Source organism: Piliocolobus tephrosceles, chromosome 15 (genome assembly GCF_002776525.5).
Source record: "Piliocolobus tephrosceles isolate RC106 chromosome 15, ASM277652v3, whole genome shotgun sequence".
NCBI lineage: Eukaryota > Metazoa > Chordata > Mammalia > Primates > Cercopithecidae > Piliocolobus > Piliocolobus tephrosceles.
This window is the reverse complement of record NC_045448.1, coordinates 28351980-28422600: the sequence shown is the minus strand read 5'-3', so window position 1 is coordinate 28422600 and position 70621 is coordinate 28351980. Positions and strand designations below refer to the sequence as shown.

Below are 70621 nucleotides of genomic sequence, written 5' to 3'. Positions count from 1 at the left end.
TTCACAGGGCACTGATGATGCCAAGGATGTGGGCAAACTGGTTTGAAGAACACAAAAACCAACTCAGGGTTTTCTCCCTTTCCTGAACAAGGCACCAGACCTGGGTTGTCACCCCATGCCAAAGAGAAGTCTTCAAAGTGGTGTTTGCTTAGCCCCCACATCCCCCTGACTTTGCCAAAGTCCCTTATGTCTCCCTGAATCATATCTATACGCATGCACAGACACGCGTGCACACACACACACACGCATACATGGTGCCCTGGCCACCCCAGGCTCCTTCCCCTGGGAGCCCCTGAGCGGAGCCCTGGCCCGCCTCTGCGAAGGAAGCAATCCTTCACACCCATCCTGCAGGCTCTTCTCTCTGCTGTCCGGTCCGAAGGCGCCTTCCCTCTTCTACACTCCAGAGCCTGCCCCCAGCCCTCCACCCTGGTTCTAGCCACGGGGGTTTTCCACTAGATTGATCTGTACAGGTGACTGTTCCCTGTGCAGCCGCCAGCTCCCTGAGGGTGGGGCTTAGGTCCCTGTGCTGGGCCCCACCTGGTCTAGGGGTCACAACCTCTGGCCACCCTGCATCAGGCCCTGTCAGGGAGCCCTGGGGAGTCAGTAGTTTAGCAAACCTGTCTGGGGCCTTCTACCCAGAAGCCACTGGAGCAGTCACAAGGAAATGGAGGGTGAAGGGGGTTGAGGCCAGGACAGGTGATGGTCCATACACTTGCCGTGTTAGTCATCAAGGGCGTCCAGCCGGGCAGAGGTCATCCCTAAAGCTGTGGCAAAGGGGACGGGTGGGGAGAAGGAGACTCATCGCATGCCGGGGAAAAGGCATCGTGTCAAAACATCTTCTTGCTGGAAAGGCAGTTTTCCTTCCAAACTCCCCAGCAAGACCTGAAATGGTAAGCAGAGGGATGTCTTGATTAATCTCAGGCTGACGTTTTGCATTTGCTCTTGCAGCCAACACACTGAGCCACCCAACTACCCTCCTGCTCCGTGCCAGACTCTGAACGTGGAGTCCTCATTCCTGCCTCAGCAGCACTGGACGGAGCTGCTCTGTCCTTCCGCATGGAAATGAGCACAGGACCAAACAGACCATCGCCTCTACCCTAGTGGAGCTAATAGCTGTTTACTGACCACATAGTCACTGGTTCTCTGCTCTCCCAGCCCCTTGCTAAGCATGTCACATGCATTATCTCATTTACAAATGGGGTGGTTCCCAGAGATGGTTCTGGGGGCCACAGTGGAGTGGGGAGGGGGCACTTCTGACCTGAGTGGGATGAAAAGACAGCTGGACCAGTCTCTTTTTGTGTCTGCTGTCCAGCATCATTGTCAACAGAGTCCCCCTCATGCTTAGAAATGGCCCGATTTGGAAGGTCAATTCTAGGTTCAGAGATTGGCCCTGGGCCAGGCTCAGGGAGCTGTGCGTTAAGGCACCCTGTACCTGAGAGGGGCAGACACTAGAGGGCGCCAGGGAGCTGTGCTTGGAGGCCCAGGCTCAGGGATGTCAGCTTGGCCCAGGCTCAGGGTTGTCAGCTGGGCTGCAGCCTTGGGGTAAGGGCTATCTGCAGAGCGTGTAGGTGGGAGGTAGGTGGGGAGGAGCTGGGGAGAGTGCCTAACCCTGCTCCCTCACTGAGCCCTTGCCCAGACCCAGCCATAGGTAGCCCATATCCTCTCACCTCCCCCAGTCGCCCAGCAGAAGGAGCCTGACTGGCCTGGGAACACAAGAGGGAAAAAGAGGTTCTGGGCCTGGCCTCTCCCCTCTCCACCACTTCAGCCCCGCCAGGCCCCAGCAAGCCTCTCTCCTGGGCTGGAGCCCTCAGACTCCCAGGCTGCTCTCTCGACGGACTGGGACTGCAAATGAACCAGATTCTGGAAAAACAGCAGGCCCTGCATCAAGGAAACTCCACGGCCCTCCAGGGGGTAGGGGTGGGGAGGGCTGGAAGCAAGAGGTGGAAGGACTGACAGAGGCCTTGGTTAGGAGTTCCAGCTCTGGACGCCTTCTCCTCCTTAACCCACCCTCAGGAGTCACGAGGGCTCAGTTACAAGGCTCAGGTGGCAGCATCCGGGCCTGTGAAGCAGGCTGACCAGGGCCCCTGCCCCACCTGCTCCCGTGGCCATAGGCCTTGTAACCTATGAAAAGCTCACTTCTCACGGTCCTAGCCTGGCCAGAGGTTCTGAATGTGCCACTGCCCCGTCCAAGACTCTGCCTGTAATCAGATGTGGGGTGGGGGCACGTCCAGCAGGCAAACTTTCCGTTCCTACTGCGACAATGCCATGACCCCAGCCTCTGCTGACTCCTCTCCAGCCAATGGATCAGGCCACAGGAGGCCCTGCCTGCCTCCAAAAATTGGACGCCCCAAGCCTCTAAGTCCTCTCCTTGAGAGAAGGCCACACAAAAGGCAAGGTGGTGACATCTTAGAGGCACCTACTTTGGTGTCCCACAGACTCGGGTATAGATTGTAGTTCTGATATTAGCGCCTCGGGTGCAATACTTCACTTCTCTAAGCCTGGGTTGATTCACCTGTAAAAGTTAATAAGAACATCGACTTCACAAGGCTGGTGTGAGAATTAAATGTTACAAGGAACAGAAAGCACAGAGCCGAATTCCTGGTGTCCAAGCCAGCAGTTCTCATGCAGGAAGATGCTCTGAGCAGCACCTGCAGGGCCCTTCTGGCTCAGCCCACTTTCTCTCTGCAGTGGAGTCCCAGTCTGCAAGATAAGAATGGAGATGGACTTTCAATCCCAGCATGGTATACATGGTACACACGGGTGAATTTTCTATTAGACGGTGGCACCAATGGATGTAGGAAGCCATGAATGCCTCGGTGCCAGCAGCCTCAGCCTGTTAAAGAACCATTCATTCATTCATTCACTTATTCAACAGACACCTCTTTGTCAAGACAGTCCCATATTACAACTGTTGTCCAGATGTAATTATTAATAGCCTCCTTTTACCTTGAAGTGTCCCGGTTTGGATGATAAATTATACGGTCACTCTGCCTACTGAGCACCTACTATGTGTCAGGTCCCAGGATAGGATTGAGAGAGAGAGAACATACATGGCCCTGCCCCCTAGGGCTCTGGAGACAAGGAGGCAATTGCAAGGCAGTGTGAGAAGTAGGGATGGACATGCCGCCACGGGACCCCTGTATCACTCGACAAACCTGTCAAGAAACAACGTATGGCCGGGCGTGGTGGCTCACGCCTGTAATCCCAGCACTTTGGGAGGCCGAGGTGGGCGGATCACAAGGTCAGGAGATGGAGACCATCCTGGCTAACACGGTGAAACCCCGTCTCTACTAAAAATACAAAAACAAAACCAGCAGGGTGTGGTGGCGGGCACCTGTAGTCCCAGCTTCTCGGGAGGCTGAGGCAGGAGAATGGCGTGAACCCGGGAGGCGGAGCTTGCAGTGAGCCGAGATTGCACCACCGCACTCCAGCCTGGGTGACAGAGCGAGACTCCGTCTCAAAAAAACAAAGAAAGAAACAACCTATGACTTACCTGCCCTTCTTAGGTTTATTTATTTTTACTTATTTACTTTTTGAGGTTAACTCATGTCATGCTTTTCTCACCTGATACAGGAAGCGGCAGTCCTTTTATTCCTTATGTTTTCCTCTGGCCTCAGAAGTTGCCTTTTATTGAGATATTTGTGGTCCTTTTTCAAGAATCTCAAATATCCCATCTGTTGCCTTCATGATGTCACAAACATCAGGTTTCCAGAAGCAGGGTCCTCATTTATTTCTTCATGGAAAAGGGCATGACATGAAAACGGCAGTGACCCCGAGGCGTGCTCCGGATGGCCAGCACCTCACTGCTTGTACCAGAAACACCTCCATGACATTTAGGGGAAAAGACAGGAGGAGTCACAGGAGAGAAGATGAGACGAGAGGCAGTGATGTTCCCCGGGTGGGCTCCTTCCTGACCATCTGAGTTGGATGGGGGGAGGATGGTTGCCCCCAACAAAGGACCTTAGGCAGCCAAGTGTATGGGACAGGGCAGTGGCCTCTCCCTTCATGCCAGACCAGGGATGCCTTGGCCTGTGCAGTCTGAAAGGGGCCCAGTCCCACCAGTCTCCCACACCCCATACCCATTCTCCTCGGCTCAGGCCCTCTCCTTCCCTACCTAGGTCCTCCCAGTCTCCTATTCAGTTAACTCGAGAGCACCAGGGGCCAACGGGCATCGCATCTCCTTGTCCAGCACTTGGGGACCGACTTCCTGATTCTGTCTCACAGTTTCCCGAGTCACTAGATGAAAATCCTGATAATTCACAGCCCGGAAGGAACACTACCTAAGTTAGATGTGCTGCCCCCAGAGAAGGGGGAAAGAAAGAGGAGGAGGAGGGTGAGAAGCAGATAGAGTAAAAGGAGAAGATAGGAGGCACCGGTGATTCTGAGAATTCAAGGTAATGATGACGTCATCATGGGGAGGGTTTCACTGGGGTCAGTGGGTGGGGGCAGGGCACTGTGGCTCAGACATGTGACTCATCTGTAGAAGTGGGCCCTGTATTCAGAAGTCATTCATTGAGTAAGCCGGTAATTGTTGACACTCATTTATTGAGCTGTTATTATGTTTCAGACCCTGGACTAGGCCCCTGAGAGGGAAGATCAGGGCCAGGGCCCTGGAGCTCATGGTCCAGAGGGGAAATAGAGTTCCACTGCAGGGTGTGAGGGGGCACGGGGAGAGGGGTGCGTGGCAGGAGGCCAGGGGCATAGCTGACAGATGGATGGACAGACGGACGGACAGACAGACAGGCAGCCAGGCTCCATGCAGAGGGAGTGGTCAGGAAAGACTCCCTGGGAGAAGACGCGGGGTGGGGAGAGATATCTGAGATAATCGTGTGGGAGGAGTAGGCAGAAGCCAGACATGGGAGGGGAAGGGAGTTTCAGGCCGCGGGAAAAGCATCGTGCAGGAAGGCATGGAGGTGGGGGCTCGCGGAGGTTTGGGGAAGTGCAAGAAGTTCCTTAGGCTGTGAAGGGAGAGAAATGGCTTTGAAGAGGGAGGGGCAGCCACTTCCTAAAGAATCTGAGCTGCTGCCTTTCAGGTCCTGAGGATCCTGAAGGCACCAACCCTGGGGCTCCTGGCCACATTCCCCCTTCTTAGGAGAGGATCCCCTAAGCGTGCGATGGCCAAGTCCCACTGTGACAGACCCAGGCCTGGCTCCAGCCCTTACCAGGGTCCTGCCTGGGTTGGAGGTTTTGTCACACATCATCCCGTGCCACTCCTTTCCCCCAGAACCCCATCGATCCTCGAAGGTGGCCTGATGTCCCCTGACGATGGAGAGATTGAGGTTCTCTAGAGGACAGAGCTCACCAGGCCTCTCGGCCAGCAGGTGGCAGAGCCAGAATCAGAAGCCAGGGCTGTCTCGGCTCTTCCCCCTTACTTCCAAGCCCTCCCTTGCACCCCAAGGCCTCCCTAGGACCTCCTGCTCGAACTCCACTTTCCAAGGTGTTTTACAGCTCCTGCCCGAATGCTGCCTGTTAAAGGCGATGCCCCTAAAAACAGCCCGGCTTCATGGTAACCTGACACCATCCCAGCCTCAACCCTCTCACCTATGCCCTGTGTGATCCCATTGCAGGCTTCTAGTTGTGTGGACCCCATACTCTCTTCCTATCCCTTGGTGGGATAGGAAGGAGGTGGCCTTCTACAAGGGCCAGGACCTCCTCCAGGCCACAGCAGTCACCTGGATGATGAGGGCTCCAGGAGGCACCCTCAACCCTGGAATTCTCTTTTTCAAATAAGAGATCCAGGTGAGAACCGTGAGAATGGGCACTTGGACGTGAAGAGGTTGCTTTGCCCCGAGCAGCAACAGTGTTGGTCACTCAGGCCCTCACCAGGTTCTGCTCCATGCAGAAGGAAGGAAAGCCCATCTCATCAGGCCTTGGGCATCAACAACACGAATAGTTCCTTGCTAGCAATACATTTTCCAGTATATTTTTGCTTCTTCCTCTAACGTTTAACCTTGGGTATATTTCAAAAGAAACGCAAGTCTGCTTGCTTCTGATTCATACCCACTGAGATCATCAAAACCAGAATTATTTGGTAATAACTGCTGGGTTTACTGGATGCCCTCTGGGATCTGTAAAATCTCTATTCCTCAGAAACAGGAAGTTTCAACAAGAGGAAGGAGGCTGGTTGCAAAAATCAAAATTTGAATCTTCTCCGCCTATTGGAGAGCCCAGCATTCATGGCACTTCCTTCAGCCAGTTAACAAATGTGCCTTCAGTGCCTACTGTTTGCAGGAACTGGGGACAGAGATGATTTTTTTAAGGGGCTCTGAATGAGTTTGCTGAGGCTGTCAGAAGAGAATACCATACACCAGGTGGCTTCAACAACAGAAATTTATACTTTCACAATTCTGGAGGCTGGAAGACAGAGGTGCTAGCAGGGGTGATTTCTTTTGAGTCCTCTCTCTTGGCTTGGAGATGGCCGCCATCTTGCTGTGTCTGCCCATGGTCTCTCCCTGCGTCTGTTTGGTTCTAATCACTTCTTGTAAGGACACCAGTTACATTTAATTTTGTCCCCCCCCAGTGACATCACGTTAACTTAATTACCTCTTTAAAGACCCTATCTCCAAATACAGTTGCCTTCTGAGGTTCTGGGGGGTTAGAACTTCAACATATACATTTGGAGGGGTCAGGGGCACAATACAGCTCATCGTAGCCTCTGATCTCAAGAAGTCATTTTCCTATGCCAAGTCTTTCTCTTTGGTCACCATCTGAGGTTAGCGTCTGTAGTGAGGTGGTCGAGGTGCCTGTTCTGGGCTGTTGCAGGTTTTCTAAGGCAGGATGATTTGGTGAAACGCCCACCACGCTGTCAGATCTGGATTCTCGTTCTGCCCTCTTCCCTAGCTGGGTGGTATAGCCTGAGATATGTAACCTCTGAAGCCTCAGTTTCCTCATCAGTATACTGAGAATAATCATTTCTGCCTCGAAATGGCAGTTGTTTTCCCAGGTGTGTTTCCTGCAGGGTTTCCTCCTCCAGTGAATCAAGGATGCCTTCTCATGGCTCTATGGGAAGAAATGGGCTGGGAAACACAAAAAAGGAAGACACAGGGTTAGAGGTCAGGTCCCTCGGCCAATCCATAGCCAAAATGCCTGAACACTAATACTTAACTCCTTAGGCTTGGGCCTCTTGGGAGTTGATGCTTGGTCGACTCCCACTGTCTGGGCAGACCCACCAACTGACTCTCCATCCTACTGGGGTTCCCCTGGCTCTCTCCCCTGGGACTGCCTTGGAAAAGGTTCTCCTCTGAAGGCAGCCAGCTCTCCTGGGTCGAGTCCCAGGCTAGGAGGAGGGGAAAGTGACCTGGAACTGAGCATCCCCCAGGAGTACCCATGGCCAGGACCTCTGTGAGAGGCTGGTCTAGGAAGGCAGGGACAACTGCTGGGTCCAGGCTGAGCCCAATTGCCGAAAGATGATCTTGGAGAGAAAACAAGTCCAAAGGCTGATAGAGCCCTCTGTTTAGAGGAATCCCTCACAGTCCAGGGGTCCAGCAGGGACTGAACTAGTCATTAAGGAACTTGGGTCCAAATCCCAGCTCCAATAGTTGCCTGTGATAGGACACTAGCAGCTTACGTGACTGCCCTGAGCTTCAGTTCCTTGGCTATAAAATGGAGATAACAATCCCTGACCTGCTCCCCTCAAAGGCTCAAAATGGAAGAAAGTGCTGGACAAATATGAGTACATAATTTATTGTATTGCATTGTATATGAGACAGTCTCACTGTGTCACCCAGACTGGAGTGCAGTGGCACAATCATGGCTCACTGCAGCCTTGACCGACTGGGCTCAAGCAATCTTCCTCCCTCAGCTTCCCGAGTAGCTGGGACCACAGTTGTGCACCACCACCCACAGCTAATTTTTCAAATATTTTAGGGCCAGGGTCTCACTATGTTGCCCAGGCTGGTCTCAAACTCCTAGGCTCAAGTGATCCTTCTGCTTCAGCCTCCCTAAGTGCTGGGATTACAGGCTTGAGCTCCTGTGCCCTGCCTGAGTGCATATTTTATTAATAAGTTTTAAAAGTGCCCACTTGGCCTGTGTCCTCTGAGCCAGCACACCTTCTCAGCTCCTCAGAATGAAGGGAGAAGTCCTTGTTGCTTTGGTTTCCAGTTTCTTTAAGCTGCCAGCATTCTATACACATCACACATACACACAGACACACACACACCATTTGGGAGCAGATGAAGGAGGCATCTCATCTCGAAAAGAATAGCATTTCCAGCTTTGGAGTAAGAGGAATTAGGGCTCCCTCTGGGCCACATCACCTCTTCAGCATCATCCCACCCGCAGCTGGAGCCCTCTCTCCCTCCATCTCTGAATGACTCACACTCTTGGAAACATGACTGATGACTTTGGGATGAGTAAGAGGCTCTTGCGCATCATGGTTTGACTGCTGGGAGGGTGAAGGAGTTCAGTGCTCCCTTGAGCAAGGCCACCTCCGACCTGCACCAGGAGTCCAGGCCACAGGACCCCAGAGGGGAGCTAGGCTTCATTTAGCAATGAACTAAAAGTCCTGACCCATTCCCCCTTCTTCCAAGTCCCTGAGTGGTGATGGCCCTCTCAGCGTGGAGTGACAACCCCAACTCCTTTCTGGGCTGCTCAGGTAGAGGGTGCAGGGGCTCCTCCTGAGCTCCAGATGAGTGCATTCCTCCAACCTAGGCACCCCTGGCCTCACTCCAGCAGAGCCAGGCCCAGGGGCAGCTCTGAAATTGGCAGCCAGCCTTGGTTGCTGTGGAAGGGCCCTAATCCTGGGGACCACTCTGCAGGGTGCGTGTGTGTAGTGGGTGTGTGTGTTTATACTCTCGTGGACACCCTAATCCACAGTGTCAGTCAAGCAAATATTTTCGGTCTGTTTTCCATTTTCCATGTGTCTCATTTCAGAACATTTGGTGGACACGGGATCACAGCAAAGGAATGTATTTATTCAATGCATTTTCAAGTGTCTTTTTTACATTCTTGGAGTTACGGTGCAAGCCGAACATGCTAACATAAGCAAAACAACATGCAAACTAGACTTTCCTGGCATGCAATAAATAGGGCTGAAGCATCAGTTTCCCTGTACCTAAAGTGGGTGTAGTCAGAACACAGATGGCATGGAAAATAACGCCAGGACTGTGAAGCATGAGGCAGCCCCACCTCAATGTCCTCTGCACCTGGCACAAGACGGTGTCCTCAGTTGGAGCCTTAGCTTCCCAAATAGTCACTGCCATGTGGGGCATGGGGCTCACCCTCAAACTCTGCTCCATGCAGATCTTGAGGCCTGTTGCCCGGGACCCACTGTATGTCCGCTGAATTGCTCAAGATGAAAGTGACACATTAAGAGGCAGGACTTGATTAAAGCATTGCAGGACAGAGGAATAGAACTCAGGGGAACCCATTATGAGGCTGAATTGCTTGATGGCACTGTGATATCCCAAACACAGGGCTAAGATTAAGTGAGGCAGGGAAGCCTACTGGCCCAGGCTCTCCTAATTCCTCCCCACCAGCTCCTCTCCCAGCGGAGTGGGTGGTTCCCTCCTCATCACCACTCTGTATTAACATTAGGCTTAGAACTTAAAATGTAGGACGTTAGAAGTGCCACATAAAGCTGGAATAAACCTTAAGTAACTAACTCAGGTGTTCAAAAAATATTACCTTCTTTCCCTTCCTATAACTCAGCTGGGATATCTCACCACCAGAGTGGCAGAAAATTACCCAGTCACAGCAGGGTTTCCTGCTCACTCTTCTTAGTGTTGGGAGTGATTTTCTAGGAGGTTCACTGAGAGCTAAGGAATTGGGGAGACTTACCTTATGCAGACCTCTGCTGGGATGGCTGCTGTTCTGATCTTACGGATCCATCAGGGTGCCCCTCTCTCTGGGTCATGCTAAGGGTCTAGAATTCGTGCTGCTGCTCCCGCACTGATCAGAGCCAGGGGAGGCTCTACAAGCCTTCTCTGTCCCCTCTGTGAGATCTGGCTGCCTCCTGAGACCCTAACCCAAGATATAGGAGTGCATAGCTGCTCTCTAATTCCCTCCTATTCTCTCTCCTCCGCACCTAGGGGATTTTTCTCTAGTCTTAGAAGGGTGGTTGAGTGGAAGCAGGAGTGGGAGGTGCTCTCTGTCATCTGTTTTCTCCAAACTTTGTGACTCTGTTCCTCTTAGGACTTGGACTTTGAAACCAAAGGCGGAAAGGCACCCCTTTTTTCTGCCTTGTATCCTGTTATGTCCACTTCCTTCTTGGTAATCAGCACAGAACGGTGGTGAAAAGGGCAAAGAATAAATACTGGGAGGAATGGGCTGATATTTCAAACACTTGTTGCACAGGCTGGGCACAGTGGCTCACACCTGTAATCCCAGCACTTTGGGAGGCCAAAGCGGGTGGATTGCTAGAGCGCGGAAGTTCAAGACCAGCCTGACAACATGGCGAAACCTCATCTCTACAAAAAATACAAAAATTAGCCATCTATGGTGGTGTGCATCTGTAGTTCCAGCTATTTGGGGGGCTGAGGCAGAAGGATTGTTTGAGCCTTGGAGGTCAAGGCTGTAGTGAGCTATGATCACCCCACTGTACTCCAGCCTGGGCAACAGAGTGGGATCCTGTCTCAAAAACAAAACAAAACAAAACAACAAGGACAAAGTAAGTGTATGCACTACTCCATGGAGCATCTTCACTACCTGAGTCAGAACTTGCTATAAAGTGATTGTAATCATGACAGTAAGGTACTGGTGTCAAACAGTCAAGGAGATCAAGGAAACAGAGTGGAAAGGCTAGGAGTAAGACCCTGTGTATGTGCTCAACTGATTCCCAACAAAGGCGCCAATGTGATTCAATGGGGGAGAGGAAAGTCTTTTTAATTTTAAATGATGCTAGAACATCTGGATATTAGAAAACGAGCATTGACCCTTACCTCACATCATACTCAAAAATTATTTTGCACCAGGCACAGTGGCTCACGCCTGTAATCCCAGCATTTGGGGAGGCCAAGGAAGGCAGACCGCTTGAGATCAGGAGTTTCAGACCAGCCTGGCCAACATGGTGAGACCCTGTCTATACAGAAAATACAAAAAATTAACTGGGCGTGGTGGCATGCACCTGTAGTCCCAGCTACTTGGGAGGCTGAGGTGAGAGGATGGCTTGAGCCCAGAAGGTAGAGATTGCGGTGAGGCAGAGATTGCAGTGAGCCCAGAATGCACCATTGCACTCCAGCCTGGGTAACAGAGCCAGATCCTGTCTGAAAAAAAAAAAAAAAAAAAAAAAAATGAGATGGATTATAGACCTAAACAAAAAATCTAAAATTATAAGGCTTCTACAAGAGAACAGAGGAGAGAATTTTCATGACTTTTTGGAAGGCAAAGCTTTCTTAAACAGGTCACACACAAAGAAAAACAATCACAAATTATTAAAAAATAAAATAATTTGTAGATTGGACATCATCAATTTTTTGTTGTTGTCTTAAACTCTTTTGTTGGTTTTTATTTGATTTTTTTGTAGAGATAGGGTCTCCCTGTGTTTCTCAGGCTGGCCTGGAATAACTCCTGGCCTCAAGCCATCTTCCGACCTCAGTATCCCAAAATGTTGGGATTACAGGTGTGAGCCACCACACCTGGCCATTTTTGTTTTCTTTTTCTTGGAAAGACATTGTTAAGAAAATAGGCAAGTCAGTCTGTGAAAAAAGTATTCACATAAAACATATATCTGACAAAGTTATGGTATCTAGAATATACAAATACTCACAAATCAAGAATAAAATTATTTTTTAAAGCCTAATAAAAGGGAGCAAAGGACATGAACAGACATGTCACAAAAGAACATTACAAAGGGCTAGTAAACAAATGAAAATTGCTCAACCTCATTGTGCTTAATCAGGAGATGCAAATTAAAACCACAGCAGTAACATTTCATAACATTTCACACCCACTCGAATGGCTAAGCTGAAAAAGACCAACAATACCAAATGCTGGTGAGGATGGGAGGCAGCTGTAATACACTTTGGTGGGGGCACAAAATGGTACAACCATTTTGGAAAACGGTTTGGCAGATTCTTAGAAGGTTAAACATACACCAACCCTATGACTCACCAATTCCACAACCAAGTATTGCCCCAAGAGAAATAAAAACAGATTTTCACCAAAAAACAACTTGTCCAAATGTCCACAGCAGTTTTATTCCTTTATTAGCAAAAATTGGAAAATACGCAAACGACCATGAACAGGTAGATAAATAGATAAATACATGGTGGTTTCTTCATACAATGGAACACTACTGAGCAATAAAAATTAACAAACAATTGATCAATGCAACATGGCTAAATCTCAACATTGTGTGGAAGAAAGAAGTCAACACAAAAGAGTGCATATGAGATGATTCCAAAAATGATCTGTGATGATAGAAATCCGAAGGTTGGTTGCCTCTGGGTGAGGTTGGAGATTTATGGAAGAGGATTAAAAAGGCAACCTAGTGGAGTGAAGCAAATATGCTCGATCTTGATTGGAATTGTGGTTGCATGAATATACACATCTGTCAAAACTCAGTGAGTTTTACACTGAAGATCAATGCATCTCACTGTCTCTAGAGTACACCTCAAAACAAACAAACAAACACAAAAACAGTTGCCAGGGGCAGAAGAGAGGGGAAAATAGGGAGTTTTTGTTTAATGGGCACAGAGTTTCAGTTTCCTAAGATGAAAAAGCGATTGGTTGCACACAATGTGAATATACTTAATATGACTGAACTGTACTCTTAAGATGGAAGAAGGGGTACACTTTATGTTATGCGTATTTTACTACTTTTTAAAAATAAAAAAATTTAAAAAATGCTACTACATAAAACCTAACAAACCTTACTCATGAGTATTTAAACACAAACAACTCTCCCTTCCTTCCTTCCTTCCTTCCTTCCTTCCTCTCTTTCTCTTTCTCTTTCTTTCTTTCTTTCTTTCTTTCTTTCTTTCTTTCTTTCTTTCTTTCTTTCTTTCTTTCGACGGAGTTTCTCTCTGTCGTGCAGGCTACAGTGCAGAGGCACAATCTCAGCTCGGCTCACTGTTACCTCTGCCTCACCTCAGCCTACTGAGTAGCTAGGATTACAAGTGCACACCACCACACCCAGCTGATTTTTGTACTTTTAGTAGAGACAGGGTTTCACCATGTTGGCCAGGCTGGTCTCAAACTCCTGACCTCAGGTGATCCGCCTGCCTCTGCCTCCCAAAGTGTTGGGATTACAGATGTGAGCCGCTGCTCCCAGCCAACAACTTGATTTCTTAATACAATATTTATCTAGTGTATTAAAATAAAACAGGCAAGATAAATCTTATGTATAGTTAACCAGAGTAAAATAAATAAAATAAAATAAAAAACAGGCTGGTGCTCTTGCTCTCAGGACACCACGGTGTCCTGTCCAGTTGCAGCTGGTATCTTCCAGTGGCATCATCACTTTCCATATGGCACCATCATGGGTTCTGGAGGGCAGAAGTTCTCCCTCCAAATGCCTGCATGGCTTGTGCTGCTTACTGGGAGAAAGAAGTTCCAGAACTACTTCCTGATGAATTTCTTCCCAAGGAGCCTGGTTTCTTGTGTCTCCACGTTGGATGGCTTTTACTTTTGCCCTCCTCCACCCCACACCCTGAGCCCAGGCACCTTAGAGAGTCAACAGGGGCCTTTCAAGGTGACTGTGTTCCTCCTGCGTCGTGCTGTCATCCTGCAAACCTGCTCGGTGGAGGGGCCAGCCGGCGCGGATTTTGAACCCTGAAGCTGTTCCGTCCCGCTTGCCCTGAGTCTCCCTGGCAAGGATGTTGGGTCTGGTCCATCCTCCCGTCTGTCCCAGGCAGAGGACAAGGTCTTTCTGGCTGCAGTGCCCAACATCTCACTCTCCTTGCAGACAATTCAGAAAATAAAAAGTGGCATTGGAGGAAGGCACATGGAGGAAATGCCTTTGGATTGTCCAGAGACATTCTTGACCAGAATTGCTGCTAGACCTCTGTCCCCCTCAGCTTGCCCCTGCTGTACTCTGCAGCATCCCCAGCTCAGGCCCGAGGTGGTGACTTATTAAACAGTGGGTGTGGAAGGTGGCTGAGTGCTGAAGTGAATGAGTGCTGAGCCGTGGCCTCTCTGTGGGACTCCTTGGCTCTCAGACTGAGGAACATGTGGACCCTTTTAAACTTTAAAGTCTCTTCTCTCCCTGGTCTCCCAGAAGAAACTAGAAGTTTCAGGAGACCTCACCCCTGAGCCCATTTTCTGAGAACCTGGCCCCACACAAGCGCAGCAAGTCCCCTAGAGGTTTGTACGGACGGACGAGAAGGAGAGGCCCTGCCCACTGTGCCCAGGGCTCAGTCCTGCTTCAGGTGTGTGTTGTCTGTAGGTGGCAGAGGGAAGGGGGCAGGTGGGGGAAGCGTCATGAGTCCAGCTCCCGACACCTGCCCGTGGCCTCAGCCCGCTGGCCTGGACTCTGTTGCTAACACCCGTGTGGCCGTTGCCAGCCCTGCCACCTGTGAAAGTAAAGTGGGGCTCAGGGGAGGGCCTAGCTCAGGGCGTTCTACACTGAGTTCCTCAGCACTGACGGGGACTCTCCAATGTCCCCTCTGGCCCTGCCAGTCCAGGAACCCCGATGGAGCAGGGCTGGGGGCCCAAGACTGAGGATGGCCGCCCTCCCGCTGGCAGGTGGGCTGACTCCAAGGCCTGCTGTGTGGCAGAGGACTGTGGAGGGTGGTGGCGTGGGGGTGGCAGCTGTTGGGGCCAGGTGGGAGGAAGGCAAACAGAAAGGGATGTATCCTTCAAAGCAGTGAATCACGAGCCACGACATTCATTAACTCGGCCTAATTGAGAGACAAACATGACGGCCACTGGTGCTGGGCAATTTGTTAACACCCAGTCCTCCTGGTCCCCCTGCCCCCGCTGATGAGGCCTCTGCCTCCTCCTCAGTCCGAAGAGTGCCCTGGAGAGTCAGCACTGAGGCACTGACAGATGCTCCTGGCCTGTGGAATGGGGAGGGAGGGCTGATGTTCATGATGTGTCTCCCACGTGTCAGGTCCAGGTTCAAAGCTTTCATGAGGGTCACATCAGTGGGTCCTCACAAGGCCCTGAGAGGTGGGATTCATGGTTCCCATTTTGTAGATGAGGAAGTCGAGGCTGAGAAAGGGGGGTGAACTTGCCCAAGGTCTCACACTAAGTGACGTCACTCTTTTCACCACAATAGGTAGTTGTCTTACTTGCAAGACTGAAAATACTCTTAGATTTTCTATTCTGACCTCCCAACTCATGGCTGTCCCTTCCCTAACAATATAACTTCCAGCTCCTTCCAGCTGCCAGACTTCAGAGTCTTCCCTTCTGTCTGCCTCTGCAATACACTGTCATTGCTATTCTTATCCCTATTTTTCCAGTTTGTTTCAGAAAAATTTAAAATCCTACCTTCCCTTTCCTGGAAAGCATTCTTGCACCATGCCCCTTAAGTCAGCCTTAGCATAGCATGCCCAAGGGCCTGCAGGAGGCCGTTTTGTCTGGAGCACAGCAAGTGGCGTGGATGGGAGCAGTGAGGGAGGGAGGGGCTGGGGGCACTGAAGAGGTGTACATTTCATTCCAGGGTGTTTTCAGCAGAGGAGATGGTGGCCACCTGCTGCCCTGTGAAGGCTGGATGAGTGATGGCAGGGGGGCAGGTCCACAGCATCAGGGGCTCAGATGACAGATCTGAACTCGAGCTAGAAGGGATGTTGTGTTGACAAGAGATCTTTCAAGAATGGCTTGACCTTTCTGTATCCCACGAGTCAACCACAGTGATCTGCAAAGCTGTCTCATGAAGGAAATGACTGCATGAATTTTAGCCCATGCTCTCACTGCGGCCTGGGTGATTATGATATTGGACAGAGATACTAGAGGAACATCTTCCATGCTGGGTCCCACCCGACTCTGAAGTCTGGTGTTTCCAGATTCTCCCTCTGTGCTGTTAGACCCATGCAGCATCCATTCGGAATGCGAGAACACTTCCTTCCAATCTCTTTTCTTCTCAGGCCCACCTGCCCTTGTCCTCTCCACAGCTTTCCCATTAAGGCCTCTGATGACCACAATGTTTCTAAGCTGGAAACCTCCCAACTAACAGCAGGACCCAGAATGCAAGGCTCCAGGGGCACAAAGAGGTACTTCAACAACGGGACCACCCACCCCAACTACCAACCAAACTATGCTCTGCTGCAAGGCAGAAGACCAGCTTCTCTCAAACACAGCAAAGGCTGCCCCAGATACATAGTGACACACAGACAGTGCCTTGAGTTCACCTGGTCATTACTTGGAGGACTGATTTGGTCCAAAACTCCTCGAGCTGCCAGAGATCCTAGTTAACAGCCCCATGCATGAAAACCAAGCAGGCCTGGAGTTCCACCCTCCTGTCAAAAAGCCCCCAGGAGAGGAAACCAGGGGCTGGGATACACTTGTGTTTGCCCTGAGAACAGGGAGCTCCTCCTCCACAGACCAGGCATGGAGGATGGCCCTGGTGGGGCCACCTGCCCGTCATCCCCAAGTGATTCTGGAAGGTTCCTCCTTTTGAAAATCATGGAGAAGCGGTTACCTGTTATGATTTTGGCATTCTGCCTTCTTTGTAACTGGTGGAAATCCTACAGACTCGCACCAACTTTCCTAAGACAATAGACTTCTGGGTTTAAAACGTGTTAACACAATGTCTTTGAAATATTTAGAAATATCTTCACCACTCCCACCAACGTTGAGCATTTGTTTTCAAAAAATAAACACATGGCAAGAATGCCGTGCAGCACGCCAGCGCACAAGGGGCTGTTGTGCAAGCTACCCGCCCACCCGGTGGGTAGGGACCTGCCCACAGCTGTCGCCCTTCTCCTAACAACTCCTCCGGGCACACCCTGCTCATTAGGCCCCGGCCACGCCTGGCCGCCCAGACTCCTGGTTTAACCAGAATGCCAGGGGAGGGCAGGCAGGCGGCTCCTTAAACCCTGAACAATGGGCTATGAAAGAATGAATCTAGGCCCAGGCCTCGGGCCCGAGAGCTGGGCGCTGGCCCTCGGGATCCTCCCTCAGCCAAGCCAAGGTTGGGCTTGTGGGTCCTGCAGAAGGGGCCAGGGAGCAGCAAGGGGCCCCCAGAGGGAGCCGGCTGAGCTCTGGGCAGTAAAAATAGACTCGGCCTAGAGACTACCTCGTTCAGTGGCAGGCTGAGCTGCAGCAGGCATTATCTCACGCCTGCTTAATGTCCCCTCAGGCAGGTAAGGAATGAGGCTTGTTCCTGCTTTACAGCTGGGAGCCCAGGCAGAGAGGACAGAGCGGATGGAGATGGAGAGAGAGGAGGCTGCCGGGCATAGCCCAGCACCTTCCCCACACCTGGGCAGAGGCCCCTGCCGGCCTGCGCGGCTGCCCGCCTCCCCTCTTCCCCACCCTGGGATCCGTGCTGCCCCCTCGGGGTGGGCATGTGCCCTGCCTGAAACAAGCTGCCTGCCACCCACCTCAGCTCACACCACCCACCCCTAGAAAACCCAGACCTCGCTCTCCTTCCTCCTCAGGGGCTGCTGCACTACCTGCCTGCTCCAAGGCCCTTTGGCAGGATGCCCTTTGTTTGCAGCACTGCCACCCTCGGGGCACCGTGTGGCATGAGGAAGCACAGGCTGCCTGGCCCATCCCCGCCTGGGAGGACATCTCACGAGTGCTTCTGCTAAGTCAGGATGAACCGGATTGGGGTTGGGCAGGTGGCGACACGCTGCTATTTGTGGAGGCTCCTGCCCTTCCTGCTCCCATGATTCCAGGAGGGCGAGGGCCGCGGCCATCCCCACCCGGTCACGGGACTCGGCCCATCCAGAGAGCCAGGCTAGAGCCACGACCGCAGGCTTGAAGCCCGGGAGTCTGCACAGAGAACCCACGAGAAGCAGCAGGCTGCAGGGGAGAGCCCTGGCTCAGACAGGAGACTCCAGGGGAACCAGCCAGCCTGGCCTCTGCCCACTCCTGGGGCCTCATCTGTTCAATGAGGGGGTTGGGTTAAAAGAGATCCTCTCACTTCAGAACTCCTCCACTGTCATTAGGCTGGGTTCGCCGACTCCCAATCCCTCCATTGCTCCTCTCATTAAAGTCCATTCTAATTAGGGGATTAGAACTCACCTCTGTCTAAATTAAAGGCCGGGCAGGGAGTGATGGCGGGCCACAATGAAGAGGCTGTGCAGGTGCAGATCTGGGCAGGCAGCCCTGGGGCACCTGAGAGGGGAGGAGAACAGGAGGTCCCGTCTGGCTCCACCTGCCTGACCTCCACCCCGAACTTGATCTTGTGAGTTTGGGCCCAGAGTCCCCTCACAGCCTTATGTAGGCCAGGGGTCATGCAGGATAAACGGGTCTGAGCCCTGCACTGGGGAGCCCCAGGGTACCAGGAAACATCCACAAGGCTTGAAGGAGAGTCCAAAGTCCTCCTAAAACTGACTCAGCTCCAGACATTCACCCACCAGCAAGATTTGGGACAATGAAATTCTAAGCTCCAAACTCCACAAGCTCCTTCACTTACCATTTAGACTGGTTAATCATTTGTAGACTGTGTTTTGGTTTATAAGGTATTTTCCCATAAGTGATGTCATCTGATCCTCCTAAAAAGACAAGAGATATTTCTCCATTTCATAGATGAGAAAACTAAAGCTCAGGGAGTTTCAGCAACTTGCTTTCAGGATCCCGACTGGGAAGTAGAAAGAATCAAGCCTGCCAGCCTGGAGGTCAGATTCCAAGTACATCATTCTCTTCAGAACACGGAGTCCCTCTCTCCAGGCCTTAGGGACCCAGAAAACCTCCACCAGCACCCGGACAGTGGGCTGAGTCCCTCCCAGCTAGCGAGGCTATGTGGTCTACGGTCAGAAGGGCCCAGAGGTCCATTCCACTGTTGTCCTGGGCCCATGTATGGGCCCATAGAGAAGGATGGCCTCTCTGCAGTGTGTCAGAAACTCAGGGCAAACCTTCCCTAAAGTGTGAAATGACTGAATTTATTTCCTCCTGTAAACCCTGCACTGTTTCCTCATAGAGAAACAGAGCTATTAGCTGTCTTCAAATACAGTCACCTGTGGGGACTAAGCAGGAAGCAGACGGGACGGCATAAGGAAGGACCAGGGTAAGCACGAACCCTCCTGCCTCAAGAATTGCCGGGGATGTTACTTTGGAAGGTGGTAAGCTCCCCATCACTGGGGGAGTTCAAGCAAAGCCTGGGGAACCATTCTGTCCTAGGTATGTTATAGAGGAAATTCAACCACTGGACAGTTGAGTGGTAAGAATGGGGTGAATGATATTCACACTTCTTTATGCCAGGGGTGCCATCATTTGCCAAGAGTCCATGATCTGAAACGGGAACTATTTCAGCTTCTATTCAGACTCCTGATGCCCTTCTATGGGGCATGTTTCATGAAGATAGAGTTGTCAGAGTGTCTCTACTTTCTGCTGTTAACGACTGGGATGGAGTTGGGCAAAGGAGTCAAGAAGCAGGGTGTGTGTGTGTGTGTGTGTGTGTGTGTGTGTGTGTGTGTGTGTGTGTTAGTCCTTGGGCCACAGCAAGCCAAAAGGTTGACACAGGAAGGAACTGCTGGAGCTCCACGCTCTGAGGGCTGAGTGCTTTGAAGCCTTCACTCTCTGCTCTCCCTGAAAAACAACTGGGGCGTTTCCATTGATTTGGGCGGCCAGTCAGAGACCTGCCTGGGCCCCATCGGCAGCTGTCCTCTTCGCCACAGTAAACAAAATGAGTTGTGAGGTGGATGGAGGCAAGCCCTGTCTTGGTCATGGGTTCTGGCCAGCCACCTGCATCCAGGAGACAGTTGGCAGGTCACTGGCCATCTCTCCTTTGCAGCTGGACTGGACAGATCTTTCATGCTGGGAGGAGTTCTCTTGGGACATCTGAGTACCTAGAATCCGGAACCTGGAATTTCAGGTGCAGGGATTTGATAGTGGCATCCCAGCAATGTCCTAGGGACACCCCAAGCTTTCTAGGATCCCCCAGGCAGTGAGGGGCTCCTGCCACAGTGGCAACAGTGTTCTGTGCATACTTCTCAGAACACTGAGAGCTTTTTGTGGCTTGGACACCCCAAGCTACTAAAGTTGGCCACAGTTTCCTGAGGGTTAGAAAATGGACCAGAACATCCCCTACCTCCAGAAAAGCTCCCAGGGCTGTGCTCGGTTGGTGAATAGAGAGTGACACGTTCCCTTTCCCCAACCCTCTGCACGCCCCCACCTCCTGCTTGGTTTTTAGTTTCCCTCTGGAGGCATTCACTGCCAGTCAGGGTTGCAGGGGGAGCATGACCGGACTCCAGGCTCGGCCCAGCCTGGCCCATGTTCTTCTAGGACTAGTAACTGTTCCCACTCATTCCTTCCTTCAATAAATGCTAACTCATGCACCTGCAAACCAAAAAGAACAGAAAACTACCTCATAGAAAAGTGGGCAAAGCATAAGAACAGGCAACTCCCAGACTTGGCGTGACCACTTATTTGCTGTGTAAATTTCAGCAACTAACTCAAACACTCTGTGCTTCACTTTTCTTATCTATTCTATTTTAGTGGGTTATTGTGGAGACTGAATGATGTAATCCCCATGTTGTGGGCTGAATTGTGGACGCTCCTGCTCCAAATTCATATGTTGAAATCCTAACCCCCCAGTACTTCAGAATGTGATAGTATTTAGAGACAGGACTTTTAACAAGGTGAATATGTTAAACTGTATTAGGGTGGGCCCTAATGCAGCCTAACTGGTGTCCTTATGAAAGGAGAGGAAGAGACATTAGGGGTGCCCACACACAGAGGGACAACCACAGGAAGAGGCAGCAAGAAAGCTGCCGTCTGCAAGCCAAGGAGCAGGGCCCCAGGATCAACCAACCCTGCCGGCACCTTGATCTTGGACTTCCAGCCTCCAGAACTCTGCCCGGATAAATTTCTATTGTTTAAGCCTCTGGTCTATGGCATTTTGTTGTGGCAGCCCTAGTAGGTTAATACACCACATAAAGTACTAGAACAGTATCTGGCATACAATACGCAATAAATGCTGACCGCTACATCAACATTCCTTCCCTCCACTGTATACCCACACTGTATTAGTTTCTGATGGCTGTTATAACAAGTTACCACAGCTGTACCAGCTTAAAATACAAGTTTATTACCTTATAGTTCTAGGAGGTCCTAGAACCATAAACGTGTGTTCTTTACATAAGGCAACAGTCTCATTGGGCTAAAATAAAAATATCTGCAGGGCTGCATTTCTTCTGGAGGCTCCAGGGGAGGGTTCATTTCCTGCCTTTTTCAGTTTCCAGAGGCTGCCTGCATTCCTTGGCTTATGGGCGCTTCCTCCATCTTCAAAGCCAGCAGTGTAGCATCTTCAAATCTTTCTCTGGCCCTCCTGCCTCTCTCTTATAAGGATCCATAGGATTATATCAGACTCTCCCTGATAATCAGGGTAACTTTCCCATCTTAAGAGCCTTAATTCAATGACATCTGCGAGGGCCCTTTTGTCATTTAGGATAACATATTCGAAGATTTGGGGGACTAGGATGTGTACATATTTGGGGAAGCATTACTCTGTCATACACACAATGTATTATTAAGTGAGAAAAGCAAGCTGTAGGACAAATGCATATAGGTCGATCTTGTTTATGTAAAAAAAAACCAAATAAATTTCTACAGAGAAAATAAATACAGACAGAATGAAACTGACAAAACTATTAACCATGGCATTTTCTGAGGAAGGGGCTGGGGCTTCACACTGTGCATTTAAAAACATTTTTATAACATGCATCTTGTTCATTAATTATTTGCATAATTTAAAAAAAAATTTTGTTAAGTAATCCAAAGAAAAAAAGAAAACACATGTACTCGTCTTTCTGGGGCCCCGGCTAGAGACATCTATTAAATCACCAGTACCAACAGCTCTCAGTAAGTATTCTAGGCAGCATTGGCAGAGCACTGTGGCCACTGGGGCAGGGGCCGCCCACTGCCTGGGGCACCCTGGAAGGCTTTGGAGGAGGTGACACTTCTGCTGAGTTCTTCTGGAGAAGAAGGAGTTTTCCAGGTAGAGGGAAGGGAGAAAAGTATTGCAGATGACCACGGCCCAAAAGGAGTCTGCCCTTTATCCGGCAGTGTAGGTGAGGTGGAGTAGAGGCTGGAGGTAGGAATCTGCCACCTGACTGTGGCCAGCCACATGGAGAGATGAAGGCAAAGGGAAGGGAAGTTCATACCTGGAGCCACAGCCTGCCAGGCCCCAAGCTGAGCGCTTTTGTAGGCATTTCTTCACTGGGTGTAAATGAACCTTGGCTGTATGATTTATGGGAGGAGAGAGGGTCCAGAGTGGATGAGAAAAAGCATGAGAAAAAAAGGGAGGGGCTTCGGGTAGGGGCTTGGGGTAGGGTCTGCCGTTAGAGCAGCAGATGCAGGTGGGGAGGGGTAGGGCCAGAGCTGGAGGAACACCCTCCCCCCACCATCCCCAGACACTTCTGGGCTTCTTATGGCTCCGTCCACCAGTTCTGCCCCAAGGCAGGTCTAAGTTCCAGAAAAGACTAAGGCAGCCTAGTAGGACTTGGGGCCATGGGAGCTTCTCAGGGACTCTGACCCTGGACCTGGTGGCTAAGGGTCGACAAGTGATCTCCAAGAGGTGCCCCAGGCAGGTCATCCTGGCAGCAAGGTGCTCTGCAGAAAACCCTTGAAGGGTATGGTATCCAAGCCAGGGCCAGGCATGGGTTGGGTGGGGGTGCTGGGCCTGTGGGTGGGGAAAGCATGCTGAGGGACTTCAGCCAGTGGCCATCCACTTCATGAGCCTGTCCTGACTTGGAGAGACAGCACATGTCTTGAGGATGCAGCTGCAGATATAACAGACCTGTCTGTGGCACAGAGAGATGGTGGGGTGAGCGGGATTGGATTAGGGGGTACCATCAGCAGGGTGCCAATGGCATGCTGGCTCCCATGATGGGCTCAGATCTCTGTTCTGCCAGTCTCAAGCTGTGTGGCGTTGGACCAGCTATTTAGCCCCTGCCTCAATTTTCCCATCTCTAAAGTGGGGGTAATGATAGTGTCTACCACATAGGCTGCTGAGTGTTAAGTGCATAGAACAACTGGTGCATGGTGAGGCTGCTTCGGTGCTAGTGGCAATTCCTTGTGGCCCCTTCAGGGATCTCCCAGCTGGGCCTGGCAGGTAAGGGCCCCTTCAGGGTCTCCACACCACCTAGTGCCACTCTCAACCAGTCACCCCTTTACACCTGCTCCTAGGGCCCACGTGTGGCCTACTGCTCAAGGAGGAAAGGAGTGCTGGCTCTGGGGTGGTGGTTATGAGGCTGGGGGCTCTGAAATGCCAGGAGCATGGCCCCTGGTGTGAGAGGAGAGGACAGGAGGAGGTGGGGTTCCAGAGTAGCAGAGACACCAAACAGGGAGATCCTCCCAGGGCTGAGCTGAGCATACCTGCTGGTCACCAGATACCCAGGGTTGGGCATCAGAGACAGCCTCATATGGGCCAGAGCTCCTTAGCTCTGTGTCACAATGCTGAAGTGTCTTTCATGATCTCAGGGGCCATGGTGAAAACATCTGTTTGCCAGGAAGTCCTGTTGAGAAGGTGGAAGTAGGCATCACAAAGTCAGAAACACTGATGGGTCTGGTTCCACTCTGGAGAGGCAGGTTGTGAGGGATGGATCTGGATACTGATTCTGGCTGCAGGACCAGCATGTCAGGGCCTTCAGAATCCTCCAGTGGCTCATGGAGACGGACAGGTATGCTGACCCACTCAGAAGCACAGCTACCTCCCACAGGGAGGACCCTCTCCCAGGAAGGGGGCAGGGGATCAGTGCAGGGCAGCTCAACAAAACCTCAGTTTGCCTGGCAAGTGGTGCATTAGTGGCTGAGCTGGAAGCAGTGGCAGCCTGTGGTGTTCTAATGCCATTGTCAAAAGGTGTAGAGAGGCAGCACTTAAGGCGTGAGGTGCAGACTATCAATTCATCTGACCTCTTAGGGTTCTCAGAAAAGCCCCGACTCAGGAAGGAGTGGAAATCATGACCCCGGAGGAAGCCCAGAGGAAGCCCAGGCCTGCAGTTAGCTACTGTGCGGCCTTGAACAAATTGCTTCAACTCTCTGGGTTCCCCCTCCCTCATGTTATAATAAGGACAATGATTACATAAGGACAGCATTAAGCAACCTGCAGCACTTACTATATTTGAGTGACTTTAGCACATTATTTCGTGTAATCCTTATGACAACCCTATGAAATACATATTATTATCCTCATTTTGCAGATGAGAAAATGAAATTTCAAGGTTAAGTAACGTGTTCAAGGTCACTCAACAAATAAGGACTTTAAACCCTGGAATGGCCAGTTCCAAAGGACCTGCTAAAACTCCCAGCTGGGATCCCTCTGCGCCGGCTCTGCGCTCCATCCTCAGCATGAAAAATCGAGAGAGGCTGCCGAGGTTCCTTTGTGCTCCACCTCACCGCTGCTTGAGGGCTTGGGCTCTCAGCTTGGTGCACAGGGGATGGGCAGGGATGGCCCTAGCCCACCACCAGGCCCTGCAGGACGTGGAGCAGTAGGAGCCCTGCAGCCTCCACAACCCACACTGTCGCTTGCTCTTGCAGGCTCCAGAGGTCTTTTGACTTATCTGAGAAGGGCTACTGATTGTCATCTATTTCTCACATCCCGGCAATAGCATGCTGGCTTGAGTTTAAACTGAGCCCTTCTTTGCAAGAGCTTAGTCCATACATCCTTTACATGCAACTTCCTAATCGTCCATTTAATAAAACAATAACTCCTATGAAAACCTCTACAAAGGACCATTTTGTCCAAGGCTCATTTAATGCTCACAGCCACCAGCAGGGGATATTACTATTATCATCATTTTGGTGGTCAATAGAGGCAGAAAGGTGACCCACAGCAGGCACTGCAGAGTCCTTTGTGGCTCCTCGATGACCAGATAGGTAGCCTTGGACAAGTCATCCATTTGTCAGAGCCTGTTTTTTTCTCGTCTATAACCTGGAGGTAATTGTGGGGACTAAAAACAGAGTGGATGTGCAATGTTTCGCACTCAAAACCAATAGCTTTTTACTTTCTCTTTTTCAGGTCCGTTTTTTTTTTGTTTTTTGTTTTTTTTGAGACAGGGTCGCACTCTGTTGCCCAGGCTGGGTGCAGTGGTGCAATCCCAGCTCACGGCAGCCTTGATCTCTTAGGCTCAAGTGATTCTCCTGCCTCAGCCTCCTGAATAGCTAGTAATACAAGGGGCACACCACCATACCTGGCTAACTTTTTTTATTTTTTATAAAGATGGGGTCCCACTATATGGCTCAGGCTGGTCTCAAACCAATTTTTAAAAATAGCCTTTATTTTTCAGAGCAGTTTTAGGTTCACAGCAAAATGAAGCAGAAAGTACAGAGTGATCCGAGATACTCCCTGCCCACACACATGCATAGAGTCCTCCACTGTTAACAGCTCCAACCAGAGTGGTGCATTTCTTTCCATCAATGAACCTGCACTGACTCATCATTAGCACCTGGATTCCATAGTTTACGCTAGGATTCCCTCTTAGAGTGTGATTCTATGGGTTCTGACAAGTGCATAATGACATGTATGTATCATTGTAGTATGAGATGGTTTCAATGCCCTAAAATCCTGTTTTCTGTATAGTCATCCCTCCCTCTCCTCAAACCTCTGATAACCCCACTGATATTTTTGCTGTCTCCATACTTTTGCCTTTTCCAGAATGTCATATCATTGGACTCAAATAGTATATAGACTTTTCCGTTGGCTTCTTTCACTTACAGATATGCAGTTAAGTTTTTTCCATCTCTTTTTGTGGTTTCATGGCTCTTTTTTTTTTTTTTTTTTTTTTTTAGCACTGAATAGTATTCCATTGTCTGGATATACCCCAGTTTATTTATTCAGCATCTACTGAAGGTCATCCTTGTAGCATCCAAGTTTTAGCAACTGTGAATAAAGCTGCTATAAAATTGGTGTGCAGGTTTTTGTGTGGATGTACAGTTTCAGTTCCTTTGGGTTAATACCAAGGAGCATAATTGCAGGATTGCCTGGTAACAATATGTTTAATTTTGTAAAAAACCACCAAACTGTCTTCCAAAGTATTTGTTCTGTTTTGCATTCCCACTGGCAATGAATGAAACTTTATTTTATTTTTTGAGACAGGATTTTGCTTTGTCATCCAGACTAGGGTGCAGTGGCACAAACGTGGCTCACTGCAGCTTCAATCTCCTGGGCCCAAGTGATCCTCCTAAATAGCTGGCACACACTACCATGCCCTGCTATTTTTTGTATTTTTTGTAGAGACGGGTTTTAGCCATGTTGCCCAGGCTACTCTCAAACTCCTGAGCTCAACGAGCTGGCAGCCTTGGCCTCCCAAAATGCTGGCATTACAGGTGTGAGCTACTGCACCCAGCCAAGACTTTTATTTTAAATCAGAGATGAAAGTGACTTGCTTAAGATTACACAACTATTGGTTGGTAGAGCAGCACTTCTGGTTCCATACTTTGGGTAGTTTCTGTTTGATCACACTGTCCCCTCAGCTAGATAAGCCAATGCCCTTACAAACACTTTCACATTTCCTCACCCTTGCTTTTGAGGCCTCATTCTTGGTGCAAAAGCTTCCTGAGGCATCCTTCTTCTGGTCCATGAAGGAAAGACTGTCATCCATCCAGGTCCTGTGTCTGAGAAGCTTGCGATGCTCTTGCAGTGCCCTGGCATGCACAGGGGCCAATGTCCAGTTGTCCAAGCTTACCTGTGCCCAGAGAGGACCCGAGTGGTTCTGCGAGGCCCTCTTTCTAGTTAGAAGAGACCCGGCTAGCCCCAGAATCTGAGGAGTCACTGGAACGTCATCAGGGACTAGGAGAGGAAAAGGCCCCCGTGCCTCTCCCCTCTCTCCAGATCCAAACTTTTTTTTTTTTTTTGTCTCTGTTTGATGTGAAATTCACATAACATAAAAATTAACTATTTCAGGCCAGGCATGGTGGCTCATGCCTGTAATCCCAGCACTTCGGGAGACCAAGGTGGGTCTGAATTATATGAGGCCAGGAGTTCGAGACCAGCCTGGCCAACACGGAGAAATCCTGTCTCTACAAAATAAATAAAAAACAACAAAATTAACCATTTTAAAATGAACAATTCAGTGGCACTTAGCACATTCACAATGCTGTGCAGCTACCACTTTTATCTAGTTCCAAAACACTCTCATCACTCCAAAGAGAAACCCCATCCCCATTAAGCAGCCAGTCTCACTTTTCTCCCTCTTCCTAGCCCCGGACAGCCACCAATCTGTGTTGTCTCCTTGGGTTTACCTAGTCTGGTAAAGGAATACATGAAATCATACAACATGTGGCCTTTTGTGTCTGGGTCCAAGTTATTTTCCATTACTCCCCAAAGAAGGAGGAGGAGAAGGGACCTCTTCTGCCTTTGTCTCCCGCCCCGTCCCTTGTCCGCCTTGCCCTGTGCACCCACCAGCAGCACCTGTGGCTCAGCTCCTCCATTCTATGCCATTTCCTATTTCTCTTTTTTATTTTTTGAAACAGGGACTCACCCTGTTGCCCAGGCTGGAGTGCAGTGACATGACTGTAGCTCAGTGCAGTCTCAACCTCCCAGGCTCAAGCCACACTCCCACCTCAGCCTCCTGAGTCACTGGGACTACAGGCGTGCACCACTATGGTTAGCTAATTTTTAAAACTTTTTTTTTGTAGAGACAGAGTTTCGCCATGTTGCCCAGAATGGTCTCGAATTCTTGGCCTCAAGTGATCCTCCTGCCTCTGCCTCCCAATGTGCTGGGATGACAGGCATGATCCACCATACCCAGCCAGCTATTCCTTTTAATTACCCTTAGCAGAATACTTTGAGGAGTCACAGATGCATTCAACAAATAGCCCATAGACTAGCAGTGGGGAGAGACAGGTTAAGTGTCATTAAAACTGTGATAAGGCAATACTAGCAATTTTACAGAGAGCCAGGGGACCCAGAGGAGAGACAACTAATTTAGCCTCGAGATGAGGCTGGTGAGGAAAGATAACAAGGAGGAGACCGGGGGCTGGGTCTGTCTTACTGACTGTTCCTCAGCACTCAGGGTAGTTGCTGGCAACTAGAACGGGCATGAGTGAACAAGTCAATAAATCGAACAAGCAATCTATCGGCCAAGAGCTGAAGAATGAATAGGAGTTGTCTCTACCAGAAAAAATGGGTAGAGAATATCTGGAGACTTACAGGCAAGAGAGTCAGCCCTTTTATTAACTGAGAGATGTTTCAGTCTAGATGAAGGTTGAAGAAGATGAGGGGTAAGGCAGAAGAAGTTGGGGCCAGATCATGCAGGACCTTGGAAGTGACATAAAGGAGTTTGAGTAAAAAGAGGGACCTGAGTAAAAAGAGGGACCACTGAAGGGTTTTGCACAGATGAGCGTTTTAGAAACACATCTGTCTAATCCAGACTAGGGATAATGATGACCTAAGGAGGCGCCCAGCAGACAGAACGTTGTTCTTGCCCTCCTGCCATTGGTGTTCTACTGGAAAACAGAGGTGTTTAATCAAAAATAACCATTAAAAAATTAATGAACTAATCACAAGGATGCAAGGTGCTCTGAGGGATGCTATGAGTCAAGGAATTCCTTCCCAAGACCAGGAGGGACTTTGAAATCAAAACTTGCGAGATGAATAGGAGTTGGCCAATACTAAAGCTTTTGGAAGTCCCTGAGCAACCTGTGTTGAAGGAAGTGAGAAAAGTGCAGGGTAGTTGTGGTGAAGCGTGTGAGGCTGGGAGACTGAACGGATGAGGCTGGGGAGATAAGTAGGGCTCAGACCAGAACGACCCTATTACACATTGTGGACTTACCCTAAGCAAAATAGGAAGTCCTTGATGATGTAAACAGGATCCTATTTTGGAAAACAGGATTAATTGCATTTCTCTCTTGCATTTCTGTGCATGTGACCTTCTTCCTGCTCAGCTCAAACATCTGCTTCCTTGGGGAAAGGGACTAGGATTATCAAGGAAAAAAATGGAGAGAAAGATAATGCATAGCTTCTGACAGCCAAACTAAGATTCTTCAGCCAGAAAATAGTCTCAAAAGACATTCTTTTTGAAAGAAAAAAGATGTTCTGGTGTCTTTAGCTCCCTCTTTAAGACATCAAGAAGACCTGACAGAATCGATCGTGGTGGGCCTTTACCTGAAGGAAAGAATAGAGGAGAAACCCCTGACCTTTAGTCCAAAGGATGGCAAGGACGAGGCCACAGAGAAAGCAGGTGGGGAAGGAAGTCAGATGTGCATCCTAATCTTCCATCTTCCATTTGAAGTCCCAGAGGGTGAAGATGCCTTAGAAGAGAGAGGAACAGGCGGTCCTTTTAGGTCCCTAGGAAGAGATTTCCTTGAATATCTATCCAGAGGTCTTCCCATCAAAGTAAACTTGGTGGTTTGGTGCGGTTAGTCAGAGAGAGGGTTTGAACTTAACCTTCTCTAGCCACCCTGGGTTCCCATGTGGTGTGAAAATGATGTCTACACTAGATCTTTAGCTGTGGTTTTGCTTAAGAAACTGACTAGAAGCAAATAGATTGAAAACCTACCAAGCTTTGAGGAAAATATATAAAAATTTTTTTTAAAAAAGCAGTGACTATGGTCTGTCATAACCTTAACAGTTAAATCCTAAAACAATCCAGGGGCCCCAGAACCTGCAGCAGCAAGAAGTAGGCTGTGAACACCCGGGGAGCCCACTCACCAATGCCCGTATCAAGGGTGACCATGGAGGTTAGTGAACCAGGAAGAACCTCCCAGAAGTAAGAGCCCAGAGACACAGACGATGAACACAATAATTCTTCCCAGAGAGCAAATTTTTCCCCCAACCTCTGGCTCCAGACTTTTAGATAAGGGAAGAAAACCTTGTATGCTCAAGGTTCTGTTGATTTGGGTTTTCAGGCACAGGCGGCTGGATGGAATCCTAAAGGAAGTACCTCTCCAATAGGCTTTGAGCAGGACTCTGAGATAATCAGTTTGGTTTTAGGTATCCAGAACCTACAGCAGCAGCAGGAAATAGCAGCCTGTGAACACTCATATCAGTTTGTTTTGGCTGCGGAGTGGGGACTGGAGATGACTGTGGTTGTCTAGATGAGAGATGAGAGGGGTTTATACTAGGATGGAGGCAGTGGGGCAGGATAGAACATTTACACGGGGAGCAGACAGGACTTGGGGGTGTTTGCGTTGATAGGGGGATTGAGGGAGAGATGAGAGTCAAGGACAGGAGAGGAAAGTTAAAAACAAAAAAGGGCATTTCACAGAAAAAGTGGTAAGCAGTGCCAAACGCTGGGCAGTAAACAAAGATGATAAGGGCTGAGATGTGTCTGTGTAAGATTTTGTCACAAGGAAGTACAGAGGCTCAGGGCAGAGGGGGAAGCCAGACTTCAGTAGGCTGAGAGAAGAGTGGGAGTGAGGAAGTGGATGAAGTAAGTAAAGGTAACTTCCCAAGACGCTCGGCTGTGAAGCTGAAATGCGAGTGGGGCCAAGGGAGGGTTTTTGTCATGTTTAAGACAGATGATACTGATCCCATTTAATGCTGATGGGAAAGGGCCCTTGAAGAGACAGACGTCAACTGCAAAATAAGATGAGGAAGCTGATGGAAGAGGGTCCCCGAGAAGAAGGAGCATGGCGAGGACCCAGAGCTGGGCGAAGGAAGGGGTTTGGGGGCAGGGAGTGCCCTTCTCTGTCAAATCAGGAGAAGGAGGGAAGGTGGAAGACAGATGGCGGCGATGGGAGATGGAGGAGATGCCCTCTGATGGCCTCCATTTTCTGTGAGGTGGAAGGTGACATCATCTGTAGAAAGTGACGGGGTGGGGGGCCTGAGAAGAGGGGAGGCAGTCTGGGGTCTGGGGAGCCCCTCTGGGGAACAAGAGAGCACTGGCTGGGAAAACACAAGAGGGCTCAGGCCCAGGGCAGGGTGGAAACATGACGTGATGGTGGCACCCATCTGCACACCCACCAGCTCCTGGCATTAAATGCCTAAAACCGAACTCAGGACCTGGGCCTCCCACCCCTGACCCAGCTCCTCCTCTTGCCTCCCAGTTTCTATTTCTGGAAGCAGACCTCTCAGACTCAGCTTCCCCAGGAACGTCCTTCTGACATCACAGCTAGTGCAGACTCTTGCGGGGCCTCCTTCTTCCCCCCGCCCACCTGTCCTGCACACCTGCTGCAATAACCTCTCTAGAGTGGGATGGTGGCTGTGTCACTCCTCCATGCAGCTGCCCCTTTTGCAGCACCCAATACCTAGAAATAAAGCTCTCATTTCTTCTCACTTTTGGGGTCTGCTGAAATGGCACTGATTCCGGAAAGCCCTTTCTAACCATCCCCCAGACTAGGGAAAGTCCCCTTGGTACCTGTCCCCATGGTGCCTTATACATCTCTCTGAGACACTCCGTGAACCTGTAATTACTTATCCTACAATGACCTGGGGTGGGGTGGGGGACCCTAGGGTTTCCTTGTCCCCTCTGTCTTCCTGGAGCCGAGAACAGCACGTAGCACAAATAGGCACTCAATAGAAGGCATTGATAGACTGAGGTTGGCAGCTTAAATTTCCAACATCCCCTCAGCCCATGCTCAGGACATCTAGGCCTCCTGCACAGCCCCTAAAGCCAACCTATGTTCTCTTCCCCTTGTGTCTTTGCTCAGAGTGTTCTCTTGGCCAGGCACGCTTTCTCCTCTTTATCCTTTTTTTTTTTTTTTTTTTTTTTTTGAGGCAAGGTGTCACTTTGCTGTCCAGACTAGAGTGCAGTGGCATGATCGCAATTCACTGCAGCCTCCACCTCCTGGGCTCATGTGATCCTCCCACCTCAGCCTCCCGAGTAGCTGGGACCACAGGTGTTTGCAAACATGCCCAGCTAATTTTTTAAGTTTTTATAGAGACGAGGTCTTGTCATGTTACCCAGGCTGGTCTTGAACTCCTGGCCTCAAGTGATCCACCTGCCTTGGGCCTTCTGAAGTGCTGGGATTAAAGGTGTAAGCCACCACGCCCGGCTCCACTCCATCTTACCCATAGCCGCCCACTTTCAGGCTCCAGTTTAGGATCCTCTCCTCCATGGAATCTTCTCTGAAGTCCCCCCACCTGCCAAAATGTCTGTGCTGCTTCTCCTTCCACCCCAACCGGATTGTGACCTCCTTGAGGGCAGCTTCTAGTTTGTAGCTCATTGCTATTTCCAATGAAAACATTTGACTGTGAAATAAAGAGACGCCTCATTTCTAACACTGGCATCAACAGTGTCTTATAGAACTGTGTCCCAAGAGTGCCTTTGGCGGTATCATGCACTTAGTAGGAACATAAAAATATTTTTTAATGAATATTTTCTCCCTCATCCCTGTAAGAATATAATAGTGACAGTCTCCAACTGCACACTAATTTTTTAAAACGTGGTTCTTTTATGTTTACAACATAAGGTGTCTGTTTTTATCAGTGAATGAAGTCTGCCTTTTCAGATTTATTCCATCTTTATTTGAGAAACAAATGCATGCCATTTGCACTGGATCAAGGTAGTAACTGTACTTGCCAGTGGAACACACACACCACTGTGTAAGAAAAAAGGAATTTCTGGCTGGGTGCGAAATTCCTGTAATCCCAGCACTTTGGGAGGCTGAGGCAGGTGGATCACTTGAGGTCAGGAGTTCAAGACCAGCCTGGTCAATGTGGCAAAATCCCATTATTACTAAAAATACAAAAATTAGCTGGGTGTGGTGGCGGGCGCCTGTAGTCCCAGCTACTCGGGAGGCTGAGGCAGGAGAATCGCATGTACCTGGGAGGCAGAGGTTGCAGTGAGCCAAGATTGTGCCACTGCACTCCAGCCCAAGCAACAGAGCGAGACTCTGTCTCAAAAATAAATAAAATAAAAAGAAAAAAAAAAGAGAATTTCTAATGGAGTTGAGATTTTCCAACACATCCAGCAACATTTGTCTCTTGGGTTACTGAATGAGACCATGTATATAAAGGCATATGAAAAGGTTACAAAATATGGAAATAAAGGGGAAACAGTACCACTAATCTCTCTTAGTTTATTTTCTGTGCTAATGTTTCATGATTCTTTTTTAGTTCAGAAAATAGAGTCATTGGGATTCTCAAAAATACTACCTAAATATAAATCCATAGAGGCAGAAAACAGATTGGTGGTTGCCAGGGATGGGGGAGGGAGGATTGGGGAGTAGTAGCCTAATGAGTTTGGAATTTTCTTTCCAGGTGATGAAAATACTTTGCAACTAGACAGAGGTGATAGTTGTATTATACAACGTTGTGAAGGTAATAAATGCCACTGAATTGTTCACTCTAAAATGGTTCATTTTCTTCTATATGAATTCCACCACAAAACAAAGATAAGACACCTATATAATACTGAATAGTTTCCAAAGGTCCAGAGGGACAAGGCAGCGTTATGTTCTGAAACAGCAGCAGATCTGAATGCCCCACAGCAGCCTGTACTTTGCCTTTGGAGAAAGAAGGGGGTCCCCGTGTCTAGGCAGGGCCCTATCCTCACAGTGCCCTCAGAGACACTCAGCCGAGCACACTGCAGTCCAGTGCGGACTGCGGAGCATTTGTGTTTTGGTTTGTTTTCCCCTTGGGTTTACAGAAGGACTTGTTAAGGTGTTTAGTTTAAGGACTTCCCAGTTCCAGAGGTGGAGCCTGAAGAAGGTTCTATTTTTTTTCCTCAAGTGAGTGGAACTTTCCAGGGACAACAACTCACAGACTTTGGATAGATGACAGATGCGCTTCGCTGTGGCCTCTACCCACGAGGGGCCTAGTGGAGAAGGAGGAGGATCTGCCCAATGGGAAGTCATGGGGTATAGTTGCTCTCCACTCCGGGAAGGTTTGGCAAAGGCAGAAGCTGACTGCAAAGACTGGATGGGCCAGGCGCAATGGCTCACACCTGTAATCCCAGCCCTTTGGGAGGCCGAGATGAGTGGATCACCTGAGGTCAGGGGTTCAAGACAAGCCTGGACAACATGATGAAACTGTCTCTACTAAAAATACAAAAAATTAGCTGGGCATGGTGGCGGGCACCTGTAATCCCAGCTACCTGGGAGGCTGAGGCAGGAGAATCGCTTGAACCCGGGAGGCAGAGGTTGCACTGAGCCGAGATCACACCACTGCACTCTTGCCTGGGCAACAAGAGCAAAACTCTGTTTCAAAACAAAAACAAAAACAAAAACAAAGAACGCTGGATGGACTTGTCCTAACAGCTCACAGCGTCTCAGGAAATAGTCCTTTAGTTGTCTCATCAGGTGTAAGAACAGCATCCCAGACCAGGTGCACAGTTGGCCCTGAAGGCCATCAGACCTGCGTGAGGGCCTGGCAGGGCCCTGTGGCCAGCAGGGGCTGAGCTAGCCATGTGCAAGTATTCCATTCACCCTTCAAACACACAGGCCAAAAGGAAAATCGCACCCTTCATTTCAAACACGGCACTGGAGCCCAGAGCCCAGTGGCTTCCCCTTAATCAAGTTGCCTCCATCAACACTGTCACAAAGGTCTATGATTTCAATGACTTAAGTTTCCCTCTGACTTGAGCCCTTCACTTCTTCTCATATGCCCTCATATACATGGTCTCGTTGCTCAACATGTTGGAAATTATCAGCTCCAGGAGAAATTCCTTTTCCCTTACATAGTGGCGGGCCTAATGAACACAGAAAGCCTGGAGACTAGGTTGTGTTCACTTGGGGAACTCTAGATCCAGCAAAAGGGGATGGGTCCCAGGGATTCCTCACCAAGACAGCTTTCCTGGGGAAGCAGATTGTGCTTAATCCTCAAAACTGCAAATGCGTTGGAAATGTCATCGAGAGTTAACCATTGCCCCAGGTCACTGAACTGGTTTGGGCCGAGGCAGCCTAGAATGACAGGTGACTGCAACATTTCCCCAACAGACTATCTTAGGTTGAGAATCCAGCAGAGGTCGCCCCTTACTGTTTTTCTCCATAAGACACTGAAAAACTGTCTGGATGCTTTGAAGGCATTTACAGCTGTTCAGAGAAGCTTCTGACTCCATCTAATAAGCCCCTGGCAGCCATCAACCTCTCTAATTGCCATATGGGTGAAGAGGTGGGAATTTAAATAAACAGTGGATTTTGAAGATGAACAATGTTATGGAAGGGCCTAGGCATGAGAGCCAAGCATCAGAGCATAAGCACATGTGTCTCTCTTGACAACATAATCCCCAAAGCCCAGAGAAGCTGGATGCAGACCTCCCAAGCATCTGCCTCCTTGGCATTTATACCACAAGGAAACACACCAGTTACTCAAGAAAGTACAGGTAGCACTGAAACCCTCCAGACTCCTTCTGGTTCCTTGCCCACTCAGACAGAAGAGGTCATTACAAGGCCCAGTGCTACGACTCTGAGTGGCCCTGTGCCCTAATGCCCCTGGCTCACGTAAAAGGAAAAGGAGGCTGGGCGTGATGGCTCACACCTGTAATCCCAGCACTTTGGGAGGCTGAAGCGGGTGGATGACTTGAGGTCAGGAGTTCGAGACCAGCCTGGCCAACATGGGGAAACCCAATCTCTACTACAATTACAAAAATTAGCCGGGTGCGGTGGTGCACACCTGTAATCCCAGCTACTCGGGAGGCTGAGGCAGGAGAATCAGCTGAACCCAAGAGGCGGAGGTTGCAGTGAGCTGAGATTGTGCCACAGCACTCCAGCCTGGGTGACAGAGTGAAACTCCATCTCAAAAAAAAAAAAAAAAAGAAAGAAAAAGAAAGAAGGCAGGCATATTGTTATTCCTCCTAAGTGTTTACTTCTATATTATATATATATAATATTATCATGACACTGCTCCTTTGCTGATGAGGAAACTAAGGGTCAGGGAGGTTAAATGGCTCTCTCCAAACCTCAATAGCCAGTGAGTATTGGGGGCAGGCCTAGGATTTAGGGTCCCTGTGACTCCCAGTTTAGTGCTCTTGGTGTCTCCAGAGAATGAGCCCTATACGCTGAGCTTGTCTAAAGCACGTGGGAGGCCAGTCATGGTGGCTGACGCCTGTGATCCCAGCACTTTGAGAGACTGAGGTGGGAGGATTGCTTGAGTCCAGGAGTTCCAGACCTACCTAGGCAACATGGTGAAACCCTATCTCTACAAAAAGATACAAAAATCAGCCAGGCACGGTGGCGGATGCCGGCAGTCCCAGCTACTTGGAAGGCTGAGGTGGGAGGATCACCTGAGCCCGAGAGGTCAAGGCGGCAGTGAGCCATGGCTGTGCCACTGCATGCCACCCTGGGTGATAAGAGTGAAACCTTATCTCAAAATAAAAGAAAATAATAAAGCATATTGGAGCAAGTGGTATAATTTCTAGGGCTAAGTCTCAGCCAGCTGCCAGTCACCATGGGCCTTAACTCATGACAGAGTTTCGTCCCTATCATTCACACTATAAGGAAAGAGTACCCCAGAGCAGATGTTCCCCAATCACCCTGGGATTCCTGGTCTACAGGATAATGGGGGCCTGAGCTGACACTTTCAAGTGCTCAACACCTAACAACCTGTGACTTTTCAAAAACAGAAGTCTAGAGATGTGATCACCCCACATATTTGTGCAGTTTTCCGAGCCCTTTCCTGCTCATGATCTCATCCAACCACCCTGACAACCTTAGCCATACATTTAATTGGTTCTTTGAAGATTTCTGCGTTTCCAGAGTCAACCTGTTCAAACAAAATACCCCAAGGAAGGGATAGCATCTTACACTTTTATTGGCTCACAGCTTGGCAAGGGTTGGCAGCTGGCTGAGAATTAGGCCCTGAGAAGGAAACAGGATCGGGAGGGATTGGGAAGGGGTCAAAAGGGAAAAGAAGAATGAGATGGGGAGGCAGAGATGCCCCGATGCCCTCCCAGACGCCCACCTCACAGTTTTGCAGAAAGAGGTTCTAAGCAAGCAGAAAGAAGTTCCCAGCTCCCCCAGCCCCCATGCCACCCCCACCAACATAAAAACCAACTTTACCCATGAGGGCCAAAGGTAGAGAAGAATAGAAGAAAAGAGAAAAAGGAGGAGAGATGGGAAGACAGAATAAACCAACCATCAGAGGTTCTTCAATCTTAATTGATTTTATTCTACAAAATGCTACTCAACTGAAAGTGGAAAAGCTAGCCCCCCTCCCCCAAAAAAAATCGCAAGGGAAAGAAGTTTTAATATGTTCTTTCTTCCATAGCAGCAAGCTTTTTCTAACAAGCTTTCTTTAGTGCAAATACTGTAGGCTTGTATTACATACAGTAAAACAACAAAACGACGACAACAAAAAACATCACCAGAAAGGCTTCCAAACAAAGCTACTCCTCAATTTTCAAAACTATACAAAGATTTTGAGCTTGCGATTCTGCCTGGAAGGTCTATTTAGGAGACTCTCCAATGGGACCATTTCACCATTACTTAAAAAAAAAAAAAAAAAAAAAAGTGCCCAGAAAGGTAATTAAATTCCCCACAGAGCCACATGAACCATATACAACTTGTTTTTGCCTCCACAGTCTCACAGCTGACTTTACTCCACGTCATTGACATATCTCAAATACAGATGCACAAAGCTTATTTTCTACTATACACCAAAATACTATATATACACACACATCTCCCATGGCAGAAAAACACCCTGATACCCTACTCTTTGTACAAAGTCAAATATTTTCTTCCTCAAAATCAAGTAAACACAAACTAAAATAAATGGAATAAACTTTTAATCATACAGAGAAAGTAATTTTGAGAATCAGGACAGGATCTTCCACTACGTTCTCTTACAATATAGATGTCTTGGCGACCACTGTCCCCAGAGGAATGAAAATCCACCTTTAAAAACAGAACCTTTTTATACAGTTTATACAGCACAAATCACAATCCCTGTAGAAACAAAAATGCATTATCCTAAATTAAAAAAAAAAAAAAAAGGAAGCAAGAAGAGAGAGAGGAACGGAGTATTTTAATGCTATCAGTTTCTATTCAGGCTTGATACAACATAAAGAAGATGTAAACATTTAAAATAAATAATAAAATAAATGTCCATTTCTTCTCCCCCTCCCTTTCACAAAACCCTCTCAAAATTTGATCCAGCCCTTCCTGAACATGTCGTCAAGCATTGGATAAATTAAACCCCTTGGTTAATGTATGGCCAAAACACTAGAAGCATAAGATGCCAGATTCATAGTGGGATGACTGGGTTTCCTTTTAAAAAGCTACAGGACACAGGCACGCCTGGAAATGTATACACACATGCGCACACACATAGCCCAACCTGTCAATAAATAGTGAGATGCTGGCTTTTAAGATGAATGCCAAAACAACTCAACAAGCAGAAGGTAGCAAAGGCCCCTTAAGTTTTTTAAAGAAAGTTCTACACACCACATATCCTATTGGTCCCCAAATTCTCTAAGGACTCGGGTTACCCCTCCGACCATCTGAGGAGTGCACAGGAGCACATGGTGGGGTAGAAGGAGAAGTATGGAGTGGGAGAATATTGTCGGGGATAAGTCCTTGAGAACAAACATCAGACTGAAGGCAATCTTACCTTGGATCTTTGAAGACAGACCTTCTCACCTCTAAGTGTTTCTGTTTATTCGTTACTTAGGGGCCTTTTATAAAGAGATGTCCTCATCTCTCAGTCTCATCCTAAAGAGGATCTATATAAAAGCACCTAACACAGTGCCTGGCACACAGTAGGTGTATTCTTTTCCTTCCTAAAGTGGGCACAAAGATGTCCGATCAGGAAAGGAAATTGACCTGAAAATTAAATGGCGAGATTGCATTTGCACTGTTGGTCCATCAAGGAAAAGAGAAAAAAAAAGTCCTAGTGCTCCAGACAATTCAACCACCCTCACACTTAGAATCAAGTGAGAGCAGAGGGAGATTCCTTTCCCCAAAGCCTGAGAAAGAGAAGCAGTAGTCCCAGATGGCTCTTGACTTTGAGATGCTTGTGTGACACACCTGGCCCCCAACACAGGCAGAAGGATGTTTGACTCTTTCTGAAAACCTCCCCAGTGAATTCTCTGCTTAGAGCCGGCTCCAGCAATTTCCTAAGCCTCAGCCAGGATCTCCTCTCCTTCCTATGTCAGCAGCTTCCCCACTCACCTGGCCAGGGAGAGGACTATTCGCAGCAAGACTGGCCAGGAGGCCAAGAGGACGGTGTTTTACACGAGCTGATTAGAGTGCCTGCCCTGTGCCACCCCAGAGCTGCCTGCAGCCCAGTCGGAGTCCACACCTCTGAGCTGCCTTGTGAGTGGAGCCACAAGAAGCACAGAAGTTCCTAACCCAAATACAAAGGCAACCCAATGCAGCTGTTCCCATAGCTGGAGCCATGGAAGTGTCTGGTGATTCTGGAGTAAGGGTGTGTGTGTGTGTGTGTGTGTGTGTGTGTGTGTGTGTGTATGAGACAGAGAACTTGGCGGGCAAGCCATAAGGAAGTAAACTCAGAATATGCTCATGACTTAGGTGTGAATATTCAGTCTTCCCCAAATCAAATCACCTCTGGCTTTGGGGAAGTTGAACAACCTCCTATGACAAAGCCTGGGGGTCTTCAGAGGGAACGTAGCTCAGGGCCCTCTTACAGTCCTGTGTGTTGGCTGGAGCTTTGCCTTCTGCTGGTCCCAACATCAACACAGCTTGAAATCTGAACTGAAGCCAAGTTGTGCCTCAGGAATTTGTCCAGCCTGGCCACAAATCAGGCTGTGACCTGCACTGGGATCTTTGCTGCGCAAAGTGGGGTGTAAGGGGGCTTTTAGAAATCAAAGACAAGAAAGCAGCTTCATTTAAGAAATACCTATATGCACAAAAAAGAAAATAGCTCCCACTTGGCTACAAATACCACTTGAGATGATTACCCCTGTGAGAGCTGAGTGCACCCCAGTTTTCTCTGCCCATCTCCCACTACTCCTGGCTCATTCTGCTGCTTGGATTCATTTCAAGCCAGAAACTCAACTGCCCAATCTTCTTAGAAGGGTCCCTCCCAGAGCCCCTGGGAAACCGGGAGGGCGGCATCACAGCCAAGAGATGCAGGAAATAACATTTTTAAAGTATTTTAAACAAAATGCTTTTTCTTTGAAACTCTTGTTTCTGCATCACTTGTACATGTCACTGCCAGTCCCACTGGCCCATGTACTTTAAGCATATGGCTGTTCCGCTCTGTGTGTCTAGTGCACAAAAGCAGGTCATGTTCATGAAATAATGACCAGCACGCATGGACTCCACGTGCGAGGGAACAGCTGTGTGAATGTGTCACTGCTTTCTCCACAGGGCATCTTACTTGATCTTTCAAACGAGGATACTGTGACCTCTAGAGCTGAATCCCCAGCAGCAGAGTCTCTGCAGAGCGCAAGCCCCTCAGAGGCTGGTTCTGGCCAGGAGCTACTCTCCGGATTCCTTTGTCAAGGCCCTGCTAGACAAGAAACTCAGCAGGAGCCATATCCCAGGGAGAAAAGGCTCAGAGAGGTGGGAAGCAGGGACCCTGCTGAGCTGTGCTCCTGCTGGAGGTCAGGGGGCCCCTTCCCCAACCCTGTGAAAGGGGGCAGCTCTCCCGCAGTGGGAAGCAAAACATCCTATCTCCAATTCCACCAGCCAGAAAGATTCAACAGACAACCAGGAATGGCGCATGAGCCACAAGCCACAGCGACAGCTCAGGCCAGCTGCTCACAGCTTGCTTGCTGCCTGGGCCAGAAGAGTGCACTGGGGTGGGAACAGGGGAGTGTAAAAGAGAAAGCACTTGATCCAGCAGGTGGCAGATGACCACAGAGGGCAGGAAAGGCCTGGCGCCCTGCGGGGAGGTGAGCAGCCAGGACAGGCTGAGCGAGTGCTGGGGCAGCAGCTGCTGCAGACGCCATTCCAGTGACGGCCTCCTGCCTCCCTCCCCTGCCTCTCCATCCTCGGCAAATGCTCCTTTGAGGCTTGGGGAGGGGCTGCCTGGCAGCAATCTGGGGAAGGTCCAGGCCCACGCTCATTAAATCTCTGTGGGTGGCGTCACCCTGAGCGCCAGGGTGCGGGAAAGGCGGAGCCCAGCAGGAACTTGGAGTATAGTGTGTGGCTCCTAGGGAGGGACGCCTCCCTGGTCTGCAGAGAAGGGTCCAGGGGCAGAATGGCAAGGCAGTAATTATAGGAGACGCCCTACTCAAGACACCAGGTGAAGGGAAGCTGGCTAGGATACCTGTGTGGCTTTGTTGGCATTATTCCTGGCCTGGTAATTAGGCGTTTGGCAAACCCAACCTGTGCCCCACTGTCTCACTCACACCCTGTCTTCTGGCCAAGCCGCTCCTCCAGAAGCCGTCTCCGAAGGTGGGCAGGAAGGGTCCTCTGAGCCTGCCGGTGAGGGGAGCATCTCCTTGAGAGCTCAGGGAGCCCGGCTGGGAGTTCTGGAGATGGTGACTGGGAGGCGTCAGGGGAGGGAAGGCTCTGTATTGCACTTTGTCCCCTTCTGGACAAGTCAGCCCCAGCAGAAGAGTCACCTGCTGCCCCATCTCCAGAAATGAAGAGCTTTAATATTCAGACCACCCAGATGAAATGTCATGGCAAATTTGATAAAAACCAAGAGGGAGTGAAACTGACACTGGGGGAGGGAAGGGGCAAGTCGAGGGAAGGTGAAACCAAAAGGCACTGAGCATGCGTGGTGAGGCGGGGAAGGACACCATCACTCCAGAGACAGTATGGTAACAAAGGGACAGGAATGGTCCAGGCCAGCTTCAGGCTCTTCAGAAGCCAGAGAGATGTCCAAGTCTACCAAACCGAGTTCTCCAAGGCTTTTCAAGAAATGGGATTTGCTTGCAAGATGAATGAGGGAGGAGGTCCCACGGCTTCCAAGAGATCAACCCAAGTCTTCCAATACTCACTGCCAAGTCCCACCTGGGTCCCCCAGAGCCAGGAAGCTCCCTGGCAAGTCCCCCTCTTGCCCTCACAGCCCTGGAGCGCTTGAAGGTGCTGGTCCCTGGGAAGGAGGAGCAAGGAGGACCCCCTCCGGAGCTGGGGAGGGAAGTGCGCTGGGTTACAGAGCCAGCAGAGTGGGGGAGTTCAAGGAGTCTGATGACTGGTCCCCGCTGCTACTGCTTCTGCGGTGAGCCTTGGAGCAGGACTCAGAGGGAGATGCGGGTGACTCCTGCTCCAGGACGCTAGGATAGGTGAAGACGAGGTTCGAGGTGCCCGGAGTGACAGCAGGCGTGGAGGTCACCACGATAGGGGTGTGCAGGGGCTCCTCGCCGTAGAAGCCCCCAGCAATGCTGATGGGCTTGATGACAGAGCGCTGGGCTTTGTCCAGCCCCGCCGACGAGGACGAGGGGCTGTCCTCTTCCGGGGGCTCCTGTTTCACCACTACAGCGCCCACCGCGCCACCCCCACTGCGCATGGGCTGCAGCCCAGGGGCTGGGGGTGATCGGCGCTCCTCAGGGCTAATCTTGCACACTGGGCCATGAGCCACCAGCATGAACTCCAGCTTCTCCTTCTCCTTCTGCAGCTCAGCGATCTCCTTCTGCAGGCCTGACTTCTCCTCCTCCAGCTCCTCTGTCTCCTGCCAGGGAAAGAGAGGGATGTGAGGGACAGCAACCTGCCAGGGACCAATCTAGGCAGGAAAGAGAAAACCAGTAATGTCTGTCCTCAGACACCGTGAGAGTAGAGGCTCACACACCTAACCACAGACCCTGCTGGTCTGAGTCACCTGCAGGCTCAAGATTCCTTTCATTTCCAAAGAAAGTCAGCTTGGAGAGCAGGTGAAGAAACAACTGCAGCTGCCATAACTCAGCACCTACTTCGTGCAGGACACTGTTAAGCATTTCAGAGATGATCTCATTCAACCTTCCAGGAGTTTGTGGAAGCAGATGTTATCATCAGCCCATTTTGCAGATGAGGAAACTGAGGTTCAGAGGGGTTAATTTTCCAAAGTCACCGAGCTAGCAGGGGGGGTAGCCCAGATTTGATTCCCAATGCATCTGACTCCAGAGTCTATGTGCTACTACTATGTTCTATGGCCTTGGTGCCAGGACTGCCCCCTCGGTACCCCCGAGGGGTGAGTACTGCAGAGATCTGCATGGAGAAGGGGGCATGGAGCACACCTCTACCCATCTCTCTCCTTCTCTTACTCCCCAGCCCCATGCCAGCCCACCTGTGGATGGATAAATGCGAAGCCCTAGGCTGCTAGAGTGGAGACTTTGTCATGCACACTCCTGTATCCCCAGCGCCTAGAACAGTGCCTGGCTTCTCGTAAGTGCTCAGCAAATCCCTGTGGGATTATCACAGCCTCTCCTCCCTTTATTAGCTCCAATTTCTTTTTCTTCTTTTTTTTTTTTTGTATGAGGGGGATTCTCACTCTGTCTTGCCCTGGCTGGAGTGCAGTGGCATGAACTTGGCTCACTGCAGCCTCTGCCTCCTGGGTTCAAGCTATTCTCCTGTCTCAGCCTCCCGAGTAGCTGGGACTACAGGCACCCGCCACCACGCCTGGTTAATTTTTTATTTTTCATACAGATGGGGTTTCACCACATTGGCCAGGCTGGTCTTGAACTCCTGACCTCAGGTGATCCGCCCGCCTTGGCCTCCCAAAGTGCTAGGATTACAGGCATGAGCCACGGCGCCCGGCCTTTTGCTCCAATTTCTTAAGCACGTATTTCAGGACTCCCAGAACCTTCAGAGAATATTCGGTTCAGCCACCATGCTTAACACAGAAGTAACGTGACAGCCCGAGAGGGCCCGTGAGGATGCCAGGGTCACTCCGCGAGGACCTCAGCCCCCTTCTTTCATCCCCAGCCAGAGAAGCAGAAGCAAGCAAGCACACGTGGAGGGGCCGCTGTGGGAGGGGAAGAGGTGTGTGTCACCAGCCTCCTCCCCACGTTTTCCCTAACATGGATTCCTGTTCATCAGTGAGGACATACGGGCAAGGGCTTCGTTCAGCAAAGCACAGCATATTCCGGAGTGAAAAACAGTTTCCGTCTGTCTCAAGGGTCTGACGAACGTCATGAGCTTCTGAGAGGCTTCCTGTGGAGGATGTGGCTCAGGGGCCTGGGTGGCTGGGTCAGAGGGCGGGGGAGGTGGGGGAGGTGGGGGAGGCGGGGGAGGCAGGGGAGTAGGGTGTGAGGCCTCTGGGAGGAGGGGAGGAAAGTAGAGGAGCCTCAGGGGGCAGGGCTATTCTGGGGTGGTTGGTAAGGAGCACCACATGGGGCACAGCTCCTTGAAGTGCCAATCAGAGAAAGGTTAGTGGTGGGAGGGCCCGCTGAGGAAGTGGATTGTGGATCTGCCTCACCTGGGAATGAAGAATTCCCACTCATCCTCCCCGGTTCTAACACCTCCGAGGGACATTACTACAGGCATCACAGAATTCACGCAATTCAATTCATTCAACACCCCAGAGGGAGGGCTGCAGGACAGAGAAAGACAAGCCTAAGCAGGTGGATGGTACCGGGGAACATTAACTCAAGTGAGGGGATGGGCCGGGCGCGGTGGCTCACGCCTATAATCCCAGCACTTTGGGAGGTCAAGGCAGGTGGATCACCCAAGGTCAGCAGTTCGAGACCAGCCTGGCCAACATGGTGAAACCCTGTCTCTACTAAAAATGCAAAAATTACCTAGGCATGGTGGCAGGCACCTGTAATCCCCACTAGTTGGGAGGCTGAGGCAGGAGAATAGCTTAAACCCAAGAGGCAGAGGTTGCAGTGAGCTGAGATCATGCCACTGTACTCCAGCCTGGGCGACAAGAGTGAAACTCCATTTCAAAAAAATTATAATAATAATAAAAAAAGTGAGGGGATGTTTTCCAAAGCCCTATCCTGGGCAGTTATTGTGAGGACCACTGACAGAGGCTCTCTCATCTCCTCACTCTGAAAGCATTCCACTGGGGACAGTCATCCCTGACTCGGGGCTTCCTCCACACAGCACACGGCCCTTCCTGCAGGGCTAGGCCCTGAAAGGAGTTACGTGACGTTGGTCAGGTCAAGCTTAAGAGAGGGAAGGGCAGGGTTGTGGGTCCCCAGGTCTGGGCAATTAGGTGGCACGGGAGAGTGACTCACAAGGGCAGCATGCGGTACCATGGCCACAGCTCTGAGTTCATGACAGAGGTGGGGAACCCGCCTGCCCATAAAGGAAATGAGAAAACCCCAAGAAAATACAACCCGGCTGCCATGTGACCCATCTCCATCAAGACCTCTCCCTGGCCCAACCCATAGTGCTTAGGCCAGGCTGGGCCACTCCTGATGGTGGCAGGCATGGGAGTGGCTGGAACCTTGGGAAGTAGCCCTGGAGGGGGCAGGTCTTGCCCTGGCTCCTAACCTTCCACCATCCCTCACCCAGAAGCCCCAACCGTTCTGTGAGCAGAGAACACTCAGGCGCTGCATTAAAAAAGTGGCTAGCACCCCCCGAGAAGGTTGTTCATTTCTTCCCTCTGGGCCCTGGCTGGTGCTAAACGTCACCTCCCTCCCTCTCTCTTTTTTCAATCAATACAATGCTGCCCCGTGTGTCCAAAGGAAGGAAAGCTCTATCTCCACGGACTCGTCTGTAAAGCACTTGTGGGTAAGGAGACAGCTGTGGAAGACAGGATCAGGACCCTCGGGGCTCTCACTCCAGCCTACCCAGAGGTGCTCCCACCCTACACAGAGCTCCTCACCGCCTGCAGCTTCTCTGTCAGCTCCCGGCGTCGGTTCCGGCACTTGGCTGCAGCCAGCTTGTTCCTCTCCCTCCGGATGCGACGCTTCTCCTCCTCTTCAGGAGACAGCTAGAGGCCAAAGCCAAGGATCGCTATTAGAACAGGTTCACAGCATTTTTTAACAACTGTATTTTAAGTAAGGCAAGAAGCCCTTCTGGAAATGGGGAGAGGAGGAGGAAGGGCAAGAGGAGCATGGCTGGACTCAGAGGCCCCAGAACATGTGGCTCCCTGATGTCTGGCTGCCTGGGAGGGCTCTTTGAGCTGAATCTGCCCCAGAAGGTGATGTCCAAGTTTAAAGTCCATGTTTAAATAGGACAGCAATGGGTCAGGGATTCACCGGACCAGGCATGATGGCAGCACCTGTCACATCAGCCCTGACTCAGTGCCCAGGCCAGAGAGAAGCTGGGGATGCTTCTCCAAGAGTCCCCTCCTGTCAGCCAGGTGTGGTCCCACCCACTTAAGCAGCTTCTTCCAAACCCTGGCTAATTACTCCTCCTATCACTCGGCCTGCTCTGCAAGCCTCATTATCCCCATTTGGTTAAGTAGCTGGGCCTGGAGTCCCCACACAGGTAAGAACCACCCAGGGGGGAATGTTATGTTGCTGATGGGAGGGTCAAGAGTGCCACTCCACTCCCAATTTCCTCTGCCAATCCAAGAATGCCAGCTGCTCACGGTTCCACCCCAAGTACTCCCCCACATGCCTGGTGCAGTGCTAAGTTGGAGAGGACACGCAAAGTGAAGAGGAGCCCCCGGCAGGTAAAATCCTGCTGCCCACCATATCCATCCACTCAACAAGTGAGCACCTGGTTCCATGTGCAAGATGCAGTTCTACAGGCTTAGGATTTATCTGCGAACCAAACAAAGGAAGATTCCCCTGCAAAGAGCTTAGGATCTAGCTTCTTCCAATGAGATGGTTAGGAACTTGTCACTCACACCAGAGAGCATGAACTCTGCTCTCCTGAGCAGGGCTAATACTCCGGTTCCACAGAGCCCTGCAGAGCCATAACCCCAGGGCCTCTGTCAGGGAGAGTAACACAAGGAGATGGCTGTGGGCCAAAGCAGAAAGCAATGCAAAGGGAAAGACCACTCATTCAGTTATCAAACACTGACTGCACACCTACTAAGTGCCCGGTGCTATACTGGGAGCCTAGAAGACCTCAAGGGGAAGAAGACCTGGGTCAGCTCTCACGGGACCCTGGGGGCAAAATCAAAGCTACTTTTGGAGGAACAGGGAGAAGCTGCCCCAAGGAGGGATACTGCCTTGACTTCAGTATCCCTTTCCCCATGAAGGAAAGAGCCACTGTCCTGGTTGGGTCCCAGTCAGAGTCCCACAAGGCTCCCTCCAGCCCTGGAGGTCTGTTGCTGTGGTATTCTGAACAGCAGAGAGAGGACAATCATCACAGCACCAGAGAGGACAACCCCACGCCTGTCACACAGAGAGGAGGCCACGGCCCGGCTGAGGTCATGAGGCCACTTGGCCAAGGCCCTGAATACTTGCTGCTCCTAAACCTGTCTTGTCTTGAGCTCGGCAGAATTGCCAAGAAAGCCTTATGGCCCTGCTGCAGGCCTGGGTTTAGGGCTCACCACAGAAAGGGCTACAAGGGCTCCCCTTAAGGCCCAGGAAGCCCCCTAGATCCCTCACTAATGAGGCGCAGAAAAGAAGGAGGCTTGCCTTGACCCCCTTCAAGCCCTCCTTCCCCCTTGGCTGCTTCTGGACAACTGTTGGCCTCCTGACTGACCTAGAAGTCTCTCCCCTGACTGGTGAGGTGTGGGGCAACTTGTGGCAGCTGTCGACATAGGAAGTGTTCAGGGGCGGTGAAATCAACATGGTTCCAGCTTCAGTGTGTCAGCAGCACCACGTACCCACCCACAAGCCACACACACCCTCCCCTCCCCACCTCCTCAGAGTCGCCGCCACGGGGCACAGAGGGAACCTCCCAGGCGGGCTCCAGAGGAGGCCTATGAGGCACCAGGCTGGCTCTGGGGGCAGGCTCCTCCCTAGCAGGGTGGCTCAGGGAGGCTAGTGACAGCCAGAGTAAGCTTCAGAGCAAAGCCCTGAGGGCTGGGAACCTGAACAGCCAAGGTTCTAGACTGCCACTGTCCAGGCTTCCTCAGAGCTGCTGGGAGATGTGTGAATTCCCAACTGATGTGGAATAAAATGCTCCTTGTTCTCTCCCTCCCTCTCAAAAAAGGAAGGAAATTCTCCAGACAGATTGTATGAGGCACGCCTAGGTGGTGTGGTGGGAAAACCGCAGGACTAAAGGTCAGGAGAAGTGGGTTCCAGTGCTGGCTCTGCTGCTAACTCACTGCGTGACTCTAACAGGGACCTTCACCTTTCTGGGTCTCCATTTCCTTGTCTATAAAATGGGTATAAAGGGAAAATGAGAAAAGATAGTCTCCAAAGTCCCTTTTGGATATAAACTTCTAAATTTGGTGTGAGGTAGGCCCAGAAGAGAATGGAGAGCGTGGCCGGGCGCGGTAGCTCACGCCTGTAATCCCAACACTTTGGGAAGCTGAGGTGGGCGGATCACCTGAGGTGAGGAGTTCGAGACTAGCCTGGCCAACATGGCAAAATCCCATCTCTACTAAAAGTACAAAAAAAAATTAGCCAGGCATGGTGGTGTGTGCCTGTAATCCCAGCTACTCAGGAGGCTGAGGCAGGAGAATTGCTTGAACTGGTGAAGCGGAGGTTGTAGTGAGCCGAGATCGTGCCACTGCACTCCAGCCTGGGCAATACGAGCAGGACTCCATCTCAAAAAAAAAAAAAAGAGAGAGGGAAAAAAAAAAAAACAGAATAGACAGCATTCAGCACATCCTCCGCCTTTGTGGTCCTGCTAGCCCCAAAGAGTCCCCGGCAAGCCTGGCTCTCACTCAGGATCACTTATATCCCAGAAGATCCAGCTCATCGGTGAGTATAAGGCTTTGCACCTTGGACTCCGTGAAGGAAGCATACTTATAAAGGTCATTATAAGCATGGCTACTGCAATATTTACAACTGCAATTATAGAAAGCAACTGTGAGGAGGATACTGGCCACTTGCTCCAGCAGCAGAGGCCCCACATGCAGCAGTGAATCTAGTACAGAGTCTAGCAGACACACCCCCCGCAAGTGGCTCTGCACTGTGGTTCCGCCATTAACAGAACAAACCAACAAGTAGGAGATGCAACACCCAGCTTTGTCCTCGGAGGAGCTGAGCTCCTGAGAAAGCTTCCAGTTCCTTGGTGTGGTGATCCCTGTAATTCCAAGTATCCTGGGGTTTGGATCTACCCTGATCCACTGGGAACCATGTTTGAAAGGTCCGTATATTGGAACATTGTGGCCCTGGGGATCACAGAGTGAAGACGGACAGGGGATGAAATGGGGAAGGGTTCCAAAGCTGTCACTGGAATAGTTTTCCAGGATAACAATTCCTTTGGAAAAGGGATTCCACTGCTAAAGTATTTTCCCTTCCCTGGGCTCAGGGTGGCACAGCCTTGGAGAAAGAACACTGTATAAGGGGTCCAGGGAACTGGGATCTAGCCCAGACTTCCCCACTCACTGGTCGAGTGGCCACATGCAGGTATGTCTGGCCCTTGCTTGTATCATCTCACATGGGGGTGAGATGGGGTTCTCTGAGGCTGTATTTCATTCTTTCTGGAATTATGCATGATTCTGATTTCCCTTTCCAGAACCAGGGGACTTGGCACTGCCCTGGCTCACTGCTGACCCGAGCAATGAGCCTCTTGAGTACTGGGTATGTGCTGCCTAAATAGCAGCGCCCCCGCCTCTTCCCCATTTTCTGGCTTCCCTCTCCAGCCAGGTTATTTCTCAAAGCTGAGCCCCTTGAAGAGAAAAGAGCTGATGTCTGGCCTCCTCCGCCTCATCCTTCCATCTGTTCATGCCACTGAACGGACTCTAAAGACCCAGAGTTACTGCACTGCTGGAATATGCATTCTAGGCCCTTGAAATGGGCTCCTGCCCTGAGTTGGAGGCCTGGAACACTGAGCAGGAATGGGAAGTTGAGGGCAGTGCCGGCCCAGAGCTTGACCCTGTAGGTCTGCTGGGTGCCTGGCCTGCACTAGACCCTGGGAAACAGCTAAGGGCTAATCCTAAAAAGCTCACAGCCAGGGTTCATTGGCTGCTTGTCCCATGGCCCTTTTGCCAAGGATCAGAGAAGGATCCTGCTGTGGCAGGTCGTAACGGTCCTTCCCATCTGTAGCCAAGTCCTGGCTGGCAGGGACCATGATCCCCATTTTGTGGCTGAGGAAACTGAGACTCAGAGATTCTAAGGGACACAAGCGAGATGACAGAGCCAGCCTGAGTCTTGGGTCTCCCGTTCCGCCTCCAGTGAGGGGGGATGACGTGCTCTTCAACCCCTAGCTCCCTTTTCTCCCCTGCTCTCAGAACATTAACCCTACCAGACTGCAGGAAAACGTTGTGTGTTTCTGGGGCTCTGAAAGCCACTGACGTGGCTCCTTCCCACTGGTCTGAGCTGTACCTGCTCATCTCTCCTTCTGCGGCCCACGGTGGTGCCAATGGTCTTGATCACGCCGGGTCTTGGGAGGGCCATGTGTCCAGGGACAGAGGCCAGGCCCGGCAGGGGGCTGTAGGGGTGCGAGCGAGGGTACGGGTTGGACATGGAGGTGATCACTGTGGGCTGCACCATCCACTGCAGGTCCTGGCTGGTCGTGATGGCGTTGATGGTGGGGATGAAGGCACTGCCTGAGCCAGGCATATCTACCCGGAATTTCTGAAATGAGGAAAAAAATACAATTGAGCCAATAAATACTAAGCTGAACAGAATACTTAATAATAACTGAACAGAGCCGAGGCAAAAACCGGCACAGAGCAAGGTCAGTGTTTGGAGGGCAAGATCCGGCCCCCAGGTGGGCCTGGACAAGTCCTGAGCATCCAAGAATCAAGAGGGAAATCTTAACTATTCCTGGGGCTTCACGTTGGACCTGCTCCCTGACTGGGGTCCTGAGAACTCCATCCCCAGGTGGCTCAGTGAGGAAACTGTCATATCCCAAATGACTTCCAAGATAAACGTGGTCCCCAGCACTCACATTCGGCAGGCCTTCTTGGCAGCTCTCCAGGATACACATCTGCAGGATGTGGCACCTGGGTCTCTTAAGCCTCTGAGTCACCTGCCAACTGTTTCTCAGGGTACCGGCTCAGGACACCTTGAAGGGATTTGCACACCAGTAGCTTTGGACCAACAAAGATCACCAAGGGAGCATACTGTGTCTGCCTTTGTCACTTTCCAAAGAGGTTCAGGACAGAGCTGTGACTCCATCAGGGCACAGCCAGGTCCAGGAAAAGATGTCCTCTAACCCACAAGACTAACAAGTAGTGAGCGGCATTTGCAGCCAGACATCCCTTGCTCTCCTTGTCCCTCCTCCTTTCCCATCATTAGCATCTTGCTTGGGGCAGACCGGCTGAGTGTGTCTCTCTACTCAGCTACATAGGCATCGATCTATGTTCACAGATGTTTCTGTGGGAAACTCTGGTGCTGCTAGTGCAGTTTTCTCCCCGCTTCTTAATTTATGCCCAGACCACGTTGCAGAACTCTTTGGAACATGCTGCAGGAAGCATTCTATTTAAAATATAAGATGATGACAGAGTATAGAAACTAAAATGGGCTGTGCTCCTTAGCAGTTGGTCTTGACCTTTCTCCAAGGCAGCTACTGGAAAATGGAAGAAGTGGGGAGGAGAGGAGGGCCCCCCACTTCTAGCTTTTCAGGGGAAAGTCCCCCTAATGGAACCCAGGTGAACCTTCATCTTCAGATGACTCCTGTGTCCACATAAAGCTTCTCCAAGTAGTTTCTTTCCCACTTAAAAAAGTGGGTGAAATGATGACAATAGCTAACGTTTCCTGGGCACTTACTAAATGTTAGCCACCATGTCTTACCTAGATTATCTCACTAAATCTCCCTCTGAGGGAAGAACAACCATTAGCTGCATTTTAGGGACAGAAATCTAAGTATAGTGAGATTAAGTACTTTATCCAAGGCCACATTGCTAATAAGCAGCGGGGTCAGGATTCAAACCCAGTCCAGCCCAACAAAGAGGCCAGAGCCCCTGGACACAGTGTATAGAGGCTCCTTTGCCACTACTTCTTTCCTTCTCAAAATCCAGCCCTAAGTGCTGGTTATCGACCCCCACTGCCCTCAGTGTCAGGTCATCCTCTATAGACCTTCCCTCTCACCAAGAAGGTCCCACTGGCCCCGAATGGAACCCCACTATCATTAGCATGGATGCTGTAGTACCCTCCCTATGCTGGTCCAATCAGACCAACTAGAATAGAAGCATTCACAGCAATGGAAGCTGGAACCACCACTGTCTTTGCCTCGTCACATCAGGGTTCCTGCCGTGTAAATAATGCATAGAGTACCTCACTACAGCTGACGGAGCTGGGGACCCCTTCTTGCTCAATTCCCTCCTATCTGCCTGACCCCAGTCTGTATGGTGGAACAGCTGCCTCACCTCCCAGACCACCCCAGGGGCCCAGGCCAAGGGCATTCAGTGAAGAGAGCTGCCCAGCACAATGGATTCTAGGATTCTAGAGGAAAGTTACCCAGTGCAATGGATTCTGGGGTTCGGGAGGAGAGCTGCCTAAAGCAATGGGCTCTAGGATTCTGGAGGAAAGTTAGCCAGTGCAATGCATTCTGGGATTCGGGAGGAGAGCTGTCTAGAGCAATGGCTTCTGGGATTCTGGAGGAAAGTTACCCAGTACAATGCATTCTGAGATTCAAGAGGAGAGCTACACACAACAGCGGGTTCTGGGATTCTGGAGGAAAGTTACCCGGTGCAATGCATTCTGGGATTCAGGAGGAGAGTTGCCTAAAGCAATGGGCTCTGCGATTCTGGAGGAAAGTTACCTAGCTCAGTGCATTCTGGGATTCAAGAGGACAGCTGCCTAGATCAATGGGTTCCAGGATTCTGGAGAAAAGTTACCCAGTACAATGGATTCTGGGATCCGTGAAGAGAGCTGCCCAGGGTGATAGATTCTGAGTTGCATTTCTGAAGGCAAACAAAAGTGGGCTTTTTATCAGGCGCTGACTGAAAAGCAGCAGGTGTGTGCACGTGAAGGAGGGAAGAGTGCAGTGAACAGGAAAGCATCCAAGTGGGAAATGATCTTCAAAGAGGAAAAATGGCCAATTGGGGCTGGGCTGTGAGTAGGCAGAGTCGTGAGAACAGCAGGCATGGCTGAGTGTGTGTAGAAGCACCAAGTCCCAGACAGCTATTTTTTTCCTGAGTTGCTGGATGGGAGGGGTGGGGAGTCAGCACTGCACTCGGGGTCAGGAGGCATGGGGTTAAGGCCTGTCTTAGCCACTGAGTGCCTTGCCCTGGGCTCAAGGACTCAATTCCATGGATGTAAAGGGGAATACTCATCAAACTCACTGCACTGTCATGAGGATTAAATGAGTAGCTACTTCAGGCTATAAAAGCACACCAGTGGTTCTCAACCCTGGCTACACATGAGAATATTCCAAGGAGCTTGTAAAAAATACACCAATGTCAGAGCCTCGCCATTAGACCTCTAAAATAAATGGTTTGGGGCCGGGTTCTGATAAGTTTTTTTTAAAAAAACAAAAACAAACAAACAAACAAAAAACCTCCCAAGGCAATTCTGTTGTGCAGCCAGGGTTGAGAAACATTGCTCCAAACAAATGGAAGGTCATCACCACCATCACCATCAACATTAGATGTGCCTGTGGACTCTGCACAGGAGGCTCCAGGGAGAAGTGCCAGCTTCCCACTCCTGGGAAGCACCCAACTTTTAAATTCCATTTCTCTCCCCAAGCCAGATTCTGGGTTTGAAATGCACCTGAGGCATCCGGCACAATGGTTTGATATGATCCCCCTCCTCCATGGGGAAGCTGTCAGCTTTCCTTCTAGGAAAGCACCTAAGAAAGTCACTCCTCATTCCAACAAATAAAAGTGCTCCCGTTTTAGGCTTGGGGAACCCAGCAGAAAATCTGAAGCAAAGTTGAGGGACAAAGACCCCTTCGGAATAAGTGGATGCCTATTAGCCCCTCTGAGGCCCTCCAGTCCACCCGCTGTGGAGGGCAGGTCCGAAGCGTGCGCTCCCCGGTATACATCAGCCAGATTCCTTGCAGCAATGGCTCGGTCTAGACAAAACAAGACAGCAATAAAAACCAGCCAGGAGGTAATGACTGCCTCTGAAAACGCATGTACACCTTGTTTCAGACAGGAGGTAAAGCCATCTGGATAATGCACTGGCTCTAAACTGCAAGGAAAACAATGTCCCATCCCCAGAGGGGCCCAGGGCTCTGATAAAGAAGGCTTTTGTCTCCAAGAGGAGCCTCTCTGGGAGACACACAAAAGTTTCAATTAGATCTGGCAGATGGGCCTTGTCTCAACTCCCAACATGTTATTCAGAAACGTGTTATTCAGAAATGTGTTATTCAGACACTGGGGCAGGAGAGAAGAGGTGAAGTTAGGAGTTTGTGGTCCCAGCAGTTAGCCTAGCATTCTTCTATGCCAATAGACCCGAGAATCAGCCAAATGTCACACTGGAGATAAATCATGGTTCTCTATGGACGAGTTAACATTAAACACAAACCAAGATAGAGCTGCTCAGCTGGGGGCTACAGGGCTGTTTCAGACCTGCTGCAGTGCCAAGAGTGTGCTGGGAATGACGGGATCAGGAGAAATAACCCAAAAACCTCACTTGGCTCCCTGGGACTCTGTAGCCAACATGTTCTCCTCGAGGACACTTTGAAGATGCTGGATGCCTGTGTAGCATTCCAGCCTGGCAAAGCCTCGAAATACTTTACCATGTCACCCTGTCAACTGCTGGGTGGGCAAGAATGCCTATAAAAGGATATAGTGGTCCCCCATCCACCTCCTAGAGCAGAGTTTAGCAAACTTTTGCTGTGAAGGGTCAGACAGCAAATATTTTAGGCTTGGTGGGCTATACGGTCTTGGCTGCAACTCAATTCTGCCACCGCAGTGCGAAAGCAGCCCTAGATAACATGTAAACAAATAGGCATGACTGTGCCACTGAATTTTATTTAGAAAAATACTCAGACCATAGTTTGCCAACCCCTGTCCCAGAGGTTCATTCTCATCTCCCATGCTCAGGTTGCAGGGAAAAGAATACAGAGGAAATAAGAAAGCAAACAGTCAGAACTGAGATGTTCCTTCAACCCAGGTAGCCGAGGAGATGGGCTCGCATTCATCAGCTTAAACCTCCAGACCCTGAGTCGACGTTCAAACCCGTACAAGCCTTGTGGTCTTTGGGCATGGAAATTCCCATCACCCTGCTGTACCCTGTTGCTAGGGTGCCACGGGGCTGCTTAGGAAGGATGCGTGTGCTCCTTCCACTGCCAATAAGCAAGACAGCTGAGGACATGGACCCTCGAGGGCCACCAAACCTCAGCAGGTCAGAGACGTTCCCCAGCCCAACAGTTGTTGATGTTGGGAAAACTGCCTCCTGAGACTCTATACTAGAGCCTTGGCTTCAGGCATGAACCCGTGGCTTTTTGCTGACAGGTACTGGAACTAGGGTTTGGGCCCCTATAGGTCTGGATGGGGCCGAGGGCTTATCCCAGAGACTTGTGAGTGGGCAGAACTGGTATGTGAGATGGAAGTCAGGGTTGGGGTTCTTGGCCCAGTCCCTTGGCCAGGCAATTCTCCATCAGATGGATTTTCATCTGGGTTGTCAAGCATTCAAGCCATGAAGCCCTGTGGACTCTGTAACCTGCCTTGCCAGGGAAGCAGCTATGATTGAGTGTATCTAGGAAGGGACTGGGTTCTTTCCCTTTAAAAACCCTTTCTTTAGACTCCCAGGATGGAAAAGGGACAACTCCAACAGCCTAGAGATTGGCTCCAGGGAAGAGAAAAGGATAAGGGCACACGCTGTCTCATACTTCCCATCACATCCCCTCTGAGGTCCAGTTTAATGCAAATGCTTTGTATTTTTACTGAAGCTGGGATGTTCCCCAAAGCCTTCCATAAGGAATTTAACCAGTCTTCATAGGTTCTGCGTTGAACATCACTTTGACCTCTGACCTTTCATTCCTCTCTGAAGAAATACCACTATGTCACAATGGAAACTGTTGCTAGTAAGTTGTGATTTCCCAAAGCGTTACAGTTTATAAACACTCTCTTAGGTGACCCGCCTCCCTTCAGCCTCCATGCTTTCCTGGGTTCCCTTGAAGGAGTTACTCTATCCTCCTCCACCTGGCTTCCTGCCAGGAGGAAGATAACTAGGGAAGGAAAGAAACAGAAAGAAAAGGCAGCCCTTGCCCAGGTTCCCCAGCTGCTTCCCTGCCAGGGCCCTTTTGGCCAGAAGCACCACTCCAAAGCACTGGGGAATACAGCCCACTATTCTGTGGGCCCCTTTGGAGCCCCCACAGCTCCCCGGAGGCTCCACACTCCATGGGAATGACATGTCCTTTCATCCTCTCTTAGAGCCACAGGAAGGTGAGCCTAGGAAAATCTCACTGCCATGGAACAGGGCTGAGAGACCAGGGGGGTCAGGAGAAATCTTACACCTTCCCTCTCTGGCCCAGGGAGCTGAGAAGGGATAGAATTACCAGATGGGGTTTGGAACAGATATATTTGCCTCAATCAGGGCAGTTGCTGTCATTTTGAAATACTGTGGCCACCAAAAGACAACACATACAACATAGATGAGACATACCCACAAAGTAACGATGCTATTTTTTTCTTTGTTTCAATGAATAGACCAGAACGTTCATCTCCTTACTTATCACAACCAGTATCATTATTCCTATCTAACAAATGAGAAAAACAAAATCCAAGTTACTGATGGCAAAGGTGCCTGCTTTGGTGTCCTTTGTCGTGGGCGTGCTCTCCCAGGTAGACTCCAGAGGCCTGAAGGACACGGGGACCCACCCTACTTTGGACTCAGCGGGATCATCCAGACATGTATGTCACACTTGGCTCCAAAGAGGCTTTTGGTAATTTCCAAATATCAAATTCACCCTTCAGAGGACAAAGATTTGTTAGCAGGGAGGATTTTCAAAAGAATACGCTGAAAGCAACTGCAAAAGAGGGGGTACCTTTCTCAGTCTGAGAAGAGCCGCAGCATTCGGATAAGCATTTAGTCTCCTCAAGGAAAAAACAAGGAAGGGGACAACAGTGATTTGGATGAGTAAGTTCTGCTGTATTTGTATTAAGATAGAAAAGAAAAAAACAAGTCTCCCAATTTTACCCTCACCTTGAATAAGACAGGCAGAAACAGAAATAGGTAGTGGAAATGCACTCAGGGTTTTGGATAGGAAAATTCAACTGCCAGTCAGACAATACATGACTGCTATTTCACCCCAGTCCCTTTGATGAAAAAGTGAAGCTGACTTCCACCATCAAGAATCAGCGGAACAGACAAATTCTTGGGATAACATTTTGTTTGATCCTAATCTACAACATCTGTAAGATCAAGGGGGGAAAAAAAAGCACCAGACCCTTAATCTATGCCTCCCACATTCCCACCAACTGAACAAGCCCCCTCCTGATATAAGCACATAAGAAAACATGCCTTGGGAATTTGAACAAATTGTGAAGGCACCCTAATGAACAGACAGACATCAAAATAGAAAAAGAAAAAAGCACTCCTTTTTTAACCAGGTTTTATTTAGAACAGAACAAAAAAGAAACTCAAAGTCAGGCAGTTCCTAGTTAACCAAGGTTAAATATGTGGCATTTATTTGTCCCTCATTAAAAAGAAAAAGCATCCTAAGAATTCCAAACTCACCCATTTAACACTCTGGGACTGGAAAAATACATTCCCAAGATAGTTGTCCTAAAAATTTCCCGTAGAGGGCACTAGAGAGGTATGATTGAAGCTGGGTTGGGAATCACAGTCATTTCTGGTAAAAGTTCTTTGATGTGAGGAATGTCCCAGTCTGGTACAGTTGGCAAAAGTTCACTCTGGGGAATTGTGTGTGTGTGTGTGTGTGTGTGTGTGTGTGTGTCTTGGGAAGGAGTGGCTGAGGAAGAAGAGTGCTAGTCTGGTATTCCTTAACTCCAAAAAGGAAATACTGCCCTTGATTTATTTTCACAAGTTATCTGAGAAATAGCAGCCTTGGAAAAGTTCTAGGTCCTGTTTTTGTTTTGTTTTTTTCATTAAAAGGGGGCCAGCTGATGAAAACAAGTTATGAAATGACCTATGTTTGTGTAACTGGCTGGATTGCGTAATGCTCAGGCCCTGAAACCGTAATAGTCAAGCAGCCAGGCAGGGCATATATCTGGGAGATGTTTTCCTAGGAAAGTTAGGAGAGAAAAAACAACAGCAAAAAGAAAAATCCAAGAAGGGGAGGTGTGTGCAACAATTACTGACAAAACAAAATCACCAATGACCAACTTTTGAGATTAAAACTATAACTGGAACAGGAAATATTTTTCATGCCTCAAGTTCCTGCCATATATAAGAACAGAGGCTGGAACAAAGACTAGTCTGCTCCCCCCACCCCCAAAGTCACTGGAGCTCATGGCCATGTGTTAAGATCCAGCTTCATGAAGCTAGAGGTGATGGGAAAGCTCTGGGTTGAAGAACTGGCAACAAACTGATCAGAAATATTGGACTCCCAAAAGAGAGACCTGAAAAAAATAAAATTCACTTCCCCAAAGAAAAACCAGAGAACTGTCTCATACGGATCGGTCCACTGAGATATGCCATAAAAGAGAAAGGCCCATCTACTAACTGCCAGGAAAGTCTCCCAGTAAAGGAAGCTGAGAGAAATAAAGTGATTACAGGTTTTATCTAGTACGTAGTAGTTACCTCGAGCCCAAGATCGGGCAAGGTCATAGCACAGACTTGTGAAGGAACAAAAGCCTCTGAGGTCAGTCCTCAGGACCACAGAACGATTTTGTTCAGAGTTGGAGCAACGACGGAAAAATCCACCCCGTTCCTCCTCGTCCCCCACCCAACCACGACCACACCAAGGAGCGGACAGGCCAAGAACCTCGTCTCAAGTGGCATTACCTTGCCAGTCCCTCTGGTTTGAAAGGCGTCTCACACACTGCCAGGTCGAATGGGCAGGCGTCTATGTGAGAACCCCGTGCACTGGTTATTGCTAATTGCAAAATCCTCATGTGTTACAGCATGCTAGGAATTAGCCAACAGCTGCTTTTTGCTTCGGTAATGAGGCCCTATTACACTCTGCTGGACTGAGTTGTCTTCCTTCTTCCTAGCACTGGTTTCCTGCCTGATTTTCTTCCAAAACCGGGAATTGCCTCCGCTCACATCCTGGGCTCAAAGCCCTAGTGACACAGATTATTCAGTTGGGGCAATGATGTCCGGTCTGACATCCCTGCAGGCCCCAGGGTCTATGCTAAGGCAGGCAGTGAGATTGTAATACTCCAACGATAACTGCCAAAGACACATTAGGGAAAAGAACAGAGAAGAAATCAAAAGATCCCTTCCTGATTTCAGGGAGGAGGACAGGCGTTTGGGGTTTGTTGAACGGGAGAGGGAGGGAATGGGTACAGACTTCAACCTATTCCCTCGTGATGTTTACATTCAATACAAACCACCAACGGGGCTGGGAAGCAAACATAACCAGTAACTTTTCGGATTTAAAACTCATCACCTTGGTGCTCAATACGAACGGTGCATTGACTGCACCCTCAATGAACAGACCAGGCTGTCTCTACTGCGGGTGCTTATAGGAGCACCATGGGAGGCAGAGGGAAGGCAGAAAAGCCATTTTGGGGACTCACCAGGTATAGGGAATCACTTTGGAACAAGGGATCCCTCATCAGATCCAAAAGAGAGCCATGTTCCATAAGACTTTCCAGCTGAATCCACCCCTCCCTGGAAGCCCACCCCAGCCCCTTCTAGAGGCCAAGGCCACCGCCTTATGGAGCATCCCTTGCTGCAGCCAACTGTGCTAGACTCCACAGATGCTGACCACTGTGGGCTTCATGTTGTATTGGGCCTGCGTTAACCCAGCTCTCTCTCGAGACAGAGCGGGTGGGGAGCCGCAGCAGAGGGCAGGCACGCCATCAGCAACCCCCCGCCCCCAACAACACCTTCCTGGTATTTATAAACACAGAGATCACACACACAATCCCTCCAGTGCAAACCAGTCCGGCTGCTTTAGAAACAAGTTGTTTTCTGCTTCCAGAACCACCCAGGAGCCTGTGTGATGTCTCTTCCCCCACCCGACCCCCCTTCTCTCTGCCGGCCTCCTTGCTCCAGGTACCCCCAGACCCTCAAGGTGCTCCTTCGTTCCTGGGGGGCAGTGCAGCCTCCTGTCCCCGACCCTTACAGAAGACGGGCGGGCAGGCACGGGGCACACAGGCGGCATGAGCCAATCAAGGTTGGCTTCTTCCTTCCTGACCTTCGCACCTGATTCCCAGAGCGGCAGCCCTCGCCCTCGCTCCAGATTACTTGAAGGAGTTCAACCATGTTTCTGGATCCCCAACCCCTTTCAGAAAGGAGCTAAGACTGATGGAGAACGGGGAGGAGAGAGAGAGGGCTTTCCTGAAAAAATAGGGTTCCAGGATGTCGAAAGGTGCCAGTGGGTGCAAAGATTTTCTTGTCTGTCCACCACCCAGAAAGAAGACTCGGGGCGGGGAGCGAGGAGGGACGGGCACTGGGGAGGGGGAGTAGTTTCTTGGGAGGAGGTAACAGGCTCTTCCTGGGGGGGGGGGGGGGCTACAATTCCAGGAGTTTATCTGGGTAAAATATAACGTGGGAGGAAAAGGGTATGTTGTCTCTTCAAGCCCACTCCCCAATCCCCTGATTTAAAAGGGGGTGGTGGGAGAGGAGAGGACGAAAATCCAGAACTTAACAACGGTGGCCCGTAGGTATTTTCTCGCCAAGAAAAGGAAAAGAAAGCAAAAGAGGCAGTGGCGGCGAGAGGAGGGCAGGGGTCCGCCCGCGCCGCCAGGTGCACCCGGGCCCGCACCTACCTGCTGGCCGCCGCCGCCGCTGGAGTACGACTCGGCGTGCGCAGGAGAGCCGCTGCTGCCCCGGGACGAGGTGTCAAAGTTCCCGGGATAATCCTGGTACATGATCCGCGGTAGGGGCCGGAGGGGAAACAGGGTGTTTTTCTTCCCCCGCCCTCGCCGCGGCCGCGCACCGGCTGCTGCGCGCTCGTTCCTCCGCCGGCCGCGCCGCGGGCTCTGGGCTTCGCTCCTGGGTTTCTCCCCAACCGCGGCGGGCGAGGACAGAGAGGCGGCGACACCTCGGGAACAGCGTCCCCCGAGCGCCTCTTACGGCACTTCTTTCCGGCTCTGAGAACGCCGCGGGACCAGTTGTCCACCCGGTCCCTCCCTCTAAAAAGTCGGCGCGTCTCTGGGTCCCTCCCCTGCGCGCGCCCTCCCGCCCCCGCGCGCAGCCGGAGCTCAGCCGGGACCCACGGCCCAATCAAAAATTGGAAATTAAAAAGACTAGAAGCCCAGCGAGCCTGGCCTGCCAGCCCCCGGGACCCTCCAATTTCAGACAGGGCCAAAAAGGCGGAAAGAAAAGCTGTCCGCTGGGAGAAACTTCTGTTTCTTCCTTTCAGAAAAAGAGCCGGAGAATAAACTTCCCGTGGCCGACTCGCCGCCGGAGTTTCGGGGCGGCTCGGATACTTGACTGGGAGAAGGCGGCGTGCGCCCGTCCCGCGAACCCGAGCGCGCCAGGGGGACAGCGGCTCCTGGGGCTCAAGCTGAGCTGGCGCTGAGAGGAACGCGGCCCTGCTCCCCGCTCCGGCGCCCGGACCTGCACCCCTTCCACGGCGCCCGCTCCCGGACGGGCCCGCCTCGCCCGACTGCGCCTCTCCCTCTCCCTCTTTCTGTCCCCGCCGAGCGCCGCTCGTTCGCTCGCTCGCTGGTTCGCTCGAAGCCCTAGCGCTCTGCCCGAGATGAGTCACTACAATGGCACGAGTTCAACTCACACTCTTTATTCTCCAGCCCTGTACCATGTGGATTCACTCACGTCAACCCCAGACTCCACCTTGCAGGGAGGAGCGCACGAGGAGGCGGGGGGAGGAGGCCGCGGAGGAGGAAGAGGCGCAGGAGGGGAGGAGGCGGGCGCAGCTCTTCCCTCCCAGCCCCGGCTCCCGGCCGCGCTGACGCCAGCCGCGCACCCCGCGCGAGGAAGCCAGGCGGTGGCCCTGGCGGGAGCGGGCGGCCCGCAGGGTTCGGGGGCGCCGAGGCAGCCCCGGCCCTCCCCCGCCCCCCGCTCACCCCCCGGGCCCAGCGCCCTTGGTCTGTTCCATTGGCGCACGTTGCCAAAGATGGTCATTTGCGTTAGAGGACGCGAGTGCGGGTTTCCTCGCTTTCGGGTGACGTGGAGGGAGAGGGATTCCCTCGCCCGCTCCCGAGTGCGCTGTGGCCTCTCCCCCGCCCCGGGAAGGGGCGCGGGGCGGGGCCCCGAGAGCGGCCGCGCGGTCTCGACTCCGGGTTTTAGAAAATAATCACAGCCCTGACGGCGAGACGGGCGGTTCGGTGCGGCGCCACCGGGAGGCCGGGAGCCGGGCGCGCAGAGCCGCTCGCAGGGAGGGCGCGGCCGCGCGCGGTCGTAGGCGCCCTTCGCGGCGCCGCCGAGTGCAGCGGGCGCCCCGGGCGCGCAGGGTGCCCGCGCCGCCCTGCGGCCGGGTCTTGGCGGGGCGCGGCGCCGGGCGGGGCTGGCCTGCCTATTTTTCCCTCCGTGGCGGGCTGCCTACCGCTTCCCTTTTTGATTTTTTGTTTTTCATGTTTTCGGTCCTACAGTTAATTCGTTAGGAGTAGCCTTGAAGATGAAATTAACCAGGCAAGACATTCCGGCTGCCCTGTACGCCAAGCAATTAGGACGCATCTATTAAGAGTAATCGGGCGTTTATAAGCAAACTCCCGACTGTTAAGAATTAAAAAAAAAAAAAAAGTAGCCAGCGAGAGGGTGTGCCCCAACCTTGTCGTCTTCAGCTGTTATGGAGCGAAGTTCAGGGCGCGGGTAGCTGGACACTTGGGTCCTCCTCCCTCACTGGGCGGGGCTGGGAGGGGCGCGGCGCAGGGTACAGAGCACAGACCTTGGAGCAGGAACGCCCGGCTACGCTATTTACGAGCTATGAGATCTTGGACCAATTCCTTAACCTCTCTGGGCCTCAGTTTCCTCCTATAAAGGGAAGGAGTTTGGAGCCATGACTTTAGGCCCTTCTCTGCTCTGGAGTTCCAATCCTGCTGAGATGATGGTGTGTGAATGGAGAAGTACTGTAGCGGAAGTCAGGGAACTTCGGTTCTGGTCCAGGGTCTGTTAGCCTCAGTTTACCCAATTCTTAAGTAGCACCAGCCGTCTGTACCCCACAGACAGGGTCCTTAAGAGGCCCCAAAGTTAAGAGGTGTTGTTAAGAGTCCATTGCGGGCAACTCGCTGTGCACCGTCACACAATTTCTGTCCTCAGTTTCCTTATCTGTAAACTGGGGGTGTTGGTAGGAAAGAAAAATAGAGCCGGGAACGCGAAGCTTTCCTGGGGCTCTATATAAAGCGCTGGCATTTCCGGGACGGCTGGCGGCATCTGGCCGCCCCAAGGGCCCCAAGATACGGTAATCCCAAACAATACTCGGGGTCATTGTTTACAGCTATAAAACACATTCTGTCCTGAACGCTATCCCCAAGGACGCGCGCGCGTGCGCGACGGGACGAAGCCAGCCAGACTTCTCGCACCTCCGCTGCTGCCCGCTGGGCAGAGTCCCCAACTCCGCGGGCCCAGGAGAGGGGTGTGGGGCAGGCAGACGCGCACGCCAGCCGTGGGTGCTTTGCTTTTTTCCTCCTCCTCCCCATCCCTGCGTCCTGGCCTGCCTGGGTGTTTACGCGCCTCTCCCAGCAGGACTGAGTAAATGCAGTCCTTTGACGCAAAACGAATCAGTCCTTCCCCAGCGGCAGGAGCAAAACCCAGAAAACTGGGGGTGGGGGTAGGGACGGGAGAGGCACAGAAGAAATCGTGACACTTTCCCACTCTCTTCTCAGCCCCTCCCCGCGCCACGCGGGCCTCGGGCCGCCCGAGCCAAGTCTTGGGGGCTGCAAAGGGAGGCGCGGCCAAAGCGCCCTGAGCCCTCCCAGTAGCAACCGCGTGTCGGAGCGGCGCGAACAGACGCACTTTTGGTTTTCCTTTGAGCAGTAGAGGCTGCCCCGCCCTCCCCCACCTGGCGCTCGAAAATCCGGGTGCTTCTGGGTCTCTCCCACACAGTCCTTCCAGTAATGCGGGGGGAAAAGAGGCGGGGGAAGGGGAGCAGGAGCTTCCTCCGCGGCCTCCGCAGTCCCGGGCGCGCCCAGCCCCGGCCCGGCGCCGCCGGGAGCGCGCGGGCGAGCGCACCCTCGAGCCCTCGCCCGCCCCCGCCCCGCCTGCTCCCCGGTCCTTTCCTTTCTTGTGGGTTCCCGTAAAGCCCAGCAGCCTGGAGACGTCTGCAGAGCATCACGGAATCTGTGCTGATGCAATTCACTAGCCTCCCTTTGGTGCGCCCTGGCCTGCCTCAGAGCGCTTTGATCCCGGCCCTCTCCTACTCCAGAACTCGTGCTGGCTCCCTCTGCCCGCCTGGAGGCCTGCGTTCCGCCGCCGGCTCATCCCCTTTCAGTACTCCCAGCGCCGGACACACAGCTCTGTGCCCTGGTGCTGCTGCGAGACTGACCTCCCCAGGTTCAGCGAGTGCCTCAGCGAACTGTGCCTGCCAAACCGAGAATTCAGCCTCCAAGCCTAGTTCAGTGCCCTCTCCTTGGGAAGCCATTCTAGAGTCATCCAGTTAGAAAGGGTCCTCTGGCTCCCTGGAATGCTAAAAATAGAGGTGACCCTTTATCGAGTGCTAAAATCAGAGCCAGGCACCATGCTGAATACAGGGCTTGTTTCGTGGAATTCTCAGAGCAAACGCTGGAGGTGGGTATTATTCTCTGGTTGCAGAAGACAGTGAGATTGAATAACTTGTCCAGGGCAACTGGTTAGTGAGTTAGTGATCGGTTAGGAGTGCAGCTGAGATTTTCCGACCCCAGGCTCTTCTTCTTCCCCAGGACATGGCATGACCTGCCTCCTGTTGGAATGTCTTTGTCTCTCTCTTACTGGTCTTGGAAGGCATGGTCTTTATCTGGTGCATGACTTTATCCTACACTTAGAGGTGTTCCTTAATTCTCCACTGAACAAATAGCCTCAGCACCATCCCTCAGCTTAGAGAAGAGGCCATGTCAAGTGAGGGAAGGGAAGGGGAAGAGGGAAGCTGGGGTGGGAAGAAAAGGGTAGATGAGCTGTCTTCTCATTGCCCCTGGGTCTCTCAGACCTCTCTGCCCCACTTTTGCCGGTCTCCTTGTTTGTCCATCCTGGCTGGTGTTTGGCTCTTGAGAGATGAGGAATCCCAGAATAGCTGGCACCTCTGAGCTGCGCTCGCCCACACGTCTCACATGGGATAGTTGAAGCCCTTTCACACACATCGCCTCACTTGTCCTTACACATGACTTCTCTGAAAGGGATATAGACAGCAGAGTGACTCTGGATTGCCAGAGAGGAGGCTTAGGTGCAGAGTGGCACAGCAGCCTACTCAAAATTTTCCAGCTGTAGGTGTCAGTCTGTGTTCAAAGCCATCTCACCTGACTTTAAACCCAGCACTTTGCTGTTTGCCATGCTTCCAGCCTTGTAAGTTTAGGAGCAAACTCCATCTCTCTTTTTTTTTTTTGAGACAGAGTCTTCCTCTGTCCCCTAGGCCGGAATGCAGTGTAGTGATCTCAGCCCACTGCAACCTCTGCCTCCCGAGTTCAAGTGATTCTCCTGCCTTAGCCTCCCAAGTAGCTGGGATTACAGGAGCACGCCACCGCACCTGGCTAATTTTTGTGTTTTTTGTAGAGATGGGGTTTGACCATATTGGCCAGGCTGGTCTCAAACTCCTGGCCTCAAGTGATCAGCCCGCCTTGGCCTCCCAAAGTGCTGGGTTTACAGGCGTGAGCCACCGTTCCCAGCTTACATCTCTTAATGATACACTGTCCTCTATATCCATCATGCCTGAATGAACCTGCCATCATATCTTTATAGTAAATCATACTTTTTAGATGATGTAATATTTCTGAAAGCCAGATGTATCTTATAACGATGACTATTGAATATGGAAGTGTTCCCGTTTTTGTCCAAAGACCTGTGAATCACTCATGGGTCCATCAGGAAACAGTCTTTAACCCAGATGGTTCAAAGGATGAGGCTTTAATGGAGAAACTCCTTATAGAGTTTCCCATAGAGGTATGGGCAAAGTTAAGAGGGAATTGAGGCACCTAGAGCCTAGTAACAGCAGGAAATGATGACCGTCCCTAGGGTTGAAAAGAGGAGGCAATCGTGTTATTGGAGCCTAGTGAGCTTGGGACCATGAAGGAGGGACCATCCAGCGGGTAGAGGGAAGGAGCCACTGCCGGAGATAGCCCGCTGAAAGGGAGGGAGAAGTTGGGGTCAAGAAATACCAGACCATCTCTCCCACCTCCTGCCTCCTTCTCTGGCCAAACGGCGGCAGCTGCTGATCCATGCAGTCCACTAAGGTTGGCCTCCCAGGGCACAGAGAAGGGCAAAGAAGGGTAAAGAGCAAATCTCGTGGGGCACTCAGCAAATGGGGAGTAACCAGTATAAATCCCATTAAGCACATGAGGGAACCTACGAGGGATGGTGTTTCAGAATGAGGGAAATAAGGTAAATCAGTGAGGCCTTACACCTCATGTACTGTGGAAGTGAACATTGGAATAGCCTGAACAGCTTTTTGAAACCACATCTTCCCTCTTTACTGATAACATGAAACCACTCACACTGATACTTGAGCCACTGAGCCATGTATTGTATCTCTCAGGTGTGGGGTAGAGAAAAGGCTATACCTGCTGATGAACAGGGATCCACTCCTGGGGAAGAAGCAAGTATGACTTTCTCTCCTGTGGCTTTATGCGACCTCCTTGAAATGCCACGAGCAACCCTCCCAGCTAAATGTAGATGTGACACATAAGCCTTCATGTGTTCCCATTTCATGAATGGCCTATACACCAATGGAGAAGAAATGAAGACAAGAAATATCACTCTAGAGGCAATCATAATCGTAGTTTTAAAACAACAGTCTCCATCTGGGTGGGGTATTACACGTCTGGGGGTGTGTGAAAGTTCATCCACAGGCTCTGCCCTTAGGATTGCACCATTTTATTCATTTTACTTTATGTATGTTACCCTCGATTTAACAAAAAACAAGAAGCAAACAACGACAACAAAACCTTTTTATTTCCTTAGAACACATTTAGAGTTATATTGAAGTGTGGGCAAGACTTTTGAGAAAGCATATGCAAATGAGGCCGTTCTGGCCACCCCCATGAGGCCCCTAGGAGGCTGAGTGGAATCAGTGCCCTGGCAGCGGTGGGGGCGGGGGGACAGGAAGAGGGTACTTCGCTGCCACCAGTTTTTTGGTTTTGGTTTTTTTAAAAGCCGGATACATTCCAGAGATAAAGTGACCAGTGCTATTATTCAGAAATATCTTTATGAGTTGGAACAGAAGTCACCCCTGGTAGGAATGTTTGTCAGGTTGGGAGAAGAGAAACAAGACAACTTCCCCTGCTTCTTCTCTGGTTCTAGGATCTGCACACACAGGGTTTGGCTTCCAGTTGGGAAATGGAGCTCCAAGGGCAGCCCTGCTATGGCGGGCTGTGTGACCTGGGCCAAGCCCCTTGACATCTCCAGACCTGGGCTTCCTCATCTGCCACCAAGATGCTGGATTGAATGTTGGATACATTGTAAGGCAAGGGAGACACAGAAGTCCTAAAGGAGGTAAAGCTTTTCCCCACTGCCCCTCCATCTGGACGAGTCTCGCCAAGCATCTTCAAATCCCACTGTGAAACATGATTCTGCCCCCTTCCTGTTCTGAGGATCTGGGAAAGCAAGGGGGAAGGGGCTATCGGGAGCCCTGCTTGCTTCAGGCCCAGACCAGGAGGCTCAGGCAGGCTTATCTACTCCTCATGTGGTGGGGGGCCCAGGATGCTGCCAGGGTCTCACAGCCATGGTCTCACAACCACTATCAGCCTGTCCTCAGGGGTATAAGAGAAGCTGGAAGCCTAGATGGGTGCTGCCCTCAGGCAACTTCCAATCTAGCCGAGAAGAATAAAGAGTAACACACAAAATATTGGGGTCATGAAGCAATAACTGTGGGGACACCTATAAAAACCTCTAATTGGGCTTACCTGGTACCAGACAGTATTTTAATTGGATCATATATACTGCATTAACTCAGTTAATATTCACAACACGCCTATGAGGTAGCTACAGTTATTATCCCTATTCAACGATGGGGAAAACTGAAGTCAGAAGAGGTCAACTTGCCCAGGTTTCCAGAGCTGAAAAGCAACAGAGCTGGGATTTCACTGCAGGTATTCTGGTCCCAGAGTCTTGGTACAAATGGTGTTAATGAACTCTTCTTCTGGTAAGAGCACCCCAGTTTTCCTTTGGAGAACCTCCACTTCCCCATTTCATGTGCCATGGGTGACCCTACCCTTGAGCTCTTGGGGTGAACACATGGACACACGATCCAGTCCTGACCAAACAGAACATCTCGCTTCCCTACAGTTAGTGATAGGTTCAGGATTGTAGCAATGACCCAAGACTGGCTTCTGAGAGTCACATTTGAGACTATGGCTCAAACTCTTGGAGAAGGGGAGAAGCAGTCTTTTTTCAACTGAGGCGCTATATTCTTTATTACTCCTTGAAGACAGAAATACCAGGAAGAAAACCAAGCTAGAGGGCGGCAAAGCTGAGCAGTGGAGAACAGCAAGTTCCTGATGACATTGTTTGATGGCCTAAATCCCACTATACCTCCAGTGGTTATCTCCCTGGACTTTCCTGTTACACGGAAATTATCCCTTTTGTGTTGAAGCCATTTTGAGTTGGATATCTGTCACTTACGACCAAAACGGTCCTAATGTACTAGTGAACACAGAGCACATACTGTGAGCACCTACTCTTTTTTTTCTTTCTTTCTTTTTTTCCCCCCACAAGATGGAGTCTTTCTCTGTCACCCAGGCTGGAGTGCAGTGGTGCAATCTCAGCTCACTGCAACTTCTGCCTCCCGGGTTCAAGTGATTCTCCAGCCTCGGCCTCCTGAGTAGCTAGGACTATAGGCACGTGCCACCATGTCCAGCTAATTTTTGTATTCTTAGTAGAGACAGGGTTTCACCATGTTGACCAGGCTGGTCTCAAACTCCTGACCTTGTGATCCGCCCACTTTGGCCTCCCAAAGTGCTGGGATTACAGATGTGAGCCACCACACCCGGCCGAAGCATCTACTCTTTTCAAGACATTTCCAGAAAAACAAATACAGATAAGAAAGGATCAGTCTTCAAAGAAGTTGGAAGCTGGTGAGGGATGACAAAGATTCTCAAAAAACCTTTAAAAAACAAGTCAGAACACAATTGACAGCACAAGGCAGCTACCCGGGTTCTCGGGTTAATGCAAAGGGTGAGAATGTTCTGTATTGGATGGAACACATCAGAAAAGTTCACACGAAGGTGATAGCGGTGAAATTGGCCTCAGAAGTCTGATAGGATGTTGGCAGGTGAAGGCAGGGAAGCTACAGGGCAGACAGCATGAGGAAGGGCCCAGGTTCAGGGAAGTATGGACATGCAGGGGCAAGTGTAAATTGATGGGATTACCTGGGACCAGAGGAAAGGTCTAAAACGTAGGCTGGGGCACAGTGGGGAAAGGATGGTTCTGAAGTATCTGAAGTATCTTCAAATATTTGAAGATATTCCCCATGGAAAAGAAACCAGGCTTATTTGGAGTGACCCCAGAGGACAAGGCTAGGACTAAGAATGGATGCTCGCAAATGGAGGAAGTAGACCTGACCCCTGACTAAGGAAGGTGACGCTACCTGTTTGGGGCAAATGTTCAGAAAGAGGCTGGGTCTGTATGGTGGATGCTGTGAAAAGAGACTCAGAAACCAAATGAGAGTTGAACTAGCCGAGTTTAACATTCTGTGAGTTTTGTGCCGGACTTGGGACTCTACTGCAGGCCTGCTGGCTCTCTGCAAACTCATTGAACTGTACACACGATTTGTGTACCTTATGTATGTTTTAGACTTCAATAAATTCACTCCAAAATACCACCCCCTACACACACACACACGGAGAGAGATCTGAAGTAAGTAGGATTCCTCCACTGATCATTTCTTGAGTAGCGAGGAGAAGATATGCTCTGGGCTATGCTTTAAGCAGGAGTTTTCCAAACAAATGTGCTACTTTCCAGAGTGAGATGTTTTTTCCCATGACCCGTGGGACACATGTAATGGGCTGCAGCCTGAAGTTGAAAAGTCTGGTTTTAAGCTGATCTCCCTGGTGGCAGGGTAAAGAATGGAAGGCAACAGGAAGAGCCCAGAGAGGAGGCTGGCGGCTTGACTCTTCTGCCATGGTTCGGGAGAGAGGAAGGGAGACTCTGTAGCAGGGCCAGGTGTCAGGAAGGCAAGTATGCTTCAGAGAAAGAGTCCAACTTCATTGTGTGGGCAGGCCCTGCCACTCCAACTGCCTGGGGTGCGCTCAGAGGGACAGGGGAGACCTGCATAGACTCAGCCAGACATCTCAAGGACAGCACACACAGACCCCATGGATCAGCTGCTGTGGGTCACTGCGCACATGCACTGCTGCCTGGGGCCCGCACTCCCCACGCCTCTAAAGACACAGAGCCTGGGGAGTGGTGGCTGTGTTATCTGAGCCAAGGAGCAGATCATGCGATTTCCTGCTCAGGACATGTGAGAGGAGAGGGGATGTTCCTGGAAAGACAGAAGCAAGGGAGGAATGAAGAAAGGGAGGGAAGGTGGAAGGGACTCCACTAGTTTTTCTTTTGAGGCAACTATGCTGCTTCCAGAAACAGCCTTACGTTTGTAGGCAAAAAATGGGGATTTGACTCCTGGCTCTGCCAGTTGGAGCTGCAGTAACCTTGACAAAGTCACTTCATCTCTATATATCCAGTTCATTTGGAGCAAAGAATGTTGATTGTGTCCTTAGCACACAGCAGAGAGGGCCATGAGCTTAGGCCACAGAGGCCTGGGTTCAAATCTTGGTTTTGCTGCCTGATAGCCAGGGGACCCTGGGTAGGTACTGAACCCCTCTGAGCCTCACTCTCCTCCCTTGTGATGTGGTGATGATAACACCAACATCTCCAGGCCGCGGTGAGAATTACACATGTATGTATTTGTC

At 50.7% G+C, this 70621-nt stretch overlaps 1 protein-coding gene across 2 annotated transcripts; it reads right to left on the bottom strand.

The window, feature by feature from the left end:
- Positions 1-36963: 36963 nt before the first annotated feature.
- On the bottom strand, positions 36964-61347 carry FOSL2 (FOS like 2, AP-1 transcription factor subunit). Of its 2 annotated transcripts, none has more exons than XM_023217264.2 (4): positions 60401-61347; positions 49986-50237; positions 45470-45577; positions 36964-42391 (listed from the first exon to the last, which is right to left on the bottom strand). In XM_023217264.2, the coding sequence occupies exons 1-4, from the start codon at positions 60500-60502 to the stop codon at positions 41873-41875; spliced, it is 981 nt and encodes a 326-aa protein (XP_023073032.1). In that variant the 5' UTR covers positions 60503-61347; the 3' UTR covers positions 36964-41872. The 2 variants fall into 2 exon arrangements, with proteins under 2 accessions (XP_023073032.1, XP_023073033.1); XM_023217265.1 differs by lacking the exon at positions 60401-61347 and adding an exon at positions 58467-58733 and having other exon boundaries at positions 41736-42391.
- Between the last annotated feature and the right edge of the window lie 9274 nt (positions 61348-70621).

Bases quoted from the DNA above. Each gene is read 5' to 3' on its own strand.
- FOSL2 (XM_023217264.2), bottom strand. From the start codon at position 60,502: ATGTACCAGGATTATCCCGGGAACTTTGACACCTCGTCCCGGGGCAGC. The intron at 45,578-49,985 runs GTACAGCTCAGA...TTTGGCCTCTAG, and splicing joins GCAGAAGGAGAGATGAGCAG to CTGTCTCCTGAAGAGGAGGA. The intron at 42,392-45,469 runs GTGAGGAGCTCT...TTTCCCTGGCAG, and splicing joins TGACAGAGAAGCTGCAGGCG to GAGACAGAGGAGCTGGAGGA.